The 60,001-nt window shown below is 45.2% G+C and overlaps 1 protein-coding gene across 1 annotated transcript; it reads left to right on the top strand.

Annotated features, from left to right (window-relative positions):
- The first annotated feature begins 2,375 nt into the window (after window positions 1-2,375).
- Window positions 2,376-27,832, top strand: LOC119376549 (uncharacterized). The gene is made up of 8 exons (XM_037646340.2): window positions 2,376-2,517; window positions 2,634-2,907; window positions 3,916-3,997; window positions 8,090-8,174; window positions 12,384-12,629; window positions 14,456-14,611; window positions 25,663-25,742; window positions 26,499-27,832. Exons 1-8 carry the CDS (start codon window positions 2,376-2,378, stop codon window positions 26,718-26,720), a joined length of 1,287 nt encoding a protein of 428 aa, XP_037502268.1. The 3' UTR covers window positions 26,721-27,832.
- Window positions 27,833-60,001: the final 32,169 nt, after the last annotated feature.

Genomic DNA, 60,001 nt, shown 5'->3' with positions numbered 1-60,001 from the left:
TGATGGCTGGTCTAACATTTTTGCTTGTACCTTTTGAAAGAGACTGCATAGACAGAAACTTTATGCAGCAAAATGATGGGCGATAAATTGCGCATTTAACACGACCAAAAACCCTAAAGTATGACATATGGAAAAAAATTTCGCTTTTTCCACTTGGCCTCTTACCTTAAACTTTCACATTCAACATGGCTTTTATTATTCATTGGAACTGCAGAGGGCTTTCAAACAATTTAGGTGAAATGAAGGAAATACTGAACAACTTCTCTCCTGTGGCCTTGTGCCGTCAGGAATCTAACCTAGGTGAGCAATATAAAAACATCCTAAAAGGCTTCACGGTTGTGCGGCGTGACCGTACACAGGCAAAGAGACTGTCAGGTGGTGTGGCCGTTGTTATTAAAGGTGGTACTATCGCAGTGAGAGAGGTCACATAGAGGTCACCATTCTTGCACACAAAACCATCGCCATCTGTTCCCTCTACATTCCACCACACACGCAGTTTACCGTGAGAGATTGAGAATTAATTTTACACCAGCTACTCGAACCTTTTGTGATAGCAGGTGATTTCAATGCACATAACACACTTTGGGGTAGTAAAACTGTTCACTCTAGAGGACAAATACTTGAAGATTTTATTTTAGCCAATGATGTGTGTCTTTTAAGTTCTGGCACTGCCACTTATTGCTCCCCAAGTTTGGGAGCTATGAGCTGCCTGGACCTTGCGCTATGCTCTCCAGCGGTGTTCACAGATTTTAAATGGAAGGTAATTGATAATCCATACGGTAGCGACCACATGCCTGCACTCATCATTCTAACCACAGCACTTCCTACCATACCTTCTAGACCGCCCCGCTGGAGATTTTATTTGGCAGACTGGGCACTCTTCACCGATAAAGCCAGCCTGGATAAAGAGAGTCTAGATTATTTGAGTGTTAACGAAATGAATGAGAGCATCACAACTTGCCTAATCGCGGCAGCAGAGAAAGCTATCCCTCAGTCCTCTGAATTTTTAAAGAAGAGATTGAAGCCCTGGTGGGGGCGCACGAATGTATGGAAGCCAAAAAACTCCGAAACAGAGTCTTGGGTATCTTCCGGAAGTACTCGACATGCGATAATCTCATCTCCTTCAAAAAAGCGAAAGCGAAAGCTAGATGTATTCGTAGACAAGCCGAGAAGATCTCCTGGCAAGACGACGTTTCATCCATAAATAGTTCAGTCACATTTAAAGGAATGTGAGATCAGGTTCTGAAGTTTAATGGCAACTACGCTGCCTATACCATCCCGTTTCTTTCAACAATAGGTGCACAGACATCCCTACAGGAAAAGGCAGACCTGTTAGGGCTTCACTTCTACAACATATCTTGCTCAGCAAACTATTCAGAAACATTCTTAAGGCACAAACAATCTATAGAAAAACAAAAGCTTCCCACACCAGGTTTCTTAGACTTACCATACGTATAATACGCCTTTAACCCTGCATGAGCTGAACACAGTACTTTCTGCAGGCAAAAAAGCATCGCCGGGTCCTAACAGAATACACTATGCAATGCTCGCCCACCTGTCACCAAAAGCACTTGAGGTCCTCCTGCATTTCTTCAGCATTATCTGGCAAACTGGTCGAATGCCCACGGAATGGAAGAAAGCCATTATAATCCGATTCCTAAAAATCAGAAAAGATCCTACATTAGCAAACAGCTATAGGCCAATTCCGCTTACAGGTTGGCTTGCAGAAACCTATGAGAGTGTCATTAACGTCAGACTAACGTATGTCCTCGAAACAGAAAACTTGCTAGACATCCACCAATGTGGTTACAAAAAAGGTTATTCAACAACCGACCATCTACCGTATTTACTCGCGTAATGGACCCGCTCGCATAATAAACCCACCCCCCACTTTGGTCTTCGAAAAAAACAAAAAATTTTTTAAAGTGCGTATCTGTTCATTTTATTTCGGTGTGATTGCCAGTGCTGCTGACGAACAAGAGGAAGAGCTTTGGGCTACAAAAAAGGATTGTCGCGCATTTCACGAGCCAAATCAAGGAAGTTTCCTTTTGTCGAGAGACAAGTTCTCGAATATGTTAAGAGGCTTCGTAGTGAGGGACGTGCAGTGTCCCACAAAAAGACTTAAACCCACGCGCGGGCCACGGTCAGAAATCAAGGCATTCCTGCCACTGACCTCAAGGCCAACAGCGGTTGGGCAGTGTTATAGCGTAGCAGAAGGATTAAAACGCTGGCCAGCGTCTGCTAGTGATCGGCACTTCGTGACGTCACTGTTGCTGGGGCATATAAGCTCGAACGGATTCACGCGGCAATAAACGCTCTGGTGTTCTGGACCTGTGTGCTGCGTCCAAGTTACTACATTGGCTGACGAGGATGGGATGCGTCTGCTCGGGCCTGCCGAGCGTCGACTAGCCACCGGGAGCCGGCACGTATGGGATGCGTTCCTGCGACGTGAAAGCTGTTGGAGATCATGTCTGGACATTGCACCGGCCGTCTACCCAACGCAGCAGGCGTCTGCAGGTGACGCGTAAGGCGTTTTCGCAAGTGGCAAATGGTGCGGGCCTGACAACGCAGCAACGGACGCTGAAACGTCGAGAAGGCTACAATACGATAAGTGCCTTTTGACTCTCATTTAGCTACAGCCATGTCGAGGTTGGGCAAGATAGAGGAGTTTGACGCCAAGGTTCAGACGTTCGATTCGTACTTGGAGCGTTTCGAGCACTTTGTCAGTGCGAATGACATAGCTCAAGAGAAGAAACTCTCAGTATTTTTGACAGTGATCGGGGCGGAAGCGTATGAAGTACTCAAGAATTTGGTTGTACCATCACTTCCTGGGGAGAAGACTTTTGATGAAGTCAAGGTTCTATTGAAAAGCCATTACAGCCCCCCGATATCAATTATAGCTGAGAGGTGCAGGTTTAACCGCAGGGTTCAGCTTGAGCACGAAAGTGTAGAATACTTTATCATTGAGATAAAGCATTTGGCTCGGAAATGTGATTTTGGGTCCTTTCTTAAAGACGCTATGCGTGACAGGCTTGTGGCAGGAATCCGCAGCGAAGACATTCAAAGGGCTCTATTCACAGAAGAAAACCTGGGCTTTGAAAGTGCTTGCAAAATTGCTCTTGCGCGAGAGCTAGCAGCCAAGCAAACAGCAATACTGCAAGCAGGAGGGACAAACTCGGCTGTAAATGCCCTCAAATATGAAGTGAACCCGGCTACTCAAAAGAAAAGATCAATGCAGCAGAATGAGAACAAAAAGACCAAGTGTTGTTGTTGTGGTAAGGCGCATGACTTCAACAACTGCTGGTACAAGAACTATATATGCAACCGGTGCTCTCAAGTAGGTCATCTGCAGAAAATGTGCCCAAGAAAGGCTCTACACAAAAGAACGCATATCGTGTCGGAATCATCCAGTGAAGATGAACACACGATGTACGCGTGCCACGATTCATCTGGCAAGAAGAAGGGCTACATAGTTACCATGACCATAGAAGGAAACAGCGTTCCTATGCAAGTCGACACTGGTGCCGCGGTGTCTGTAGTCCCTGAAGAGGTGTATCGGTCGACTTTTCCGCACGTTAAATGTGAACCTACCACGGTTGTGCTGAAAACTTATACTGGTGAAAAGATTAATGTTTTGGGGGAGTGTCATGTAAAGGTGCAGTATGATGACCAGCAAGCTGTTTTACCGGCTGTTATTGTGCGTGAAGCTGAGCGAAAGTTACCAGCTCTTCTAGGTAGGACATGGCTCGAGAAATTTCAGCTTGATTGGCAGTCGTTGTTCTCTTTAAGTATAGATGATAGAGTTGCTTCGCTACGAGAGAAGTACGCGGGGGTCTTTTCACCAACATTAGGCGCTATCAAAAACTATGAAGCGCAGATTGTCCTAAAACAAGGAGCTTCTCCTGTGTTTTGTAGAGCCCGGCCTGTGCCTTTTGCACTGCGTGAAGCAGTTGAAAAGCAGCTGGATGAACTGGAGAAAGACGGCGTGGTTACACGAGTGAGTCACAGTGACTGGGCTACTCCTTTGGTGGTAGTTCCAAAGAAAGAAGGTGATAAGCTACGGCTTTGTGGTGATTTTAAAGTCACTGTTAACCCTGTTCTTAAGATAGACCATTATCCATTGCCGCAACCAGAGGAGTTGTTCACGTCAGTTTGTGAGGGAAAGGTATTTTGCCTGCTTGACTTGTCGTCAGCTTACCAACAAGTCGTGTTAAGCGAGGATTCAAGGCGAATCCTCACAGTTAACACTCACAAGGGGCTTTATCAATTTAATCGGCTTCCGTATGGTATTGCCAGTGCTCCAGCGCTGTTTCAGGCGCTCATGGATAAGGTGCTTATGGGAATAAAAAACGTGGGTTGCTACATCGACGATGTTATCATTGCAGGCAAAGACGTGAATGAGTGCTATAAAACATTAGACATAGTCTTGAAACGCCTGAGCGAGCACAATATTACTCTCAAGACGGAGAAATGCAAATTCTTTGAAAGCTCAGTGCGCTATCTGGGCCACCAGCTCAGCTCAGAAGGCATTTATCCTACTGAGGGGAAGGTTAAGGCCATAAAAGATGCTCCCCCGCCAAAAAACGTGACAGAACTCAAAGCATATTTAGGCTTGCTGAACTTTTACGGGAAGTTTATGAAAAACTTAGCAATGGTGGCAGAACCGTTGCACAAGTTGCTAAGAAAAGAGCAAAAGTGGATCTGGTCTAAAGAGTGTGGTAACGCTTTTGAAGCCACTAAACTACTGCTTATCAATAGTCGAGCGCTTACATACTTTGACGTTCGGAAACCACTGGCGCTACAGTGTGATGCTTCCGCGTACGGTGTTGGAGCCGTTATTTTTCATGTAATGCCAGACGGGCAAGAACGGCCAATTGCTTTTGCCTCACGAACTCTGACCCCAGCGGAGCGAAATTATGCTCAGTGTGAAAGGGAAGCGCTCGCGCTGATTTTTGGGCTTAAGAAATTTCACAAGTTTCTTTTTGGTCGCCAGTTTGTACTCTACACCGACCATCAGCCACTTCTTGGTATTCTTGGCCAAGACAAACCGACCCCCTCCCTAGCTGCGGCTAGACTACAAAGGTGGTCGTTAATACTGGCAGCTCATCAGTACACCTTAAAGTATCGAAAGGGCAGCGAAACCGAAGTAGCTGATGCGCTGTCAAGACTTCCTTTGAGCTGCGACTCAAAAGGAGATGAAGCCGAGTGTTTATCTGTTTTTGAGTGTACGCCACTTACGGCGCAGGATGTGGCTAGAGCGACAGCCAGAGATGCTATACTGTGCACTGTTCGAGGGTACACCCTCTCGGGATGGCCTGCGGACGTACCAGAACATCTGCAACCGTATTACATACGGCGTTTTGAGCTCTCGATTGAGCAAGAATGTGTGACCTGGGGGTCACGAGTAATTGTACCGGAGCAGTTGAGAACGTCGGTACTAGCCTTATTGCATGAGGATCATCCTGGCACCAGCAGAATGAAAATGCTGGCACGCAGTTTCGTCTGGTGGCCGGGACTAGACAAGTGTATTGAAGAGTATGTCCGACAGTGCAGGGTGTGCCAGCGTGCACGCACAGCGGTTGAATTGGCTCCCCTACAGCCCTGGCCATATCCTGCGAAGTGTTGGCAAAGACTTCATGTAGACTTTGCATCAAAGGGCCAACACAACTTTCTGGTTTTGGTCGATGCCTATTCTAAGTGGATTGAAGTTTGGGTGATGTCTTCAATGACGGTATCGCAAACAATACGCAGGCTGCGCAGTGTTTTTTCGGCGTACGGCTTCCCGGAAGAAATTGTTAGTGATAATGGGCCACAGTTTACTTCACAAGAGTTTGCCGGCTTTATGGCAAAGAATAATATAAAACACACAAGGACACCGCCCTACCACGCAAGTTCTAATGGGGCTGCCGAACGCCTAGTACAAACGACTAAACAAGTGTTACTGAAACAGGTGCTTGCTCAATCTGAAACCAGGGAAAAAGAATCGCTGCAGGAGGGAATAGATAGTTTTCTTATGTCATACCGCAATACACCGCATACGCTTACAGGTAAGACGCCAGCCGAGCTCTTCCTGAAGCGGCAGCCTAGAGTGAAGTTAACCTTCCTGAAACTGGACTTTGTGAGTGATATGGTGAGCAAACAAGTCCGCGTTAAAGTAAGATCGGACACCAAAAGAGGTGGTGAACGTGTGTTTGTAGTGGGAGAGAGAGTGTGGGTGAAGTGTGTGCGCGGCTAGATTTCTTCCTGGGAAGAGGGCATAGTGACGCAAGTGGTTAGCCCCGTGACCTATCTTGTGCGTGTGGCTGAACAAGTGCGATTCGTTCACGTTGACCATTTGCGCCCATCATTCGCTGGCCCAGAAGCAGGTATGCGGTTGCCTGCTCCTGCTACTGATCTACCGCCAATTGACCCTTTGATTGAGACACCCTTTATGCCTACAACACCACCACCGCCAGAGATGGCGACAAAGCCGTTTGTTGAGCCACAGATGCCTCGACCAGTTGGTTCACCACCATCACTGTCTTCGAGCACCGCTGCAACAACTTCGAGGGTTCCCAGCCCGACTCTCCAGCCCCTTTTGCCACATCACTCGCCGCCAAGTGGTCCTCATCTGGATACCACAGCTGCAGATGCATCTCCCGTGCCTTTGAGGCGAAGTGCTCGGGAGCGTCGTCAGCCGAACTGGTTTAAGCATTCTGACTATGAGTGATGTGTATTTTCTTATTTCTTTTGGATTAAGTGGGGAGGATTGTTATAGCGTAGCAGAAGGATTAAAACGCTGGCCAGCGTCTGCTAGTGATCGGCACTTCGTGACGTCACTGTTGCTGGGGCATATAAGCTCGAACGGATTCACGCGGCAATAAACGCTCTGGTGTTCTGGACCTGTGTGCTGCGTCCAAGTTACTACAGGCAGCAAGCTTTTTAACACCGTCATGCGAAATTTCAGCTCTTATAACTCCCGCAATTTTTTTCTCCCGCGTTATGAACCCTCTCCCCAAACTGGTGCCGACTTTTCTGAAAAAAAGGTGGGTTCATTACGCAAGTGAATACTAGTTTGGCTTGAAAGCACTATACGAGGAGCTTTTTTACACAACCAACATTGTCTAGCAGTCTTTTTTGATCTTGAAAAAGCCTACGACACTACTTGGAGATAGAAGAAAAGAAGATTGCTTTAAGGACTCGTTTTTCTTTGTTAGACAATATATTAATGAGAACTAACAGGCAATAATGCCAAGGAAGGTATAGGGGGTGTTATTTGGAGTAAGTATCATATGAATGTGAAGAAAGTAAAGTGGACGAAAAGATAACTTGCTGCCGGCAGGGACCGTGGATAGGGCACCAGTAGATGCCGTGGATGCCTTGTGGATGGCAGTAAAAAGAATTGAAAGCGCTAGATACTAGAAAACAATGATTTTTATGGATTCCGTGAGTGCATTGAAGGCCCTCCATATACACTCTCAATACATACCCTTCATTGGCGTCATTTTAAACATATTATCGCGTCTAAGTGAAGGACAAAATATCCGGTTCTGCTGGGTCCAAAGTCACGTCGGGATACCCGGAAATGAAAGGGCAGATCAGTGCGCAGCAACAGTGAAAGACTTTAGTATCTCGAAAGTAAATGTTCCTGTTAGGGATAGTATCTGCGCAATTTGTACAGTGCTAACATCTAAATGGCAATGGGAAGGGAATATGATAGGCAACATTAAACTTCAACTAATCAAGCCATTCCTAAGTGAATGGAAGTAATCCTGTGCCGTCTTCGAATTGGTCACACGCACGTCACCCATTATACTTATTAAAACAAGAACAGCCAACATGTGATAAATGTGATGAACCTCTAACAGTGTTGCACATTTTGCTTACATGCCCACATTTCGAAGCACATCGAAGAAAACATTTTTCCGCGTTGTACAAGTTATGCATTCCACGTCACCGCATGTTCATTCCAGGAGATGATACCCTGATACCCCTAAATGACGTTGTCAACTTCCTGAATGACAGCAAATTTCTAAATGAGTTATAATAAGCATGCCATCGTAGTTGTACGGTACAGATCTGCAAGATTTACGAACCTGTGTGGCCACAGCACAGCCTCTTGCGAGAGGTCAGTGCTGTGACAACTTCTTTTGAACACAGCACTTGCCTCCTGGCCCTTGCGCACAAGGACGCAGGTGAGGCGAGAGTGCTGGAGTGATTGCTTTACATTTTTTCACAAAATCACCTCACGCACAGACCATACCCATTGACCACCCCATGTATCATTTTCATAATTTTAAAAGTATATACATTACACGAGAGTTTCTAAGCCTCTCTACAGCCGCACAACATTATTCATTTTATTCCATTAATCATCACTAACTACGCATTCATAGTCATGTCATTGCAGGGAAAAATACCATGGAAGACGATGCTAATTTTCTCTGGCTGACGGAATCAGTTTCTCAAAGAAAATAGACTTTTTAAATTAACCGTTACTGCATAATGTATGCTGAGTTCACTAGAGATTTTTTTTTTACCATGTGGCTGGCGTAGCATAGCCGTAGTTGCTTTTGCGCCACAAAACCCAACATAACTAACTAACGAACTCCACGGACAGTGGAAAAGTTCAGTAAGTGGTAATTCGATAAAAGGGACTACTCAATAAAACAATAAAAGATAGAATTAAAAAACACAGATCTTAAAGGTACACTAAAGGCAAATATCAAGTCGACATTGATTGTTGAAATAGCATTCCAAAAACCTCGTAGTGCTTGTTTCGTGCCAAGGAAATGCTTATTTTGAAAGAAGATCATGTTTTAGTGGTCTGCACGGCATTAGTGCGCTTCAAATCACCCGCCTGAACAGGCCTTCTGATGTAGCACTTGCCATGCCCAGCGTTGCCTGCCTTTACTGCCCGGCCGCCGACGCTACGATTTCTTGCGCAACAGTGGCCATCAACCTCGACAGGACGTAGCCACGGGCCATTCAGAAACTGTATAGTTCACTGTAACGGAGCTTAGTTTAATTGGCCAGTAGCAGCAGTAGAGTATTAGCAGTGCGAAATTAGCGAGAGCTACCACTAAGACGCACAGCTCGGCGAAAACGTAACTTTTGAACCACTCGTGTTGTTCCCCATGGTAACGCCAAGAGGTTCATTTTTCCATGAACCAAACAGAAACGAACAAGCAGCATTTTATTACGTCTTCCATGCTCGGAATGTTCTTTCTTTTATCATAAGTAGCTCGAATACTAGTGATAATTTGTACTCAGGACTCTTGACGTCATGGGGCTCATTCCAAAATGTCCCACTGGTGGCGCATATAGTGTCCTATATTTACCTTAATTTCTGGATTACTAGAGCTCTACTATTGATAATATTGACGTTTTAGATGTTCTCACACATTGATCTTTCGCTTTCACATAAATTGTTATTTGCCTTTAGTGCCCCTTTAAATTGCGCTGCAACTGTGGGGAAGTCCAAACGCGAGATATTCAGGGAGGCAAATCTTTATTGAGGTCCAAAAGAGGCAGTCAGCCCTGTCTGGTCTCGTGTTTGTGCAAGGTGCGAGCAATGCCTGCTCCACTTTGCTGACGTATGGCATGAGGCCGTAGCCGCTTCACATACATTTGACTGTGTTCTGCAGCAGATGGAGATACTACTGTCAAGGCTGCACCATAATTGACATTTCACTGAGCTATTGATCCATTGCCTCTTCGTCGGGGCCAGGGAGAAAACATCCGTAGCTGAAGTGACAACAGAAAAGTCACCATCAGCCAGCGCGAATGAATCGCCTTCCACTTCTTTGCTGGTGATTCTATGCTTTGCCTCACAGAGATCGCTGCAAGTCTGCTCATCATCATCAGGTTCGCTGGCGCTCGCGTGGGAAAGTTGTCATGCACAGAGCAGTTAGCGATGCACAAAGCAGGCCACAAAAGCGTACGCGGGCACGTATGATAAAGCATCCCAAAAAACAGGAGTCCACACAATTTTAGCAGTCTAGCATGGGTCCAGATGGGTGTGCAGTGGACACTGAAGTGACTGAACCATGACTGAACTCGGAACTACGTGACCGCCGACCACCAACGCAAAGAAATTAGATCGTAGCTTGGGCAGTGCCACGGAACTTCAGTAGTGCGACTTGTGGTTGAATGACCTTGAACTAGTGTGACGCATGCCACACCGAGTAGTGGCACATGCCACGCCGACTTTGCATACCATATTTTGCCACGCTTGCCTGCTCCACGCCGCTCGGCCCCAAATGTAGGCACAGCAAGGATGAAAAGGAGCCGCCTGCATGGAGAGATCCAGGCTTCTCCCACTGTGTCCACTGGTAATGGCAGCAGACTTTTAATGAAATGGTTGCCTCCACCTGATATGGGCACTGCCGTGCCTTGTTAGTTTCCTCTTAACAGAGTGAGCTATTAGTATGCTTCGAGTAATGTGGCTTAACAGAATATTTGTGGCGCAACTGAGACAAGCAAGAAAAAGCACAAGAGAAGACTGGATAGGACGCCATGATACTGGTGCCCTATCCAATCTTCTCGTGTTTTTTTCTTGCTTGTCTCAGTTGTGTCACATATATCTTAAGCTATGCACCAACTCGCCCAACGTCACACTCTGCTAATGCGGCTTAAAATGCATGTGCTTGTATTGGGATTGAAGGAAATTTTGATTGAAGTTATGACTTGAGTAAAGCAATTTCATTCTAACGAGGGTTTATTGTGGTATTCCTGTCATCCCGCGTTGCACTGTAAAAATGTGGTTGCTTCGCGTACTAGTACTAACACTGTGCACAATTATTTTTTTTTAAGTACCTTCGCATCGCATGAACTTTAATTTGGAAAGAATTAACTGTTGCAGGAATTCAAACATTTTTGTATAGGTGGTGTGCATATTTTTAATCTTCTTGTTGAAATAAGTCACGTTTGTAGCTGGGGTTGTGCTCTTTTGGTGCATTGATGTGACATTGCTTTTAGTTGAAACATTAGTTTTTTTGAAGGTTCGAATCCTCAAAAATGAAAATAAAGAAAGGAACCATACATTTGTTTAAGTTCAAATTGGGGACTCTGCAGCTCTGAACTAAAATTGAGCACCGAGCTGTATTAAACTGCATGTTGCCCGCGCCCTGTGGATCGTGCTACACTGTTTTAAAAGAGTGTCCGAATTAAGGATTAGATCTGGTGCTGTGACGAAAGCACTGCAGTCTCCAGCGGTGTCACACAGATTCTTTGTAGACAAGGGTTTCATGGGCAACAACACCTCCATTGGAGGCCACGTGCAAAAGTACAGTTTTATCATTATCATCATCGTGAAAATATTTCATGGCCACAGCAGGTTTAATGCCCTTTTCAGAATTCCCAGTTTACCCAACTTGTTTCAGTGAATTCACTCAGTCCTTTTTATGCACGTTTCCTTATCGCATGCTGCCACCTAATCCTCTCCATTTCTGGTTGCACTTTTCTTCTCTTGACACCTCATTTGTGCTGGTATAACAATTATATTCCATTTTGGTTTTATTCCAAGTTCTCCATTAGCCCTCCTTAGCCGGCCAAACTTCATTGAGCTACGCCCATTGTGCATGTCAGTATGGGTACACAGAGATTATGCTAAATTATGCTGAATCAACATTGAAATGTGTGAAGTATCGGGCAAGTGCCTCATACTAAAGCAGAACAGATAACTGCAGCAAGTACCTTTCTGAAAGAAAACAAACCTTGTGTAGCATAAGCAAATAAATTCACCCTTCAGCTACAAGTACCCAGCACTAGAACAACGAGCACACAGGCATCTTCTATTCCATTCAGAATTGGGCATTCTCCAGCTGTTCTGAAAGATGCTGCAGTTCAGCATATTGCAGTGGGGCATTTTCATGGCTTCGTTGCCTTTCGTGGCATGCAGTGGAATCTTCCAGGCTATTATGACAAATTCCAGAGGGCTATTTATTGGTGGATGCGGAATAGAAACAGAGCAGAATTGTTTTATGTTATGACAACTCTGTTCCTCTCAGTTATCTGTGCTACGCAATCAAGCACGATTCTTTTTTCTCTCAACCTCAGCTAGAATACCAGTTGTCAAAGTTACTTGCTTGACACTTTCTCACGCAAAATGACCCGAAACAAATGTCAGTGACACCTGCCACCGTGGTCTAGTGGTTATGGCACTCGACTGCTGAACCAAAGGTCACGAGGTCGAATCCCGGCTGCCGCCGTCGCATTTTCGATGGAGGTGAGTTGCTAGCTGCCCGTGTACTACGACTTAGGCGCACGTTAAAGAACCCCAGGTGGTCAAAATTTCCGGAGCCCTCCATTACAGTGTCCCTCATAATCATATTGCGGTTTTGGGGTGTTAAACCCCAACAATTATTAATTATTACATCTGAGTGGCATCTCTCATAGCTCAGGTGGTGTTGTCTTGGGATCCAACAAGGCTGCCCTGTTGATTATGTACATTCTGGGCAGGCAGCTGTTGATGGAGGAGGCGGCAGTGGACTATCTGGCAGCCATGTGCGATGGGGATGCCCGCACCGCCCTCAACTCACTCCAGACAGCTGTGGAGGCGCACCGCAGCACGGGTGGAAGCCAGCTCATCACGGCCGAGAGCATCAAGGAAGGCCTCAAAAGGACACACTTCCACTATGATAGAGCAGGTATACCTGTTCAGGGCCATGCTAACAAGAGTACTAGGCTGAACTACGTACTGGTGATTCTTTATCAGAAGTATTGGCACCATAGGTCGGCAAACTCACACATGAGTTGACTCACTCAGACTCAGATCGGCCCGTGTGTCTGAGTCTGGGTGAGGAATATTTTGGTGAGTTAGAGTCCGAGTGAGTCCCGTTGAGGAAATTTTGGGTGAGTCTGAGTCCGAGTGAGTCAGGTTGAGGAAAATATTGGTGAGCCTGAGTGAGCCCTGAGCGCAAAATATATATTTCTTGAGTGAGTCTGAGTGAGCTCCACCTTTTATTACCGACCTATGGTCCTATCTACTCATCTTCAGCATTACTGTCAGCCTTATATCGGCTTACGTTTGTACTCAAATCTATTTGCACATATCTCAACGCCTCACGTTCATGCGCCACCTCAATATTTATTGGTCAGAGACGTGAATTGGGAGGGATGTTATGACCTCCCCCTGCAAACTCTTTCACTGAAAGTTCTTGATAAAAATATCTCATGTGAGTCGGGTATTTCATAAAAATGTCCTTACTGGCTTACTGGATTAATGATAGTTCATATTTGAAGGTATAAGATCAAAAGGCATATCGTAGCTCACTGATTATGCAAGATATTGGCATTAAATAGTATTGACACCAAGATCTAAAAAAGGTAGTTTTACGCCCACAGACTCATGATTCGACTCACTCAGGCTCAAGTCAAGCCGTGAGTCTGAGTCTGAGTGAGTCTGGCTGAGAAAAACTGGTGAGTCTGAGTCCGAGTGAGTCCGTTTGAGGAAAATTTTGGTGAGTCTGAGTCCGAGTGAGCCCTCAGAGCAGAATATATTTGCTGAGTGAGTCTGAGTGAGCTCCAACTTTTTTGCCGACCTATGATTGGCACTACGTGCACATGTCGAAACTAATTCCTTTTAAATGCAAACAAGCTTGTGCTTTCCAATTTTAACCTAGTCCCTCAGTGCAGATCTTCCCTGTGATAATAATTAGCATCATTACTCCTCTAATTCTTACCTTCATACCATCTTCATAAAATTGAAATAGGATTGCTTAGAATATCACAAATAAAAATCGATAACACCACACCTGTGTCTTATGTTCTATGTGCGAGCGAAGGCTTGCAAAGGCTGCAGACGGGTGCCGTTCAAGGAGAGATGATGCGCGTAGGCCAGCTCTTTTGGGCGAAGTAGCATGAAGGGTGGGGTTTGTTCTGTGTGCAGAAAGGGGAGGGGGGCAGCAGTTGCGAACTTTGATCAAAATGGCACGGTCAGATTCACTGGCATGCATGCAATCTCGACAGTAGACGACTCCTGCCCTTCTGCATGTTTGTGCCCTCGTTGCTTACTTCACGCTGAACAACACGAAAACGGCTTTGCTCACTGGAGAGGCCGTATGCCCTTGCACCAGCATTCTGTAGAGCCATGCCAGATAGAATCCTAAAGGAGTTAGCTTTACTTCGTATTACATTCCAATTTGTTGCTATCGCATCCATTGCTTCGCCCTTGCGTCAAACTGTAGCATTTTACGGTTAAGTGTACATAATTGCCTGCACACCAATTAATGTAATTGTGGTTTATGGGTCAAGTATGGCACATTTTAAAACTTAACATATTTTACCACCTACAACATGTACCTTTCTACTATTCAAGTCCTGCTACAATTTGAATTTCCTTCAATATTATTTGATACTTATTACCAATCGCTAGGACCTTGCTTGGAATCGAGAAGTTGATATTTGCACGAGCCTAGTGAAGACACCTATGCATGTACATTATAACAGAGCCCGCATCACAACCATTTTGCAGGTGATCAGCACTACGACATCATCTCTGCTTTCATCAAGTCTATGAGAGGTGGTGACGCCAATGCGGCTCTGTACTACATGGCGCGCATGTTGGCCGGAGGCGAGGACCCACTCTTCATTGCACGCAGGCTTGTCGTCTTTGCCAGCGAGGACATTGGTGAGTACTTGTTGGAAGAGGCATGCAAAGCAAAGGTTTCTTGGCATTGAAGAGCACAGGCAGAGGTGCAGAAACACCTCTTTCAAACTGACTTATAATGAGTTCTCGAACACTAGGCATTTGGGAATACAATGCCACCAGCCATTTTGGCTCCTGCCACACCAACTGCAGATTAACCTCTAAAATAGGGCGCATAATTCATGTATGCGCTCAGCTTCATATCAAGCTATGTACAGTGCTCACATATTAATACACGTCAATTTAGGGCTAAGTAATGCGCACACTTTCATTTCTATAGTCTTCATTTGGTGACGTTTTGGCATATATACAGTAATCCCTTGTTATAACGAAATCGCTTTACTCAAAATATTGCTTTATTCTAAATATCTTCTGGTCTCGACCCAAAGGCACGCATATTAAGCCGCATTACTCAAAGAGCTTGACCTGCTTAGAACAGAGTGGCAAGCAGAGGCGTCGCCGAGCGGCAATGACCCTTTTGCGCATGTAGTGTCAAATTAATGCTGCCAAAGTCTCATGCAGGCACAGAACAGGCCACTAAGGCACCAAAACCACGACCGATGACCGCCTAGTAATGGGTACCGAGCGATTGCCCAGTGCTCCCAGCTGTTAACAGTTGCCGACGGTTTTTTTTTCGGACTTGATGGTTATTTTGGACTTTGTAAATGCACCATCAAGGTTCCCTCCCATAGCACCAGTACATTTTCGCGACGGAATTTTTCAGACAGCTTTATGCTGTAATGTTCGATTTTTCAGACTGAATTGCTCATTTTGAGCCACGCCGCTTGGTCATAGACTTGGTTTAGAAAGCCACCATGTTGGATATCTTGCTGGCTTGGTGAAGTTTGGCTTGGCTTCCAGTGGCCAGTTGCATTGCCTCCAAGACAGGCAGTGCGCACAATCTTCCAGTTTCGGAGGCCATGCCTACTCTTCCTTGGCTGGCAAAACGCTCTAGGGGAGTCAAGGCGGTAATGCGGGTTAGTTGGTTGTGATCACTAGAGCTGTGCGAATAGCAAAATTTTGGGTGCGAAGCGAATTCGAATATTGAAGTGTGAGTGTGAATCGAATCGAATATTTCTCGAATATTTCTAGAATATTTTTCTAATACTTCAAAGCGAAATTGCAGAAAAAAAATTTAGACAGGATTTCTGAGCATATTCTTATGAGATAGCAACATGAAAGTGTTTCTTTTCACTAGGTTGATGAAGCACTGGCAGGGTGGTGTTTCTACATTGCCTCAAGAATGTAGACGCCGAATTCTATTTATGTACATGATTTGGTGTAGCCAAAGTCTTGCCGAGAACACTTTACACGTGATAGGCAAAGATGCCATTTCCTCAGCCTCTCCTCCTCTTTCAACTTCTGTGGAAGCCCAACTGATGTGGCGGACAAGGGTGCGGTCCCTTCAAGTCCAGAGTTCCAAATCTGCCTCGTAGACATCAATATATAAGAACATCTGAAATTTTGGATGCTAAAAAGCTTTGGTTTCCGATTTTTCGGACTTCCTGTCCAAATTTCAGGTCCAAAACAGCATCAATTGAGCCCCCTCCTGTGCCACATCTTTCATCTCCGTGTTGGAACCAGCATTTTCTCGAGTTCATTTGCGACCTTAGCAGAGCTTGAAAGGGAGCTTTGCCGCAATACCGGGGTGCGATGAGGTGAAGCATATTGAAAATCTAGGGACCACTTCCAATCTGATGTTGACTGTAAGTTCGACCGTAACGGAGCTTGAAAGGCAGCTTTGCTGCAATACCGGGGTGTGATGAGGTAAAGCATATTGAAAATCTGAAGGGGTCACTTTCAATCGGACGTTGACTGTATTTGTTTTTGGGAAGTTCGAATTGTTCGAATAGTAAAATTCCAGTTCGAATCGAATCAAATAGCAAACACTATTTGAAAAATATTTGAAATTTCGAATATTCGCACACTCCTAGTGATCACTGGCAAAAGAGGACACGTAGACAGGACGGTCTTTAATTTTTTTTTTGCGCTACCAAAATGAATGCCAGTGCTCTAGGGGACGCTACTTTTCTTTTTCAGTCAGCTTATCGTCATCATTAATATGCCGATACCGTAAAATCCTGAGCAAGCGCCTCTACACGAGCAAGCGCCCCCTCCTTTCTTTGAGAGATTTGAAATAAACACCAATGACAGAGCAAGCGCCCTCCCCTCCCGCCATTTTCACTGTTTGATTCACTGTTTTTTAAATAGTGAATGCATTCGTACTCAAAAAAGCACTTGATTAGAAGCCTGGGTGTGCTTTTTTTATTCTTAGTGGCTCCTTGTCCACTATATTGAATTTTGATCTGCGACCAAGCAAGGCCCACTCCCCATCTCCCCCCCGCCCCCCAAATCTTGTCGGATTATCTTTCACCGAAGGGGCAGGGGCACTTGCTCTGGATTTTATGGTAGTGTTTCTTTTTGTGCACTTGTGTTTCTTGTTGTCATTCCGCACGTGGTCGTGTTTGTGGTGTGTCGAGTGTGTGTCTGAGACGTTGTGCGCGTCAGATTTTCTCTGCCGTCGCGGTGGTTACGGTGCTCAGCTAGGGTGACTATAATGGGGAGGTATGAAAAGCGAACCGTGTTTCCCTTGCTTAGAGGTGTCGCCTTGCACGATCCCTCCGCTAGACCAAGATATAGCGCGACAATAAAACGACAATAAAAGCGCGACAATTAGTGCTCGCCCTGTGCACTGTGTTCTTTCCTTCTCAATTCCTTTCTTTTCAACTTTTGCGCTAAGGAATGTCGTCTGTGATAGTGCGACAGTTAGAGGCGCTGCCTGCTAGCATGGGAGAGATGGCAGTATAGGCTGCTTGAAACAGAAACTTACCAGCTTTGTTCGCGTCCCATGTGGTTTTACGAGTTCCTTGTGTTCTGTGCCTTGAGAGGAATGGTGTCTACAAAAAAAAAAGAAAACTCAGCGACCATATTTTGTGCCAGCTGTGCAATTCGGGGTACAGAGCATGCGCGAAAAGGGGTCAACTTTTTCGTACGCCGACATGCAAACAGATTTGCAGTTTGGGAGCAGTCTATCACATAATAATAATTGTTGGTGTTTAACGTCCCAAAACCACAATATGATCATGAGGGACGCCATAGTAGAGGGCTCCTGAAATTTCGACCGCCTGGCATTCTTTAGTGTGCACCTAAATCTAAGTTCACGGGCCTCAAGCATTACCGCCTCTATCGAAATGCGGCCGCAGCGGCCAAGATTCAATCCCGCGACCTTCGGATTAGCAGTTGAGCACCATAACCACCACCGTGGCGGGTATGGTTACATTTGGCGCTGTTATAAATTCGGCCATCTGTGAAGAACATTTTGACGCAAGGTAATGTGCCGTACCCGTTCAAGTGCTGCAAAGATTTTTGCGTGCATGTGGGGCAAGCACAGGCAAGTGGGGTTATTAAACGCTTTGTGGAGCTCTTAAAAACTCTGCAATTGCTTTTAGATCAATGCATTCACATGGACATTTTATTTTCTTGTTCGGTTTTATTTTTTTTTATTTTCCTCAACTATACAAAGCAATGCAGAGCTGCTCACCTCGTGTATTAACAGTGAAGCTGTTCGTAGTCGAGGCTTTCATGTCCGGGGTTTTTGTGGTAGCGGTGATCACGCGGCCTCGCAGTGTGTCGAGTGAGGCTCCATAGGAAGGGGAGGGCTGTGTGTGCTGCGAGAGGCAAGGGCAGAGGATATCGAAAGGTGAACCTTCGAGAAACACACCAAGGTGGAGTGACGGTGAGGCGCAGTGGATTGTAAAATAGCATGTCAGTATCAGTGTTCAGGAGATTCCGCTTTCAAGATGGCGAACATTTCTCATTCTCCCGGTAAAGAAGCCACCCGACATGAGAGTCAGCGAGAGCTGACACAAGAAGGAACATGTTGTTGCCGAGCCAACCGCGGTGTCGCGCAAGAAAGGCCAAAGCTAAGTGCCAGTGAACGGAAGACTTGAAAAACACGGAAGTACAATACAGCCTGATTAAGGACGGACATAAGCTTCGCTGTTTTGACAGTATTCGCAAAGTGGAGCTGGTTGGATATTTAGGAGCTTGCTTCTTATGCTCGGGGCTTGTCCATCGCCGTAGTAGCCGCTAGTTCTCATTGCTCCCGCTAGCTTGGTGTAACACAGGTAAAGTATAACCATCTCAGCGCACGCTCGCGCGAAAGAGAAGTCTTCTTTCTCTTGTTCTTCGAGTGCCTTGATGTTGATATTAACGCAGGCAAAACCACATATATAGCATAGCCAACTGTAGCATGCAGCGCTCGCTCCACTCCGGCGCGTGCTCTAGTTTGATAGGAGACCGCTGAGGGCCACAACTGCGCGCTTCCTCTCTCTTTCGACAGTCATCAGTCGGTGCGCTTTGATACTAATAACATGAACAAAAGGCGGCGGAGCGGAGGGCTCGCAAGGCAGCAGCAGTGCGGGCTCACCGCCAAGACCCTGTGGTGAGAGCTCGCGCGGCCGAAGAGAGACGTCAGCATCGTGCGGACCCCAAGATACAAGCTCGCAAAGCCGAAGCAGCGCAGAAGTGGTGGCAAGAGAACCTCGAAGAGGTACGGGCATGGGATGCAGTGGCCAAGCGCCGAAAGCGGTTGCTACCTGAAGTTGGTGGTGCCGACGCGCGCTTCAAGTGAGATTTCCTCGACCACACGTTCGGCCACCGCTGCAAGGTCTGCTACCGCATGTGGTTCGACAACAGCCTGACCACAATCGCTACTATAACGTGTCACGTCTTTATATGACAGTAGAGGAATTGTACAGAGCATTCACGGTTTACCCGATTATCATCAAGGAAGCTCCTCTAACATCATTCACTTCGTGGATATGGTACAATTTTTCTTTTTTAATTGCGGGTTACGTAGCTACAGAGCGCATTCTGCCATCGGACTGCACTCATGTCTGCGTCGTGCACATAGAAAGCTCTGCAGGAGAGCTGAAAAGTCCAATAACTAGATAATGGGATCTTGGACGGCTGCAGAAATAGGCTGCGTCGAGCATGTAAATAATTGGGAAAATCAGTGGTCACACTGTATTGTGTCACGAGGGTTAACTTTCTTATTTTCTTTTGAAGGGGCTCAACCAGGCAAAAAGCAAGAACAAATTATAGAAATAGAAGCCATGCATAACTTAAAAGAGCACCAAATTGCTGATAAATTTGTGCTAATAGGATTGCACGCTGACGCCATGAAAACAAGTGCTGTTTCAATTTCTACAGCACTTTGAGCAGACTGCATGGCTTCGTGACAGCACGACCTCAAGCGTAATGCAAAGGCAGCATTGAGTAAAGGCAATAATGGACACGGCAACTCGAACCATCAAGGTATATTTGGTAGTACGAGTGATGACAGTGTACCAAAGGTTAGCGCGTGATAATGTTCTTAGAAAACGTCGTCAAAGATATAGTGATTCCATTCGAACAAGCTTTATTTTTTATTCCGTAAATGTGTAGATAAATCTTGTGAAGATGAAGATCATATTGCCTTCACCAAACCTGTAAATAGTGGTACATTCGAAATAACACTTCATCGAAGAATGGTTGCATTATAGACGGTTGAATTATGCCTGGCTTATTTGATGTGTTCATTGGCAAAAGGTTCGCACTAATGTCGTGATCCTGTACGTGAGACATGAGTGTATTGTTAATTCGTAAAACTGTTGTTCATTGTTCATGTTCATAAAGCTCTTTCACTGACGAAAATCTAGCAATGACCGACGCGAGTGCATTGCCACAGAGCAAGGTGGCGGCACCTCCCAACTACAGCGCCACTGCTGCGGGATCGCGAATGGGGGGCCAGTTCGAAGTGGCCGGTTTTCACACCTCTCAATTCTAGCCACCGTAGCTCGGCTACTGACCTGAAACATCCAGGAGCGCCGTTCAGGAGGAGACATGCACTCGCCTTTAGTGTAAAAACTATGCAAATGTCATCTTTCCAGTGCTGAACAAGCGTTCAGGTCTGTGCAAGAGTTAGTTACCGTGACGCTTGGAATACTATTTGCTTGAAAAATTACAAAGAAAGCTTTGTTAACGGTTGCGTTGTGCATCCACATACCATGTTTTCCAGAGTATAAAATGCAGTTTGCTCAGAATTTTTCACTGGTGCATCTTACAGAAAGGTGCGACTTGTATATCTTTTTCCCCTCTTCTATTGCATTCTGAACAAAGTTTTTTCTTTTTCTTTACTGTGGCAACACATGTCAGGCTGTTGAGCGAGCAGCTGAAGCCAGCACAATAAGATTGTGAACGCAAAACACAAACAATCGTAAAAAGAAAGACAGTTTGTAATGAAATGGCTGCTATGTTTTGCACTAGCTATCAGGTTTTAAACTATTACATTTCGAACTTGGGTGGCCACCACATTTTTCTTGCCCTTTAAAGGGGGACTGCAACACTTTCCCAAGTAATCATTGAATGGCTTCATTAAAGGAGTTCATTAAAGGAGTTCAAAAATTTTTAGAATTCGTCAAGTACGAGCGTAGTTTCAGGGATTTGTCGCACTCTTTAAGTGCTTTCTCTGTCCTTTCGAACCAGCAAGCGCCCTGAAAGCTACGCAGGCGAGAGATGACAAGGGGGTAAGAAGACATGCCCGTTTGTCAACGCGCGTCGTGACCCTTCTAACGCGTGGCTTATTCTCAGCGCGGCACGTCATGGCTGCGGCAACTGTGGAGCTCACGATGCTCAGATCAGCCAATGGCCATGGACTTAGGATTTATTGTGCGGTCATTTGGGTTTATGGCATCATTTGTCAAGAGAAGAGGGAGTGATTTCTAGCTGACTTTGAGAATGCATTGTGGATTCCAGGCCGCTTGCTGCAGTCTAATGTTTTGCTCACGTGTTCTCAAGAGCCTCTATTACCGACTGGCAGCGTTTTCTGACCATGCTGATGCAGTGTTACAGGGCCTCTTTAAAATGTTTTAAGCACACTTATTGTATGAAAGGGCCAACACTGAAGGAGCTGTCGCACTTGCGAGGCCAAAGTGTCCGACCGGGCAAAATCCAAGTCGATGCCTAGCCAAGCCGAGTTGAGTCAAGCCATTTTCTGGCCAGCGTGTTGCTGACCGGTTGCCATATGCGCTTTGTCCGATTCACTTGACAAGTGCGTATAAGTTTTCTTTAGTTGCTGTCATGCTGCCTTGGCAAACGCGGTAGAGCTACATCGCAGTTCAAGTTGACAGTGGTTGAGCTGGCGCTTGAGAACAGTAACCCTGCTGCTGCACGACACTTTCGTGTCACTGAAAAATGGTAGGCAATAAAAACAAAGGGAAAAGTCACAGTTTCACCACAAGGGTAAAGCAGTGATTGCAGTAGCAACAAATTGGATTGTCGTATTTCAAAAGGCTCAATGCTTTCATCGTGCTGCTCAAACACAAAGAAGGACAAACGAAACGAAGACATGAGTATAGACAGGATGAGCGTGAACTAACAACTGTCTCAGTCGTTTGCTGTTTTGCAACTTTTCAATACTACATACGTATTCAATTTGATAACCGAACCCAGTTTTTTGCCTTGTTTGTATTCAACTCTTCTTCAAAAATTTCAATATTAGTACATCCCTACAAAATTGGATTTCTTTATGAGACAAAATGTATTCCACTTGAGTTATCCCAATCTGGCAACACCAAATGACTAAAGCTGCTCACAAACGCCTTTCACTTCGTGCCACCTCAGCATAAGTCCCCATATTATTCACTTCTGTGCAACAACAGACATGCGCCAGCTTTGTATGGACTGCCTAAGATTCACCAGACAGGCGTCCCGATCCGCCCTATTGTCAATTTCACTAGGTCTTCCCTGCATAAGCTTTCAGCTCTCGCCACTCGTTGGAAAAAGTGAAACGCATTTATGGAACTTCAGCGACTTGATTGATGAAGTATGTGACGTGGTGCTGGATGACAATGACGTTCTGGCATCTTTTGACGTCCAGTCGCTTTTTACAAGTGAACTGCAGTGATGTTCCGTGCAGGGAATCTTCCCTTTTTCTGGGAATTTTGAGCCATTTTGGACGAAAGGGAAAAAGGGAATGTTTGTGATACTGATTCTGAAATATTTAGTCCGACTTAATGCAACAAAAATATAATAAAATTTCAGGAATGGTGAATTTCTCTGTTACGACAAAAACATAGCGGTCACAGTGCGCTTTCGGCTTCTGCAGCTGCTTAATATTTAATGATGGGCTAGTTGGTGAGCCATGATATTGATGAAGCAGTGCACAAAAGACACAATCACACACACTTAAAAATGACACAAACACAAGTGGTGTGTTTGCGTCATTTTATGTGCGTGTGCCTGTGTCTTTTGTGCGCTGCTTCATCAATTTCTGCATTTGGTTCTGGTGCATGCAGCATGCAAAGGCACAGCCCTTAAAATTTGTTTCTGATATTTATATAGAGAGATTTCTTGTTCACTCCAGGTGTTGCACTCAAAACCTGCGTATGTACAGTGTACTTACTGCCCATAAGTTACGAAGGCCATGCTTTTGTGTTGTGCAGGAGCGCAGGCGCTAGTCATGATTTCATTAGTCGTGAACATGTCTCACATGTGCATTATATGTGTGTGCATGCATGCATGTCTGTGTTCGCACACATTACTACCGTTGTTGAAGGAAATGTGCTGGGATTTTTTTCAAAGTATGCAGAGAAAAATGCCCGAAATAGGGAATGTTCATGTTTCGAAATGGGAATTCTTCAGCGTAGTACGGAACATCACTGGTGTACCGGTTGGTCAGACTGTCGAAAGTTGCAAGGCAGCTGTTGAGTCAGACTGGACACTGCCAGACAGAATGCCCATCGGTGTTCCTGATCCCTTAAGGTTGCTGCACTTCTGCTTACAGAACACTTACTTCAAATTCAGGAACAATTACTACAGGCATGGCACTGCGATGGGTTCATCAATGTCTGTCACTGTCGCAAACCTGACCTTGCAAGCTGTTGAAAACCGTGCTCCGACTTCATTTGCTGCCCCACCCAAAATTTTTCTGCGATATGTGGATGACTGTTTTTGTGTCTTGCATCGGTATTCCATGCTGCGATTCTTGGAACTGCTAAATTCTATTGAGGCTGCAATACAATTTACCATGGAAGAAGAATAGGATGGCTGCCTTCCGTTCCTTGATGTCCTTGTGAAACAGGACAGTAGCCACCTGACTTACAGCATTTACAGAAAAGACACATATACCGGTCGTTTCCTACGCTTTAATTCTGTGCACCTCTCCTCCCATAAACGTTCAGCTGCGTCTACACTTGTGCAGCATGCCCAGCAAACTTGCTCCAAGCAAGAAGACGCAAAATAAGGATGTGGAGATCACTTGGTGGGAGCTGGCTGCTTGTGGGTACCCACCTTCATTCATGAGTTCGGTGCAGCGACAACTGCAGCGCCCAGCTAAATCTCGCACCACATCCACAAGAAAACGCTAAGCCTGTGCGAATATTCGAGCACTTTGAATATTCGAACGAATATTACAGTATTCGAATTCGCTTCGACACGAACTTAAATTATCCAAAATTTCAAAGTATTTGGAGTGAACTAATAGACATTATAAACTGCATGAAACCACTGTAAAGGTAGTTTCCCTGCAGTGGAGAGGTGCTGTACCGTGAATACACCTATACAGGGGAAATCTGCACTGCCACGAAGCCCCACTTCAAGAAATAATTAACATATTACCGTCTCATCGATTCATCATTTTTTTAAGTTTAAAAGCTCGTTACACCGGCTTATATGCTCTAAGTGTAGTAAATTTTAAAACGTAACGTATTTCACAAGTTATTACTTGCATTCTGCCAAAAGTCAAATCCTGCTACTATTCAAAGTTGCTTCCACTTTGCTTTCAACAAAAAGAATGACATTTGCACATGCCTTGTTTCAATTTTAAAATATATTGTGCAGGTTAGTTGGGTCATAATAAATATGCTCAATTTTCTTTAATATGTGACATCTACTATTCTACTACACAAATCATGATTCGCTTCGAACCTAAATTTAATTCGCTCGAGCCTAGAAAACGCGCGTCGTTGCCTTACTTCCCAGGCTTCAGTGAAACACTCGCTCGGGGTTTACGCGAGCGAGCGAGTGGCTCACATCCAGACACAGAAACTGAGAGGCAGTCTCACAAATCTTCAAGATAATTGGACAGACAAGACTTTCCAAGTGCAGTATACCCTTGGCTAGATTGCGAATGTGTATATGTTGGTGAGACAGGGAATTTCAAAGGAAGGCTCCGGGAGCATTTTAATGACGTCAAGAACAAGAAAGTTGCTTCTAATGCTCTTGCAGAGCATATGGTGTTCATGGGACGCGAAATCAACTGGGATGACACCTGCATCTTGCCACTGGAAGAAAGTTGTTCCCGCAATTGCATTTGGAATCGTTGGCTATTCAGACTACTGCTCACTCACTAAACAGGAATATCGGAACACTCCCCCTTGTGTATGTGCGATGTCTGCAACACATGATGACACTTACTTAGGAAGAGTGTACTACACTGTTTGCTGTCGTTGTGAACAAGGCTCCTGTGCAGGAGCCGAAACGTCTGTTTAAAAAAATTTTGGTACCTTTTACCTTGGTCGGCGTTTTTCTTTTATTCCAGTATGTTTGTCCCCGGCCAGACGGGATTCTGAAAGACTCTTGATTATAGATTCTCATTGAGTGAAGAGCTGGCAGTGTTCCAAGCAGAAAAGTTGAAGAGCTATGAGTTGAGGCTGATTTACATATGTTATCAAATCATTTAGAATGCTCTAGAGCTCCCCAGTATGTTTTCTAGGGTTTTAAAGTAAACATTTCATGTTATTGCTCCTTTAGATTGTGTTTAGGGCACATTTACTCGGCAGACCACCTAGACAGTTCATTCTACAAATGAAGAGCTCGAAAACATAATGTGCAATGTACCTCACTGACTGGTTCGTTCCATTATGATTGTGCGCTACTGAGGGAGCATTAAGCCTAATTTGTAGGCTGTGAATCAATGATTTGGACGATTCTCCAAATCCACTTTATAATGAACAGGAGCCCTGAGTCATGCTACTCCTTTTGCTTGCCAGGTGTTGCAGACTCCCACGCACTTGTTCTTGCCGTGGCAACGCATGACAGTGTCCTGAAAGTTGGCCTGCCTGAATGTCGGGTGAGTGTCAGTCATTGATTTTAACATGTGCCTTTCTATGCCGTTCAGTTTTATTAATTATTACAGTAACTCCTTGATACTTTTGTAGCTTTCGACATATTCCCATTCAGTATGTGGCTCTGGCTGATTCAACAGGGTACTGTAGTTTGGAATGAGTTGGTCATGTCAGGCAATCAGTGCAGAAGCAGTGCAAACCAGAGAAACAAATAAAAAGGAAGCACATATGCCGTAATGCCTTGCAATTGATTTTACTGCAACAAGAGTTGAGTGCTCAAAGCTGTGTTCGCCTTGTGCACCTGTACAGCTATCTATTACTTTTGCAGTGCCTGATGTCGTTACCGGCATTACTTCTCATCACCAGGCAGCTTGACTGTTGCTGGAGGGTCACAAAAAAGAATATACAGTACTGTTCACAACAGCCACATCCACTTGTAGTTGAGCATAGTTCACACTGCAGTGATGTGCACCTTTCTGAAGCTGAACTGGGCACGATAACCACTGTGTTATGTGCACTGCATATAAGTTCTCAAGATAACAGGGTTTATGGATGTGTATGTACTTCCAAATGAAGCAGAATTGTGTTAGTATGTTGTCTTATGCCCTTTCTTTTAATTCAGCCCACTGGATGACTCAATTGCGTTCGTTGTGTCAAGATCAACTTACGCATTATCAGCCCTCCAAGCACAATCTTCGCATTTCACTGCTATTGCATAATTGCAGGAGGGCTATAAGTGCTGCATTGGTTGCCTTGTGCAGATCATGCTGTCCCACTGTGCTACGTACTGTGCAAGGGCACCCAAGTCACGTGAGACGTACAATGCATACGCCCGTGCAGAAGACGCTGTTCAGAAACAGGAGGGACCGCTGCCAGCAGTGCCCGTGCATTTGCGAAACCATGCAAGCCCCAAACAGCGGGCAGAGGGATGTGGCAAGCCGTTTCTGCCACAGCAGCTAGCGCACCTGGACTTCTTTAAGTAGCATCTATGAAGAGGCACAATTTATGAACTGAGTGGACCAATTATCAAGCACAGCTGTTGTTGGCCGCCAGTTTATGCATTGCGAAGATTTGGATGTCTCGTAACGTGTGTGTGTATAAACATGATGTGTTTGTATAGATTTTATGTGGGTGAACTCACCCCCCCCCCCCCCCCCCCCAAACCCTACTTCTGGCTTCAACAATGTCCACTACGTTGCCCTCTGCAACAAGCACTGGAACAGTTCACGTTGCCGGGCTTGATAAATCCTACAACTCTCTGCTTGCCAAAGATATTTAACAGGACACAGACATTGCTTTTGGCACCAAGGGTAGCGTTGGAATACTACCAAGAGATTGGGGCAAATGATAAGACAGGGAGGTCCGAGTGACATCTGGTGTCTATCTCTTTGACTGACCACACTTGTTGTAAATGCATCTTGTAGATAGTCTCTCTTCCCTGTGTTTCACAGCACGCAAAAAAATATAACAGACTCTCAATAAATCAAACTCGAGGCAACCTCAGGATTGTAGTAGCGTAAGGCAGCCAAGCTGCCATACTCAAGGAAACAACAGTGTCAGTTGCAGAACAAGAAATGATCAGCGTTTATTCTTTGGACACACTTTTATAGGCCATGCGGTTGCTTAGCCACTGCCGTATCAGCGCAGGTGATGACCAAGTGGCACATCAGGCGGTAGACATTATCACCAGAGTTTTTTTCAAATTATCAGAAGTTTGAATTATTCGAAGAACTTGTAAATATGACTCTGGGCCACATAACAAGTAGAGTTGTGGTGTTTGTTTCGCAGTGATGCAGCAGCATCATAGACAGCTCTGCATGATTTCCAGTAAAGTTTTTAAATGTCAGCAATCATACTGGTACTCGTTATTATACCAAGTGTGTACGCATGTGTAATTAAGGGACAAAATTTCTTGTGTCCCATGACAACTCTTTGCCCCTTTTCAGTCTTAGGGCGCTTTCCCGCATGACACCGGCGTACTGCGACGAAAGTGACTTTAACAGGATACTGAACAAACATTGGAAAAAATGATGAAAATATCGAAATTCTACTTGGAAGATGCGACTGTTCCGATAAACAGAGTTTACTTCATGTATTTTTGAACAGTTAGCTGTATTTTTGGTGGATTGTCAGCGCACGGCTGATGCTTGCCAGTGTGAGCCGTGATGTCACATTCACCATGGTGCATGCAGTGTGCATGTGTCCCAGTCCTCCCCTTCCCTTTCTCTACCTCTCCTTTGTATCTGACTCTCCTCCTTCCACAAAGGCACTGTGGCGTGCCCCACCGTTAGGGGCTTTACCTCAGCCATGAGCTGCCGGTGCCGTTTGTAGAGGTTCTAGGAACCGTAGTGGAAGTTCAGTGGGTTGACAGATGCAGGTGACTGCTGGCATTGTTGGCATGTCCGTTTCTGGTGCATGAAACGTCACCAAACGTCACCTCCTCTAGTTTGTTAAAAACTCATTAAATTCATTATTTTCCTCTAATTTCTGCATGAAATTAAGGTTGTGCCTATTGATTTCAGCACTCAGTCTTTCAATTTGCCTGAAAATCTTGTCGGCAAAAATATTGTTCAGTATACCTTTAGAAGGTTTCAGCACGCAATATATCAAGGCCAGACAGTTTTTTTCCCCTTCCTTAGCGAGCGATTGTTCGTGCGTGTGATTTGGCTAGTTTGTCCGTTTTGTAGACAGGCAGTCTGCTTTAGTTGCCTCTGTTACTGACATAAAAACTCAAATGTTGAGCTACAAGCAACAAAGGCAGCAGATATCTTCAGGCATGGACTAGTGAAAGTTTGAATTACCCGAATTAGTGCAATGGGGCAGTTTGAATTAAGCAGCTTTAAAATACACTGAAAAGATAGCAGGCCAACCAAACAAAAAGAGCCATGCCTATGCGGAAAGCGCAGCACGGTCACAGCGACAGCTGGAAGAGCGGCATTTCTAGAGCCCATTGTAAGCTCTCTTGGAGTTACTAATACAAGAACACTTGCAAGGTACCCACTATGCCATAAATCATAATTCGAATAGCATCGAATAGTATGCCATTATTTGTCATTCTGCGAAGAAGCATGGTACCTGCGACACACCTGTAAGGTGTGTCGCAGGTACCATGCTGAATGAATACAAGAATGCAAGAATGAATACTTACCAACTCTCTCGGCGACAACTTTTGTTGAAAGCATTGACAGCACTGTGGAAGCTACAGAATTGAAAAGCATGCCTGCTACCGTGCCAAAAATTAGTACTTAAGTTTACTGACAATTTTCTCATTTGCCTTGCTGAAATAAACGCTGCTTTATTTATTGTGAGACTCAAACGGTTCCGGGAACTTGTAGGTAAAATACATTTATTGTTCACTTTGCAAGAATGCCTTCCTTTTCTTTTCATTTCTTAACACCACCTTTTCAGCACGCTCGTTTTCCAAAGTAAACATGGTGCCCATGATGTAGTTGGTCAGTGTGCGGCCGCAAACGCGCTGTTTAGTTCTCCAAGAAAAATGTACTCGTAATATGACACTAAGGTGTACACTGAACAATTGAAATGTTTCTCCCATTCACATTATCCGTGTGTATAATTTTCTAAACACGTTCACGACGCGAGCGAGCAAAACCGAAATCAGCCGCAAGCTGCCGTAGTACGTGCGGAGCAAGACGAATGTGGGGAAGCCCCGCCTCCGTAGACTTCGCTCCACTGTCAAGGTAAAGGCTCGTTCACACCGGCGACTAGCAACGGTCGCGCGACTAAGTTAGTCGCAAAGCGACTGGTCCTAAATGACCGTTTTGGTCTCAAAGCGACTGCTTTGGCTCAGTCGCTCACTGCTCGATTTTTCAGTCGCGCGACTGCAGTCGCAAAGCTCTGAGCCAATCACATGCGCAGGAAGAGCACGTCACCTTATTTTACGGGCAATGCGAGCTATATACGAGCAGACGTGAATTCTATGTGGTGAACATCGGTCGCTTTTTGACTTGCAGTCGCAAATGGTCGCGCGACCATTGCTAGTCGCAGATGTGAATGAGCCTGAAGTTGTCGCCGAGTATAGCTCAGCTCTCTGTTATTCTAACCTGCAAGGTATTATGTGACTTTGTTGATGCCGTGGCTGATGACCATGAAGAATTATGGCTGAGCCTTTTGTACTGGGTATGAAGCATTCAACAACCCACTCGTTACACAATTGGCATTGTGTGATGCTGACGCCTGGTTGCACAAGTGGCATTGTGTGGTGCCTGGTTGTTATTTTACTCTTCTACTACACTATACAGTTAAACCTGAATATAACGAAATTGACAAATTTCCAAAAAATTTGTTGTAAACATGTTTTCGTTATATCCAGTTCCAGCACGAATATTCGGAAAAGAAACGCACAAATTAAACACTAGGGCAATTGAAGGGTGAGCTTACTCAAAACATTTATTTAGCGATAAAAAACTGAGTTATTTTGCTCAATTGCTTGTTTGGGAGGGATGGCAATACTGAATGTTCGTAGAACTTCAATACAGCGCTGCTCCGTCATCATATAGCCGTGGCCTCCGAGATTAGCTCCGGCAACGCACCGTCGCGTTGCCGGAGCCAATCTCTGAGGCCACGGTCTCGCGAACCCCCGGCGCACGACGGCAAAGCGCGTGACGAGTCGACCTCCGAATATCCGTCGTCACCGTTGTCGCAGACAGTTTCCGCCAGCGCCTCATCTGACATTTCGGTAGATACGACACAGTTGTCGGCATTAAAAAAATTGCGAAAGCTGCACGTTGTCAGGGGCTGCTCCATGCACGTGAAGTGAAACCACGCACGCGCGCACGGCGTCGAAAACGAAGAGCGAGCTTAATATGCGGCACGAACTCGAAGCTTAACAACACGGAGCATTTTTTTGGTGGCGTCACCTGGTGTCGCGTTAACGAAGTGCAGTTCAGAAACTACTGCGACAACCGAACAGTGACGCTGCCAATGCCAAAGCCGATTTTCTTTCTTTTTTTTTAAGACAGCCGGTCCTGTTAGCGTGGTGAGAGTAAAGTCCCTGGATATTTTTTTGGAAAGTACCGTCTTTCTTTTAACCGAGCCGCCACGCAGCGCGCACTCCTTTCCCGCTTCTCTTCTTGGTGCTTTCCGGAGCGCCGCTCGGACCGTCGCCCGAGAAACGCGCGCGGACCATTTTTTTTTCTAGTGTTGTCATTTTTCGCCGACGCTATCGCCTAGCAGAATCGTTATCACCTACCAGCAAACACACTATAGGGCCGGCGCCCGCACGGCTGCAGGTTGGGAGAGGATATAGAGGAGGAAAGTGCCTGAGTGGAGGAGAGTGACTTTGTTCCTTTGATTGAATGGACAGGAGAAGTTGCCCGAGACAAGTTGGCCAACCTTCTCCCGTTCATTCTGTCTATCTGCGCTTTGTGTTTCCATCTGTCGGCTCTCACCTTGACTTTGGATTGCTTTACCGTTGAATATGACGGTGAAAAAAACGTTTAATTTTCACTTATCGCCATGGTACCCATGCACTCGCATTTCAATAGTTTTGTTATACAGCTAGCTTTTCTTGCTGACAAAACCCATCAAATGCAGGAAAGACCAATGCCGTTGTGCTGTCATTGGTGTGATGCAAGGAACCATAGTGGCAGCTGTTGGGGAGGGAGAAGTGTTGATGGCACGTGCTACATCATAACAACGCACTCGGGGGAGGACATTTTAGATTGTGCTAGAGCTATGTGGGCCCTGGACATGGAATTTGCTCTTGGCTGGGCATTTTTCGGGGCTCTCTAAAGGATGCTTAACTTGCATTTTGATACTTGTACATAAATTGTTGAGGGTATATTAATGTGCCACAGAATGAAAAAACACCATTACACAGCAGCAATGGTTAAGGGGGGACGCGGGGATCAAATCGCGAAAACAGATAAAAAAAGTCAATTTTTGGAAAACACTTGTTTTGGCATCTGCAGTCCCTTATTTACGTAATATCTAAACGATTACGCCGAAAACGCCGAAAAAAGTTGTCAGCGCGGTCAATGAAAAGGAAGCCCAAAATCACGCTAAGACGCTGCAATTCACGGCGCCGTATCTCGTCTTTCCCGCCACTGAGCGTCGCCATCTTGGCGTCGTATCAAACGTGCTCAAAGTATCGCCTTTCCGTTCCCACCCTTGTTGCTTACGATCACCGCATAGAAAAAGCGCGAACAAAACAACGGAGGCATTCTCACTAACCTTGCGATGTACGCGGCGCTCCCATTGGCGCAATGCGCGATACCGTTGAGAGGTGCTTTCCTATTGGCTGCTTTGGTGGTTTCCAAAGAGATAGAATTCACCTCGATAAGAGGCTTGGTCATGAGGTGGGCTGGCGACTGGCAGGACGTGCAGTAGCTTTTCTGGGGGGCACGTGGGCCCTTCTCGAGTCCGGGGCAGTTAGTAACAAAGAAAACAACCAGGAGGACTCTTTGACAGGTAGTATTGCAAAAAAACCAGAAAAAAAGGTAAAAGAAAAAGGGAAAAGGTGCGTAATTAGTTACATAAACATGCACGGTGGCAGGAAAAAGGCAAAGTGGTTAGAGATTGAGGAGTAGTTAAAGAACAGATAGGCGTTTATGCGGTTACAGAAACACACCTTAGAGACTTGGAAGAGCCACCGCATATTGACAATTTTACGTTTGGGAAGGGTGCAGCAGGATAATATCAGAAAGGAAAGGTGGGGGTGTAGGAATGCTAATTCACCACGGAGCCAAATGGGTTAGAGTGAAACAGATGTGTTCAGAGCACCTCTGGGTTTTGGGCACAGTGGAAAGAAAACGTGGCTGGGGTAGCCTACTTGTGGACGGGGAATAACCGCAGGAGATAGTGGATTGCATGAGTGCGGATATTAAGAAATTGGGTAATGGGGCCGAAATCATCCTTCTAGGGGACATGAATGCCCACATACACGATTGTGACAGATATTCAGACACCAATAGGAAGTTATTGCTAGATCTCTGCGAGCAAGAATACCCTAGCTCAGGCAGTAAAGTGTAAACAGTAGAGCTGTGCAAATATTCAATAGGAAAATTTTGGGTGCGAAGCGAATTCGAATATTGAAGTGTGAGTGCGAATCGAATATTTTTCGAATATTTCTTGAATATTTTTCGAATACTTCGAAGCGAAATTGCAGATAAAGAAGTTGGAGAGGATTCCTAAGCATATTCTTATGAGATAGCAACATGAAAGTGTTTCTTTTCACTAGGTTGAAGCGCAATGTAGAGGCCGAATTGTATTTATATACATGATTTGGTGCAACCAAAGTGTTGCCGACAACACTTTACATGTGGTAGGCAAAGATGCCATTTCCTCAGCCTCTCCTCCTCTTTCAACTTCTGTGGAAGCCCAACTGATGTGGCGGACAAGGGTGTGCTCCCTTCAAGTCCGGAGTTCCAAATCTGCCTCGTAGATGTTGATACATAAGAACATCTGGAAATTTTGGATGCTAAAAAGCTTTGGCGTCCGATTTTTCGGACCTCCTGCCCAAATTTTAGGCCCGAAACAGCATTAATTGAGCTCCCACCTCTGCCACACCTTTCATCTCCATCTTGGAACCAGCGTTTTCTTGAGTTAATGCATTTGCGACCGTAGCAGAGCTTGAAAGGCAGCTTTGCTGCAATGCGGGGGTGTGATGAGGCGAAGCACATTGAAAATCTCGGGACCACTTCTAATCGGACGTTGACTGTGTCTTGGCTAAGTTCGACCGTAACGGAGCTTGAAAGGCAGCTTTGCCGCAATGCGGGGGTGTGATGAGGTGAAGCATATTGAAAATCTAGGGACGACCTTTAATCGGACGTTGACTGTCTTGGCAAAGTTCGACCGTAACGGAGCTTGAAAGGCAGCTTTGCCGCAATACCGCGGTGTGATGAGGTGAAGCATATTAAATATATAGGGACCACTTCCAATCGGACGTTGACTGTCTCTTGGCCAAGTTCGACCGTAACGGAGCTTGAAAGGCAGCTTTGCCGCAATACGAGAGTGTAATGAGGTGAAGTATATTGAAACTGAAGGGGGCACTTTCAGTCTGAAGTTGACTGTATTTGTTTTGGGGAAGTTCGAATAGTAAAATTGCAGTGCGAATCGAATCGAATAGCAAACACTATTCGAAAAATATTCGAAATTGCGAATATTCGCACACCCCTAGTAAACAGTCTTCTTTGTTGTGCACTGACTGTGATGAATGAGGTGACATGAAACAGCCACCAGTTCGAGTATACTTGGGTCAGGCAGTGCCAACACTGTCACAACCAACATTACCATTGGGACCCCTATATCTCAAGTTACATAAACTGCTTTCTCTTTTACTTGTATACATACTCCGATAAGTGACCATTGTAGACTGCTGAGCACAAAACTAGTTACAACGTTCGACCAAATATAAACATGATGAAGAAATTACCTATTCTGCATGTTGTGCACATTTGCTGCTTAATAAAGCAAGTCACTCAAAGGTCGTTTTGTTGAAAACATGCCTTCATTCATACACAAGCAAACAAACATCCATAAGTGCGCCTTTATAGATAAATATTCATCATAAGGCCAAGGCTGCCTTTCTTTTACTAACACACACGTTTAGACAATTATCCCCATTTTTTTATACCAATATCTCGTTTTCTTGGCACTTAAGTGCATTCTGGAAAACTCCGACTTGTACCACCAATGTTGTCATTGTGAACGAAGTAATGCAATACTAGCTAGGGCACCGACCACAGACCCTTCTGCCAATTGGGGTCGAGGAGTTCTGGAGTCACCCTCTATCGGACGCACCTGGACTGCGTGCTAGGTAGGATACCGCCGGCGCACTCCCCATAGGTTTTGCTGTCGGCGCTCTACAAAAACACCTCGCAGAAGCCCTCTTGGACATTTCTGTAAGTACCTTCAGAATGAAATATGTTCTTTACTGTCAAAACAATAGTTTTCGATGAACAGAAAGCGAAGGACAGTTTACCGTCGCCGTCTCTTTGCAGAAAATGGAGTGCCTGCTTCACGCGGTCAGAACCAACAAGCCGAACTGACAGCCATTCTGCGGTCAGTGCGTTGGAGACCCCTGAATCGGCTTTTTTTCGTGAAAGGCAGGCGCTGAATGCAAACTAAGTGAAATATCTCGTTAGAGTAGACTGCCTGTATAACCAAACAAAGCATAACAGAAAGAATCTTCAAGCCAGTGATCGCACGGGTTCGAGGCGACTGACGGCGCTTCTGCATGTATGTCCGTAGTCATAGTTTCGCTTTTGCTGCGAGCGTGTTTTGGCACTGTGCTGTGGACTTTCGGCCGCGAAATGTGAGAATTTCTGAGTACACAAATAACTATTGTTGCGTAGACGCTATCAGAGCAGCCCAAAAACAATTTCATTACAACTACAACTTCGGTGCGCCTATTGCAACTTTGTGATGTGCCGTCGCGACGATTCAATGTTTTTTTTTGTCTAAATTTTGTGTACGTTTATATGTTTAAATGCCATTTTACAAGTTGTCTTGCAGTGCATATTGACTGGCCTTCTCAGTGAGCAAGTCCCACTGCTCCTGTTTCTTAATTCAGTGCATTCGTTTCATTTGGTGCTCACATAAGGTGTGAGCAAATGCGATGCCTTTTAAAATATGCTCCTTAATTATCGTTCCCTTTGCATTCCATGAACTTGCCGCTCTCTGCCATCAACAAATTCATAGACCAAAGCTTCACCACTTCGAGATTGCTGGCCGAAGGAGAAGTGGTCCACAAGGCCAAGCATGTAGTAGCATGCAACGTCAAGGAGAAGAAAGAAAATGTAGTAACGTTCATAGGCGTGCGCACAGGGGGGGGGGGGGGCAGGGGGGCGGCCGCCCCCCCTAATCACCCAAGAGGGGGGCGCGAAATCTGCCCCGTACATTGACCCTTCTAGTCACCTAAAAGGGGGGGGGGGGCGCAAAATCTGCCCCATACATTGACTTAGTAGGGTGGGGGGGCGCTGCGATGAACCTTCCCCCCCCCCCCCGATGGGGAACCCTGCGCACGCCTATGGTAACGTTCACCGGACTTCTTCAGCAAACGTCGGCTGTGAACAAGGACCCATGTGAACTTCAAATAGCGGTGAAAGAAAGAAAAGTTATTGCAGCAACCAGCAGCCACAAATCAGGGTAACAATGCGTAAAGAGTAAAATGAAAATTTTAAATGCGCAGCATTATTTGGCCAGTACCCCAGCAATTTTGGCAGCAGTGTCGTGTCTAACGCAAACAGCTCGGCACCTTTCCCACATAAATAAGTAAGGCTCCAAGAAAATACATGGGGCTGGAGAGGCTCAACTTGAGTTTGAGAGTGGCACAAATAAATTTGGGCTTTTCAGCACGTAGTGTTTGCATCAGGAGAACGCAAGCTCGACTAAAAGAATGCTATTACCAACATATATGCAGCACACATCAGCCGCAGTATTTGATCAGCTCGCTATGTACAGTCACGCTCAGTATGACTAGCAACATGGGAACGCAAGGCCTCACGAGCTCAAATATTGCGCATGGCTTCGAATAGCCATTATTTCGAGAACTAAACACTGTTCTCTTACGTGAAGATGATGCCAAATAAGATAACATTTGGTTACTGAAATGAGGGCAAGTTTATGCCATGCTTCATCTTTGAACTCGTGAGGCCACGTGCTTCCCGTGTTGCAAGTGATATTGAGCGCAACTGTACATCCACCAGCAAATGTTGTGTAGCTTATGAAGGCAAAAGCCTTAGATGCCTCATCAAACGGGAAGATTAACCGTCAGCGTCCCGCATCAGCGGCGTCAACACGTGAGATGCAAAAAACAATTGTCACGTGATGATGTCATCATGACATCACACATTGCCAAAGTTTGTAACGTCATTATGACGTCACAAAACGTAAAGTTCCATGATGACGCATTCACACGACATGGTGGCTGTGCAAAACCGCGTGAGGCGCAGAACGATCTTGGAGGGGGGGGGGGGGGGGGAGGGCAGGGGAGAATCAATACATTGACTGACAAGAAGTTGGCTTTCACCTTCCAGTCATCTTTGGCGAATGTGTAGGGACCATGTGAGTTCCTTTAAAGGGCCCCTCACCAGGTAACATAACGAATTTTAGTTAGACATTGGAAGTTGCTGCGAGCTCAATAAAGAGCATTATGCCACAAGAATTTTTCTAATTGGTCCGTTAGAAGCTGAGAAAATAATTGGTGCTACACCAAAGCCTTTCATATGAGTAACCAACAAGCCCACGTTGCAACCCTCATCAGCCACTCAATAGCTGCTTGCCGGATCTTAGCTTCACAACCCACGCTTCATGCAGTTTCTTGTCCCACGTGTACCGGTGCAGGCTGACACTGGGCTCCATTGCGTAAGCCCGGCATAGCGGCACCGAGCAGTAGAGCACCACGTTCGTCGCCTTTGGAGGCAGCCTCTCCTATTACAGTGGTTTCAATTGTGTTCAAAAATGCGAGAAAACTTACGCATTTGAACAGACCGCAGCGCAGCTGGAACTTGAAACTCGTTTTCAAAGCACGCGGCAGCGCTCTACAAGCAGCCAACGCGGCCGCTGAGACCACGTGATCCTGCCAAGTTCGTCACGCCGACGGTGGCGCCGGCGTTTCCAGTGGTGGGTCTCGCGCCCACTATTTGAAAAACTGAACAGCACACATTCAATGCATGATTCAAACTATTTTGATGTCGACTAATCTGTTCGTAATCGTAATTCTGGGTGTTCGCACACCCCTAATTGTCATACAAAACATACAGCTTAGCTATACACTCATCACAGAAGCATCACAGCACAGCAGTTCACCTGCACTTTGCCAAAATGCTGCATGATAAGTGCACTCGATTTCTATTAAAGGGACACTAAAGAGAAACAATGAATTGGTTTAGATTGATAAAGTGTGCTCGGAGAACTCTTGTGTAGTTTATTTCACCACCATAGGTTTATTACTAGAGGAGAAAACCAAGTTCAAAGTTTCATATTTAAATTTCGCGCCGAACTTTGTAATTCGTGACGTAAAAGACTTCAAAGAGCATTTAACGTATTTTGGCGCCACTGGCTCGACCAAATTACTACAAACTCGTTCTGTCAAGTCTCTGGCCCCCACAGAGGACAATGTACTTCGATTTAACCGATTAGGAACTATGTAGGCCCAAGCAGGCGCCGTCAAAAATATGTGACGTCACGGCAAATGGTGCGGGAATTCCAAGGTGGCGTCGCCACATGTATTTTCTTTTTGCGCGTTTTCTCGCTTATTAAGCGTCTTCGCGCAGAAAGCGTGGTGTTTTTGGTATCGTGAAAGACTACAAATGCGAGAAAAATCATTTTGCTCTTTAGTGTCCCTTTAATGTGAAGTACTGGTAAAAAAACATTACAGTAACTAGAACATGAAAGTCGCACAAAGCTGCATAGTAGGGGTGTGCGAATATTCGAAATTTCGAATATTTTTCGAATAGTGTTTGCTATTTGATTCAATTCGCACCGCAATTTTACTATTCGAACTTCCCAAAAACAAATACAGTCAACGTCCGATTGAAAGTGACCCAATGTAGTTTGCAAGGGTTGACGCTTGGGCAAGTTGGTGTGGATTCATTTCAAAATGTTAACAGCGCAAGAACAAAAGGAAGGGACGAGACAACAAAGGTAAAGAGCGCTGCGCTAGTAAAGAGCACAGCGCTCTTTACCTTTGTTGTCTCGTCCCTTCCTTTTGTTCTTGCGCTGTTAACATTTTGAAAGTGACCCCTTCAGATTTTTAATATGCTTCACCTCATTACACTCTTGTATTGCGGCAAAGCTGCCTTTCAAGCTCCGTTACGGTCGAACTTTGCCAAGACACAGTCAACGTCCGATTGAAAGTGGTCCCTAGATTTTCAATGTGCTTCACCTCATCACACCCTGGTATGGCGGCAAAGCTGCCTTTCAAGCACCGTTACGGTCGAACTTTGTCAAGAGACAGTCAACGTTCGATTTGAAATGGTCCCTAGATTTTCAATGTGCTTCACCTTATCACACCCCGGTATTGCGGCAAAGCTGCCTTTCAAGCTCCGTTACGTATGAACTTTGCCAAGAGACGGTCAACGTTCGATTGGAAATGGTCCCTAGATTATCAATATGCTTCACCTCATAACACCCCGGCATCGCGGCAAAGCTGCCTTTCACGCTTTGCTACGGTCGCGAATGTATTAACTCAAGAAAACGCTGGTTCCAACATGGAGACCCTAGCAAAAATTCCCAATAAAAAACCAATAGCCTATTGGGTTATTGACACCTATTGGTCTATTGGTTCTATAGGTCTATTGGAACTGTATTTGGCTATTGGTCTATTGGTTCTATATCAGCCTACTGGACCTATATTGGTGTATTGGTTCTCTATTAGCCAATTGGAATTATATTGGCCTATTGGTTCTGTATTTGCCTGCTGGCATTGTATTAGTTCTGTATTTGCCCACTTCTCAGCCCCATTAGAATTAGTCTTGCGCAAGTGTTTTATGGGTGTCTTGTCGTCATGCAGAAGGCCCACACTGTGGCAGCGCCCCTGCAATGATAATCACAGTGGATGAATGAGACATATGTTCAAATATATTCTCATAGTCAAAACTACAAGTGCTTCTTCTGGCCCTTGATGATGTTGGCGATCTTGCGGGCCTCATCCGCACTCGAGGAAGTGCCTGAAAAATTCTGTAAATAAACAGAGCCATGAAATCAGAAAACAGTAACACATGTTTAATTAAAGTTTACCTTCAAAGCAATGTATAGAAAGTAGACGGCACAGTGAGAAATTATCTAGACCTTAATTCACTGCACATGTTCACAATGTTGCAGGAGCTGAACTATAGCAAAAAACTGAGTGAAATATTACACACCCAACTGTGGCTCATTGCGTGGAAGAAAACAGTATATCGGCAAAATTTTGCGGCAAAAAAGGAAGGAAAGGAAAGGGGCAAAATTTTTTAAAAATTAAGCAGCACCTTATCCCATTTACACGCTTGCGTCCTGTGTTTTTTGAGCTGTACCCAAGAATGAACTGCAAACTCGTCCTTAAATTACAGCAAACTCAATAATCACTTACTATCTGTGACGTGCTCTTTTTCACGGTGGTGGTGCGACTATCATACTAGAGCATGCCACTAAATCTCAACTTAAAGATGGCATGAAATAAATTAAGCTAGGGTAGATTCACGATGAGGCAACGGTAATATGTAAGACAGTAGTAAAGGCAGCCTAGATTCCATATCGTTGCAAGCCCAACACAGCAGTCAGGCTGCAATGAGTTGGATATAACACACGTGCTGCATGTTACGTGCTTATGCAATTAAGCCAACAACATTAATAAACCCACTCCTGCGATAGCCCTAATTGGGCTGCAGTATGTAAAAATAAAAAAATATGAAATAAAAAATCGCACCAGTGCAGTACATATGCTATGCACATTTTGTATAATGAATTATCATGTGGCCTTCTGTGGTTCTTGTGACATTATGTCGAACAAGTATGATAAGCCGATTGGCGCGCACTACAACACACAAACAGCATCGACTAGAGCGTTTTACTATGAGGCGATAAACGCGTTTTCGGCTTAACACGCACGTTGTAAATACTTACAAAGGGCTTGCGAGACTCCAACTACACTCACGAGCAGGGCGCCTGTCCTTTACCTCTAATCTACGCTACGTTTTTTTGTGCATACTGACAAACACAAAAACAAACTGCAATAATATATGCGCTCAATCATTCAACTTCTGAGAGCGTGTGGACTTGCAATCGAGGCGTTGCTGGTCTCGCTGTCATCAAATACCGGAGACAAAGGACGAGGGACTTGTTTTCCCGACCTTTCAGCTTCGTCCCAAGTTTGAATACAAAAAAAAGGTGATATCAAATAAATACTAAATAGGAGTAACTACCATGCCCACTCAACTCACCAAACAATCGGAGCACATGGGCCTTGTTGCTCGTCTTGCCATTATTCTTGGTGCCGCTTTGTAGAGTCCAAATCGGTCGAAATCGGTCGAAATCCAAGACATTTATGGCTCAGAACGTCTCCATCTGGTGCACGCTGAACACAGTCTTCACGTTATCGTCGCGGAAGCACACTAAAGCAAACATCGTGTAAGCAGGCTTACGTGAAGCATCGAGATCACACAAAGCGCGCGCTATGGCGACAGACACAACGTTTTGGCTTAGCTTGGCCGCAGGCTGGGCTTGTCTTCGTATCGGCCGAGCGCGGATGGCGCGCCAAACGCACGGTCGGTCGCGTTTGCAGATCCACAATTCTTTCTCCTGTATCTTTACAGCACTACTTACATTGCTTAGCATAAATAGTTATAAACTTTACAAATTATCCAAAGCTTATCTTAAAGCTTAGCACATGGCTTAGCCTGCTTAACCAAGGAACGTGTAAAAAAAATGTTCACACATGCAGCGTCACCACGCCGCTCACCGTCTCACTTTTTTTTTTTTGTTCATTTTTTTTTGTTCGTCACCTGGCTGGTTCTATGCCGGTTGTGATCTCACGGCGGCTTCTTTATTATTATTCTGTGGTGTCTGTGTTGTCGATTCCTTCGCAAGTTCTTCTTTAGCGTGTTTTACTATAGTGCCCGTTTACCGCACGGCATGTACGGAGACACCGTACCGCCGTGGTCGACACGCAGCCTTTTATATAACTCTTTTAGTCGCGTGAGTTGCTAACTGCACACGGTGTCTCACGGTGTGCAGTTAGCTCAATCGGGATCAGACTTATCAAAAGTGAATTGATCCCGTCTGCAGCTTGCGTATGATATAGCCAATCATGATCAAGAAATTTGATCGGGATCGGGTCCGACGCGCTCAATCAGTCATAAGATGTTATAAACAGCTACCAATAGGCGGTAGCTGTTTGAACAATAAAACTCCTGTTGGCCTTATACATCTTCTGTTAGTACATTAAGAAACCAATAGGAGTACTTATTTGACCAATACAACTCCTATTGGCCCAATAAGTCACCGATAGGCAGCACCGATTTGACCAATACAACTCCTATTGGTCCAATAAGACACCAAAAGGCAGCCCCTATTTGACCAATACAACTTCTATTGGTCTAATAAGACACAATAGGTGGTGGCTGTTGGTGTCTATTGGTACCCATAGAAGTCTTATACAACCAATACAGCTCCAATAGATGTCCTATAGAACCAATAGTGATTTCCTATTGGACCAATAGGAAATCCTATTGGTATTTTTGCTAGGGAATTGAGTCGTCGAATTAAGGAAAGCTGACACGAAGTAGACAAGATGCCCAGCTGATGAAACATAGCTGCTGTGTTGGCGTCCAAACGGATTGGAGTGGATCTGGAATGCTACAGCACTTACTGTCGCGTGGCTATCTTAAAGTTGACACCTTTATTTATTTATTTTTCTATATGGACTGGTAACGCATGCGCATGTGTGAATACTGCGTGAACAAGTGAATATACGTATTTGTTTTACTTTGAAAAAGTGACTAAGCTGTTTCTCATTTTACTTTAAGAGGCTCAGCTTGGCCAGAGAGCATTGCAACTGCGAAAGGTCCGCTTGGGAGCGGAAACGACAACCAAAATGAGGAAAATCGTCCGCTGCTCGCTACAGCTTAGCGAGCTAACTCAGAGCGGACAGTAAAAACGTCAAACTAAAATACTCTATTGCTGATGCTTGCGTTTAAATCCACAATTGAACTCGGCTCTATGCGACGTCCACATAATCTTAACAGAACAGTCTAAAGCCAATCACAAACTTTCCCAAACATTGTGGTGTGCTTGTGCCAAGTGGTGGTTACAAATGTGGCTGGCTGGGCGCATAAAAGTACAAAAATTATCGCACATGACAATGTCTCCCTATGAAAAAGAAAAGCGTCTCGATGCCTAAACAGAACGTGGAAGTGAAAAGCGCATTCACAAAGAAAACGATAACAAAGCCACACAAAAACATCCTTCGGATTTATTAAAGTGCTTCAAATGGCTTAAGACTCACGACGAGGACGACTTCATGTTGTGTGCAGCACCACGAGAGCGCATAATGCCGTCTGGGATGACCTCGTAGCCCAGCGCGTCGACACGTTGTAGTACTTTGCATGGCCCAAAGTATCGCCAAGAAGTTTCTCACTATGGCCACATCAGTGTATCAGCATCCAGACCCAAATACAGTTGCCGGGCTGGTATTCCACGAAGCGTCGTTGAAGGTTGTAACAATGGCTATTGATCATCTGCTTGTTAATGCGCAGACGGGCAAATTGTCTTCGCCGTGCTGAAGGTAGACTTCAACGTCAAAATTGTCCCTAGTTGCTGATGTCGGCAGTATGGCATCAAGCGTTGCTGCTGAGCTGCTTGCATAAACCAGCTTGAACAGCGTCGCGTGCCTTGTTTTTTTGCACTGCCGTATTGTAAGGAAAGGTTATGTGTGAAAGAATAGCGTCCCAAGTCTTGTGCTTGACATCGATTTACATTGCCAGCATATTGGCAAGGGTTTTATTGAGACGTTCGGTGAGGTCATTTGTCTGCGTGTGGTAGTTTTAGGCAGTTGTCCTTTGGTGACTGGTCTGGCTCTTTTGCAAGGCTGCTTGCGTTAGGTTTGCTGTTTAGCCGTACCCTTGTCTGTGGTGAGGATGTTTTTGGAGCCATGATGCAGCAGAATGTTCTCGAATGAAGAACTTCACCACCTCGGCAGTAGGGCACTGGTTTTGGTGTAGCGGGTGAAGTAGTCCATAGGTCGGAAATGGCCCCAGCAAGTCCATCCCGATGTGCTGGAAGGGTCAGTGTGGTGGTTTGATTGGCTGAAGAAATCCCGCTGGCCTTGTCGGCAGTGTCCTGAATTGCTGAAAGTCCCGGCATGTCCTCACATAACGAGTGACATAGGCAGTAAGGCGTGGCCTGTAGTACTTTTCGTGTATCCGGGAAAATACGTAGGTGTCCAGCTGTTGGGTAATATAAAGGGTCTGCAGAACATCTGGCTGCAATGCCCAGGGTACGATGAGAAGGTACAGTCAACTCCTGGTTTTTTTCACATGCTTGAAAATTCCGACATTTTAGCAGCACCATTGCAAGCCCCATAAATGTCAATTTATTCACGAATAATTTGAGCCAATGCGCCACCCTAGCGGAGAGAGCGCAAAACAGGCTATTGAGGTCTGTATAGCGGACAACATTCACTTTCGCACGTGCGGTAGCAATTCTGGCAGATGGATTCGTTGTCAGCAAAGAAAAAAAATGTGTTGCGAAGCAGGTTTTCTGTGTTTCGATATGCACATCAGCGAGGCAGAAAAGCGGGATAGTATCTTTTCACGAGCTTTCATTTTTTTAGTGAACGTGAAGAACGGTGTAAATAACCAACCTCTGCATCAGCAAAATTACTCCGACGATGGTTGTTTGTTCTCGGCACTTCAGCAACAAGTATTATGCCGCAGTGCTAAAAATTTGTTTTCACTCTTCGAACGGCATCAACGAATCCTAAGGATAACACAGCAGGAGTGAATTGGAATCGATTCGTGGGAACGTTACGAAGTGATACAAGCTACGAGAGACGCCGTAGTGTATGGCTCCGGATAATCTTGACCAGCTGGGGCTTCTGAAATTGCACAGTACGCATGCCTCTAGCATTTCACCCCCATAAAGATGCGGACCGCTGCAACTGGGATCGACACCGCGTCTTTCGCGTGAGCATCCAAGCACCGTAACCAATGTGCCACAGCAGCGGGCGAAATCTAAATCTTCGTAGTGTTGAGGTCAGCGTGCCTGCTGCGTGGCGGCGAGGTAGGCCTGAGATGCTTGCTATATATGACGTATAGTAGCTTTGAGCCTTGCTCTTTAGATGTTGCGTGCTCGATTTCCTTGATTTGAGGAACATTGGTATAGCCTGCCCGATGTCTCATCGCAGGGTTCAGGCAGCAGAAAAGGGCGAATTTACACCTACCTATAACGATACACTGCTGTAGCATCAGGTAAGCAGAAGAATTTGCGGGCACCACAATTCCGCTCACGTATGTGGATCAGCTGACACACACATGCACAAACAGACAAATCAATAAGGCTATGCGCATTGCAAAAAATCATGAACAAGTTTCCTGGGATCATTTTTTCAGCAGTTAGTAGTCATTGTTTCTCTCCACCTCTTCTAGTACACGAAACATTATTTCGCTCGGTGTACCATCACCGCCTCATTATTTGGATTTGAACACATTTATACATGAACGCGACGAAGTAACCGGCCGACAAAGTCGCTGCAAAATGCTGATGTGTCGCCGTGATGCTCTAGGCAATCAGCATTTGATAAACGATACCAATGGGCAACTACCGAGTGCGTTAGCCCACGTACCTTCAGAACACTGCCGAACAGTGTCTGCCTTGCTGATTGACACAGCCCGTGACAGCGCAGCAGAACTTACCTAGCAGTAGATGAGAACAGCTGATACACGTTTGCACTTCGCTAAAAAGTTAGCAGTGCAGGAGGATGGCAATCGGAGATCACAGGCTCAACAAAAACACTTCGCAGCCGCACTGGGATCTCTTGTGCGTCCGAATTCATGCCAGACGTTTACACAAACAGTGCAACAACATTTATTTTATCATCAATCTTGTCCTTCGCGACAACCAAAATGGTGTACTCGGCAGCAAGTACACTCTCATCTTCGACAAAACACCCACATTTTCACATCACAATCTAGGAAAAACGGTATTTCCAGCAACAACAATCCGCTCATGGACCTCCTTGTTGCCGCCAGCTTTCCAGTGTTGCCTAACATTGCAGCCCGCCCTGGATTTCATTTTGAATGCGAATAAGAACGTTTGAAGTTTCAGACGCTGAAACTTTTTGGCGTCCAATTTTTTAGACTTTCTGCCCAAATTGCAGGTTCAGAATGGGATTTATTTTGGTGTGCACAAAAATGCCTAATAAGTGTACTGGGATGCATTAAAGCTATTTTGGATGTGGCTGTGGCGATTTGACCGCTTGAGCGCATGAATTCATTTTTTTGGACTGCCTGATTTTTCGTACAATTTCACAGTCCCTAAGGAGTCCCGGACGTTGACTGCAGTTGACGTGGACTTGCGAGAACTTTTTTAGGAGAACATCGTTTCACAAAAAAAACTATGGCAATCCTCACCTAAATACTTTAGGGACAATGGCTTTCTTGCCTTTCAAGTAGTCTTCCAGGCTTCCCAGTTCCGGATCGCATCGCTGTTCGGCGAAGTCGTCAGCTATTGTGGGCCTAAGAGGCTGTCTTCATCGAGATCGTGGCAGGTCAACAGATGCACGGGAGAAGCAGTTGGCATCGGAGTGCTTTTGTCCGGACTTGTAAACAATGGTGATATCAAATTCCCAATATCTGAAACTCCATTGTGCTAGGCGACCTGAAGGGTCAGGTTTGCTAGCCAACACAGTGATGGGAGTGCTGCTCCAATTGCTCCAAACTGATCCAAAAGAGAAATGCTGCTCCATGCTGCTCCAAACTGTAATTTTTGTTAGTAACTGCTCCGGACCTGCTCCGAAATGGCGCTGGTAAACTGAAAACAATGGACTTTAAGCACATGATCATCTAGCGAGCCTAAATGAAACAAAAACAAGCTGTCTACTATCATTCTATACTCATAGACAACTTTTCTTGGCAATGAAGAGAAGGCTGCAGAGCCAAACTATATGTGTGCTACCACTGAAGAATGTAGCCCCACAATTGCGTCTCTGTTTTCTGCGTGAGAATAAAAAAACAGCATTGCTCTATTTTCTACTGGACACTGTTTGAAAAGAGGTGTAGCATGCACCAAGCAGATATAAAATTTATATTTGTTTTACTTTACGCAGTGTCATTTCACGTTTTTGCACGTGTGAAAACGTCGCACCTTTTACATGCACCTCACAGTCAAAATAGCGTCTTTGTCTTCGGGTGAGCGCTCGTCACCCTCCAACTTGTCCGATGACTCGCCTAAGGAGCTTGTGACGAATTTCACTAATAAATGGCTGTCTTGTTTCACTAACAAGAGGCCAAATGGCTGTCGACATGGACGCTTTTGTCGCATGGGGCAGCCTGCTCAGCCTTGTGCACTCATTTATTGTGACACTGTACATGATTGTCGGTTGTTTTGCCGGTAGTGAATGCGGTGTCCATGGGCTCCGATTTTTCAGCTTCGGGACCTAATGTCAGCGCTGCATGCACATGGCAGCGATTGTGAGGCAGTGTTGCTAGTGGTACTACGTGCATTCGTTGACTGTTCGGACGCAACACAGTCACATTTAGGGATACTTGCCATGCTTGGTTCAGTTGTTACCTTGGGCTGCAAACGCGAAGGGTAGTCTGCAAAGAGTGACGCTACTGCATCCTTCTTAAGCACCGCTTCTTATATTCTATGAAATCTTCGCGTCGTAAACGACAGCTGTATATTCTAGTGTAGTTTGAAGATGTATTAGGAGACCAGTTATCCCGCCTAATTGCTGTAAGCCACCTCTACCGAACACCAGCGGCAGTTCAAAATTCATGGAACGACAGCTGAACATTGTATTAAGGCAAAAGCCTTAGATGCTTCATCAAACACAAAAATTGACCATCGGCAGCATCAGCACGAGTGATGCAAAAAATAATTACGTGATGACGTGATCATATGACGTCACTAGGCTTGTGCGAATAGTAAATTTTAGGTCCGAAGCGAATTCGAAGCGAATAGTGATTTGGTCGAAGTGAATTCGAATAGTTTATATCACATATAAAGAAAAATGAGCATATTTGTTAGGACCCAACTAACCAGCGTAATATTTTTAAAGTTGAAACAAGGCATATGCATATGTCATTCTTTTTGGTTCAAAGGGAAGTGGAAGCAACTTTGAGTAATAGCAGGATTTAGCCGCAAATCCGCAGAAACGATGTCCCTTAGGAGCCACAAGGCAATGCAATGTAGCGATACTAATGAGTGACAAGTGAAGCATCCCAGCCTCGCTGCTGCCAGCTCAATAAAAAAAAAAAAACAAAGGCTGTCTCGTGGTCAGCTGAAATGTGTGCCTGCGGAAAATAAGACGTGCTTCACTGCAACACTGCGGTGACATGCGGACAGCATGACGCATGCTTCTCGCAACATCAGCGCGTCATGATTTACCCATTCTTTCTGGGAAAATAGAAAATTATTAAAGGACGGTCTGACAGTATTCGCGATGTATGCGAACCTCCGATTGGCGGTTGTTCCGGCAATTTGCGCACTTGCACTGCTGGCGGAGTACTTGCCTGCAATGCCTACTTCGAAAACTTCAATGATCATCTTTTCCACCCAGAACACATCACGAATTCCGTCTCACTGGTCATTATTAAATTCTTTATTTTACCAGAAAGAATGGGCGAATGGTCGCATCATGGCACGCTGACGCTGCGAGGAGCAGTGACAAGCTGCCCGCGTGTCACCACTGTGTTGCAGCGAAGCACGTCTTCTTTTCCGCAGGCACCCATTTCAGTTGACCACGAGACCGTTTTTTTTTTTTCTTTCTTTTTCTTTTCTTTTTGCGCTGGCAGCAGCGAAGCACGCCGTTTCCTCGGTTTAGCGGCAAAATTGGGACCAGGTATTGCTGGAAAACACAAACTTTGTAGCTGCAAACTAGCAGGCACAGCAAACGACCACCTCTGATTACTTCCTTGCATCCAACCTTTTGTATGTTTGGTTAACTCGAAAACCCGCCTAATTAGATTTTTCACAGTCCCAGTCACTTTGAATTAGTGAGGTTTTACTGTATATTCATTTAACCTTGAAGTGGGCCTTCGCGGCAGTGCAAATTTCTCCTGGAATTGTGTAATCACCGTATAGCACACCTCCACTGCAGTGAAACCGCCTTTACAAAGGGTTACATGCAGTTTATATATGTCTATTCGTTCATTTCGAATACTTCGAAATTTTCTGGAATTTAAATTTGCTTCGAAGCGAATTCGAAGTGCTCGAATATTCACACAAGCCTAGACGTCACAGATTATAAAATTTTGTGACATCATCGTGTGAACCTCTGTCGTATTACATCTTCGCTTGGTCAAAATGGGCCGATCTCGGAGGCAGTGCATGCCTCCGCTGATGTGCAGAAAGCTTGCACTGCCTCCGATCCTTGAGGCTGTAAGAAAACTACGTTAGGTGCAGAAATATCTTGAAGGGAGGCAGGGAATGTTCAATACATTGACTGGAAGAAAAAGAAGAAGATGGCTTTCGCCTTTCAGTCGTCTTAGATGAATGCATAAGGGACCCTGTAAAAAAAAAGACAATCGTGATTTCTTTATGTTCCATTTGTAGAGTGGAACACAACAGTATGACACACTAAGACATTGGCGTATTTGCAATAGCCTGAAATATAAAATAAAACGCGAATACTATCAAACTCGAGTGCAAGTATCGAACCGGCAGCACGGCCTGACAGACTGCCTGCGGGATATGTACAGCGGGGATGGAAAGACACGCGAACATGCGGCATCTGCATTCTTTGCTGTTTCGCATTTATTTTCAAGTGGTTATAGCCTGGATGATTGATGAAAAGACGACGTCATCCATGACACAATAAAGACCATCTAGCATCTTTTTATTGCCACCACGGTTAGAGCGTGATGAAAACAGCGTGCCGCTGTGTTCGTGTTTCTTTCCATCTCCCTGTACCTGTGAAAGCCTGCAAGAAGCACAAATGCAATTAAACTCAGATGCAAACATGAATTCGTGAGCTTCGTGATACGCGCGGCCGTTCAGCGCCAGCTTCCCGCAGTCTACTTGCACAGCGCCACCACGCGGCAGCGGCGAACGAACGCGGAGCACGCGCTCGACGGCCCGAGGAGAGCGTTCGCCCAGGCACAGAAAAAATAAAGGAGGCACTGGTAGGGGTGAAACTTCGATGTAGCCCAGATGATGGCAAGGCACTCTCTTTCTTTTGTTGAATAATTTGCATGACTTTGGACAGCAGCCGGCTAGCATAAGCGAGGACCATCTGTCCTTTGTACAAGTACAGTGCCAAGTCCTACGCAGCTTACGCTGGTGTGTATTGCTTTATCAGCGTTCTTGTCGAAGTGTGCCAGAATTGGTGGCAGCTGCAAGCATTGTTACTATGGTCGGAATCGTAATTTAGCGATGGCTTATGGTTCTGAGGGCGAATTTCCTGAAAGCAAGACAGTGATTGAAATGTCATGAGCTGATCAAGCGTTTAGTAGTATAAGATTATTGGGTTAACAAACATTAAAAAACCAAAACCTATCTACAATAAAATTCTGTATTGTTTCCACCTCTCAACAGCACTACTCAGATCGCTCTAATTAGGCTAAATGATGCAGCAGCAGACCTAATACAATGAACCACATCAATAGCCATCTGCTTTAGAGAACACATGGAATAAGATCACCACGTAAAGCACATCATTGTACTCGGGTGGTATTTTGTAATCGTTGTCTTAACGGACGGCCCGTTTCAGCATGCACCGATTGGATAGAGATCGAAGCCGGGGTTCTCCATGAGTGCCGGCCCACTTCAATTTCAATCTGCAGGAGACGACAGCATCTCCGTAGTCTTGGCCCAAGTTAATTGAGGGCCCAAGGCAGCGCATCTAGGCCGTGTCCTGTCGAGCACCGACCACAAAGCATGTGCGCCTTGCACCACTCTCACACTTTGGCATCGTCTTTGCTTCCTTTTCTCTTCCACACCGTCTCGAGCAGCACTGTCATAAAGCACACATACGAAAAACTTTGTGCATTGATACCATTAAAGTTGGACATACAAGTACCTTGCTCATCTGCTGCACCAATTAAATGTTGATATTTTGTTTCATACTGTATTAAAAAGTGAGCAAGATTTTTTTTCTTTCCAGTGGGCACGAGATCAATTTGATGGCCTGTTCAAGGAGCCAGCAAGAAATGCACTCCAATATTTAACGTGAGTACATGGTGCAGTGCAAAAGTGAATGCATGTGAGTATCGATGGTCAGATACAGTGTAGACCGCTTATAACATAGATCGCCGGAGTGGTGAACCAAACAACAATTCTCAAGGTCATCTATGTGCAAAACATGTAGGCCGAGCAGCCACGTGTATGTGACGATCGCATAAGGCGGCGGAAGCATTCATATTCTATTGATAAGCGTGAAGGGTTACCTGTCTGTGCATACCCCAGGACTAGCTTTTTCAAACGACCTTTATGTGAAGCAGACAAAATACAAAGCAGATTCAAGAAGCACCTTTAATTCTCACTGTGAGTGAAAAAATGCTGTTAGTATTTTGCTCTGGCGCTGCTTTTTAATGGCCTTGGCCTTGTCCTTGTCCTCAGCAGCACATTGTTGGAGTGCCTCCTCAGTGAGGTTGTTTGCAGCGCAAAACACTTTCAGTTTGTTTAGGTACTCAAGTGCCTCGTTGTGCGACATATCTGGAATGTTGTTGGCATCCTCAACAGGCACTGACTCAAGCGCAGCCTCGTCTTCGTCACCCCAGACCACTGCGATGTTGTCTTCATCAATTGCAGCCTTTTCACACACATCCACATTGTCATCGATGTCTTCCAAAAAGTCCTCGAAAGTATCGCTTTCAGTTACAATGTGGTTAGTGACCAAATCAGACCATACCTCGTCCACACTCACTGGTTGGTCATCGCCGTCATCAACGGGCACATTGGTACCACGATTGCGAATGAAGCCTACTTTTTCAAAGCATTTCTTGATGGTAGATGGCGTAACTTGCCACCAAGAAGCCGTGACTATGTCTATTGCAGCTCTCAAGTCCACTTTGAGGGGCTTCTTCCACTGCAAATGCAGCAGAACTTTCTTTCATATGCGCTTCTTGTAGAGCACCTTGAGAGTTGCGATGACACCCTGATTCAGCAGCTGGCTCTTTGCGGTGGTGTTGGCCAGAAGGAACTTCTAGTTCACAGCTGTCAGCTTTGGCTGTACATTGTGAGCTGTGCATTTGTCCAAAATGTGGACGACACAGCACTTCTGCATCAACATTTCCTCATAAGATTTTGGAGCCAATCTGTGAACAGCTCCTGGGTCATCCAAGCCTTGCCGTTGGCCAGGGCTGGGCAAAGATACTTTGAAATTGTATCGCGATACGATACAAGATACTCAGGCAAGAAGTATTGGAGATACAGATACAAGATACTACTGGAATAATTGTATCCGATACGATACTTGCCAATTGTATCTTAAGATACTTCGATACATTCGCAAATTTGTTATTGTAGATCCCGTAATGTAGTAGCGAACGCCCATGCACGAAAAGGTTTGCTGGAAATTTCTTTATTGTGACCAACTTTGTTTCATTTTAATGAAATGTCTGAGTACCTCAAAAGATTTGTCCTTCTTGCTCAAAGTGCATTAGTTTACTTGCGACAGAATTTATTGGGGTTTGTTTTGGCTACTTAACAGGGCAGCTCTTCACTGACAGCGGCTCTTGTTTGTCGTTTTTGTAATTGATGAGAGTCACTGCTCAGCTTGCCGACCAGCTAGCGGGTCGCCATCTACTAACAAGAACTTCAATAAGAAGCCTTCGCACGATGGCGCAAATACCGATGTGGAGTTTTACCTTCTGCCTAAAAGACCGTTTATGCAATACCGAATCACCGGTGTACAGCAGCAACAACGTTGCTAGCGACATTTTTCGTGACGCATTGTGTATACGTATAGCTCATAAAACTGCAATGACTTTTCATGTTCTACTTATCTGCTGGCGTAAAGCGTTCGTTATCAATATACGCACTAATGTGCAATCTTTCAACAATTTTTCTTCAACGAGAGAACAGGTCCACCCTAGAAATACCTACTACCTATTGTATTGTCACGTGGTGGTGACGATGAAGAAGGCGGCAGTCACTCTGGTAGAGACGAATCTGCTCATTGGGCAAACTTATGCCCAGAAAACTAAGTCAAAGTACAAGTGAAGCACACTGTACACTGATAGCGGCAATAAATGTCGTTGGCCTTCGGTGTTCCAATCATCGGCGGAACGCGTGGTCACATTTACCGCTGGTTACAGCTGGTGCTCACGTAAGCTACCGAATGAACTACAGTGCTCGCGTCCTGCGTATAATTTCAATAATAATTGTTGCGGTTTTACATCCCAAAACCACGATATGATTATGATGGACGCCGTAGTGGAGGGCTCCGGAAATTTCGATCACCTGGGGTGCTTTAACGTGCACCTAAATCTATGTACACGGGCCTCAAACATTACGCCTCCATCGAAATGTGGCCGCCGTGGCTGGGATTCGTGCGTAATTCTAACAGAGCGATCTGAAACAATCGCGAAGATTTTGAAACACTGCGGCGCGGCTTGAGCCGAGCGCTGCTGGGTGATTCCACGTAAGATTGAACAATCGATGGCTGGTCGACCTCTCAAATTTATTTCAAAATTTTATATATTATTGCCTGATGAGTTGAAAGAAGAGAACCGCAATTTGTTTTGCCGCCAAAAATTTTTTCGATGAACAGGAAATCAATAATGACGAAGAGGTGGTGTGGAGCGCTCATCCGCTCTGCTGTTTTGGCCAACTTTCGTTATGAATTGCACAAAATATATTAAAGTTAGGTAGCTGAAATTTCTTTAACGAAATATATGCATGTTTTTGCTTCTGCTCAGGTATTTTTAGTTTTGATGTGTAGTGTAGACGTTTTGATAAAAAAACCTCAAAATTGGCCCAGGAAACGTTATTTTCTTTACTTTGAAGGTCTTTATCTCGAAAAATCGTTGTAGCAGAGCAACAAAAATTGCGCATTACGTTCTTCGCATGCTTATCTACCACACTGCCGAATCTTATATTTATATAACTTTTCAGTAAAGAGATATGATCGGGCTAATTTAAAGAAAACACCAAACAGTGGAAATTTCTGACGACAATTAAAAAAAAACCCATTTTTTATATTTCTTAAACTTTGTCCACCTATTCTCCTCCACATCAGCTTTCATAACCATTGAAAACATGTTGCATAATGTCGTTGCACTAATAGTTACGACCCCTCTAATGAGACCCTTAGGCAAGGATTGGCAATTCTGACTTCTTGCCCAGCAAGTGTATAAATTGCAGGCAGGATTGAATTTCTTTTTATTAAAAGGCCAGCAGTACCGAAAAAGGTGTTGCCGGCACTGAAGACGTTAATCTTGAAATTGTTTCGTCACTGCAGCAGCCACGAGCGCGAGGCTACCGAGCAGGCGCGCGTGCACCCGAGATGCTCGTTGTAAGAGACGGCGCAGTGAGAGCTCGTTTTCGCGTCCTAAGACCGATTGAGTTCGAAACAGCAACACCTCTCGGGTGACTTGAACGCACGTGCACTGGAGCTTCGCTATTCTATCCGCCCTCTGTTCGCATCGCAGCTAGGCGCCGATAACATGGCGGAGATAGAAGCAAGATTAAGACTCTCTAAGGGAGCTATGAGCGCTCGCTTCACGCACGCTGCTGCCAGAGAAACTGCGCTGCGCCAGTTGCGATCAGTGGAAAGCATGAACGTGGCGCTCCAGTGGCAAAGCAAAATATGGATTGTCAAAGGAAAGAAAAGCAGAACTATCGGTAACCGGATGCGCTTGTCTATCTTAGATGTCGGCAGCAGACGGCCTGAACTGGCCGCGCGTTCGGTGCTCTGTTCACACTTCATTCGGTGCGGATAGTTCTTGTGCTTTGCTCTTACTCTACTCCTCCTGTGCGTCTCATGGCGAGAAAGTATAGCGCTGAATCAGCGTATTGTGGAGACTACCTTTCGAAGCACGAGAAGCTTAAAGTAGTACTGACACGAATTTTACAAAATTTCGGATTGTTGCTCTAAATAAAAATACTGGTGTCAAGAAACCTATAACGACTATTGTGGTGCCTGGAAATGCATCGTATATATTTTATTGAGCGGCACCTTAAAAGACACTTTCGGTTTCGATATCGAGGGGGTCTCAGTGTCGTTTCATAGCAGTGTGACGCCACGGAGATACAGAAACTCGCGACGTACTAGCGGCAAATCCGTCATCTGCTCGTGGTGCACATAAACAACGATGAGTGAATTATCGTCCAATGACCCTGACAGTGATTTCTACGATTTAGGCTGCATGCAGGACGCAGAACTCGCAAACTCGGGGAAACTGTCTTGACTCGTCGGGATAATGTCCTTGCAGTGGGGCTGGCTTGCAGATGCTCAGCGACGAAAACTTCAAAGTCAAATTAAAATATTTTATACGTGTTCTACGACTCCATTGTGTGGACAGCGTTGACACTGCATACCAACGAAGCAAAAAATGTCCCTTTTGCGATGTTTCAAAATCGTGTCATTACTCCTTTAAATATTGCAAAGAAGCCAAAATTTCGCAGAGTTACCGACCTAGACAAAAATGCTTTGAAGGAACGTTTAACGCCCGTAAGATCAGTGACTGTCAGTGAGACGGACTACTTGTGCTACGCGTGCTTTTGCTACCACTGCAATGAAAGATCTTCACGGAACGCACAGTTTAACGATGACATTCTTATGCCCCCAGAAAAAGAAATCAACGTCATTAACCAGATCACTGCGACAACCGGTGCACGTGCGTTCAAGTAACCCGAGAGGTGTTGCTGTTTCAAACTCAATCGGTCTGAGGACGCGAAAACGAGCTCTCACTGCGCCGTCTCTTACAACGAGCATCTCGGGTGCGCGCGCGCCTGCTCGGTAGCCCCGCGCTCGTGGCCGCTGCAGTGACGAAATAATTTCAAAATTAACGTCTTCAGTGCCGGCAACACCTTTTTCGGTACCTGCTGGCCTTTTAATAAAAAGAAATTCAATCCTGCCTGCATTTTATACACTTGCTGGGCAAGAAGTCGGAATTGCCAATCCTTGCCTAAGGGTCTCATGGGAGGGGTCGTAACTATTAGTGCAACGACATTATGTAACATGTTTTCAATGGTTATGAAAGCTGATGTGGAGGAGAATAAGTGGACAAAGTTTAAGAAATATAAAAAATGGTTTTTTTTTTTTAATTTGTCGTCAGAAGTTTCCATTGTCCGGTGTTTTCTTTATCTTAGCCCGATCATATCTCTTTACTGAAAATTTATATAAATATAAGATTCGGCAGTGTGGTAGATAAGCATGCGAAGAACGTAATGCGCAATTTTTGTTGCTCTGCTACAACGATTTTTCGAGATAAAGACCTTCAAAGTAAAGAAAATTAACGTTTCCTGGGCCAATTTTGAGGTTTTTTATCAAAACGTCTACACTACACATCAAAACTAAAAATACCTGAGCGGAAGCAAAAACATGCATATATTTAGTTAAAGAAATTTCAGCTACCTAACTTTAATATATTTTGTGAAATTCATAACGAAAGTTGGCTAGAACAGCAGAGCGGATGAGCGCTCCACTCCACCTCTTCGTCATTATTGATTTCCTGTGTTTCGAAAAAATTTTTGGCGGCAAAACAAATTGCGGATCTCTTCTTTCCACTCATCAGGCAATAATATATAAAATTTTGAAATAAATTTGACAGGTCGACCAGCCATCGATTGTTCGATCTTACGTGGAATCACCCTGCTACTAATTTTTTTTGCGGTTTAAACCAGATCACACCAAAATAAAGATATAAGAGTGCATGGCAGTACAGTCGCACAAATGTTCGCAGCACACCGCTGCTATTCACGCTATTGCCACCTGCAGTTCCGATTACCTGGCGATTAGTAATACAGTCGAACCCGTTTATAACGAACTCGAAAGTGTCGCGAAAAGTGGTCGTTATATCAGTAGTTCGTTGTATATGGACTCGTGCGCTTAGTGGCCAAGCCGTATTTTTTTTCTTTGTGCACTTTTATTAAAGTGCTAACAACCCTTTCGGTGACAAGCTAAGCCTTTTCGCGTCGTGAAGCGACGCTCGCTGCGTGCTGACGAGTGAATTAACCGCCGTTGCAATGAGCTGACACCGTTTCACCGAAGCACGGTACCGCGACGTGGAGCCGATCATCCCTGGCTAGTTGCGTGCAGCGCGTCGCCTACTCGGGTCGCGCAGTCACTGCCGGGCCGCTTGCTTTATGCCGTATGCGCGCGTTTGTACGTTCTTCGTGCCTGCTTCACTCCGGACCGTGCACGGGTGCGGCGACTGGCCTCTTCGTTCAACGCGGCGAAAACAAGCATTTTCCAAGCAATGAGCACTTTACGTCTCCGCGATGCTCTCGCGGCCCTGCACGACGATGCGCGGCGCACTTCAGTTGTCACCTAGTCAAACACGCAGTATACGCTCGCTGTCAGTGCATCGATGTTTCTCGGTGCCCGCGCGGCTCAATAACAGCGAGCTACTTTCGTTTCTACAAAGCGACGCGCAGTTTAAAGCGGTCTCACACGACGCGGCGGCGGCGAACTTGTGAACGGCAGCATGGCTCATGGCGCGCCCGTACCGCCGTCAATCTGCAGTGTACAGCGTACGTCACACGCGCAGCCGAGCAGATATCTACAGATGACTGTGATAAGGTTGTCGGCTATAAGGCATAATGGCACGTTCATCGACGGCCGCCACCTCGCCTTCGCTCTTTTCTGATGCTTATCTGCGAAGGCATCGCCGCCCTAGCAAAAATTCTAATAGAAGCTTGTATTAGTCTAATAAGTTTTTCTATTAGATGTATTGGTCTTATAAAAATTTTTATTAGCCTAATAGATGGATGTATTAGTCTAATACATTTTCCTATTAGCCCTATTAGTTTGTATTAGTGAGCTGTATAAGACTTGTATTAGTCTAATAGGTCTCGTATAAGTTTTGGTCTGGCACCTATTCGGCTAATAGAAATATGGGTATTTGGTTTAACAAGCTGGATATTTGTACGTAAGAGTTCAACTGCAAAATTGATGACTCAATTGGTTCATCTATTAGCCTTATTAGTTTGTATTGGTATGTTATATATGACTTGTTGAAATTGATATTAGCCTAATAGGTAGATCGTACGGGCTTTTGTCCTGCACCTATATTAGGCTAATAGAAATATGGTTATTCTCTTAAACAAGCTAGGGCATCAAGTAAATGTTAAACCACAAAATTTGTGACATAAGGATGACCTCTGGGTTACTAACATGTTTATGGTGGCGCATGTCAGGCACGCATCATTCTGATTCTGAAGATTTTCTCGCGCTGTGCATAAAGTATATGTTTCACGAAAGAAAAGAGTACGGCATCTATTAATATGTGCCTCACATTTTGGAATTAACATCACAGAGCTATTGTGATCTGCACAATTTTCATAATAGCCTTGTTGCCCATATTGGCCAGACTTAAGGTTTTGATCCTTGTTCCTTGTAAATGCGACCATCACTGATTCCTTTCACAATGCCATCATGAGTTTCAGGTTGCCTTCTCTTCAACGTGTCCATTAAGCCCTATGACACTGCTTTGTCAAAAAGCATGACTTCAGTTTGTTTCTTGAGGTCCAATGTAACAAAAAATTTTGACCAGTGATTTCGGTGGTACAATGTGGGCATGAAAAAACCTTCTGACGAGGATTCGATATCACAGCTTCGCATGCTTGACAAAAATAGTGACGCTTGACAAGGTCATCCATCCACTGCCTGCACGCTTTCCTTAGCATCCAACTCGAAGTAGGAAGGACGGGCTTGCCCAGGAAAATGTTAATTATTCCCACATGCTTCTCCATTCCTGTCCAGTTCAGTGCTACTGACACAGTGTACGCCATCAGCGTAAGCATGGCATCTCTAACAGTCATGTCCGAGTTGGGAAGGCGTTCGCCAGAGAAGATGAGACAAAATTCACCAGCATCACCTTCGCACCTATATGTATCGCTGCAATCTTCAGCGGAACCACTAGATTCACTGTCAGACAGATTGCTAGCGACGCCGCAGCTTTCTGCACGATCACTTGCACTTCCACTTTGGTCGCTTGTATCGTTGTCAGAAGCTTCACGGGGCGAGTCACTCACGCCGGTATTTGCACTTGCGGCAGCACAGTTGACAAGAGGCGACTACCTGTGCGAAGGTGGCTTGGTGCACTGGCGGTTATCCTGGTACCTCGAAGATGTAGTACGTGATAATAAATAAGCCGCCTCCGGCTCCAAATAACGTTTCCTCCGCTCTGCAGTTTCAGACGTGCCGCCATCATGACGGATAGCGCCTAAGTGCCTTTTATCACTGCACCATATCCGAAAAATGAAAAACCAAGTCAGGACTCGACTGATTCAATTTGACTGAGACCGCGACTAAAAGAACAACAATGTTTGCTTGTTTGTTTTCTTGCTTTTTCCCTCTATGGCGATGGCGATCCTACTGTCCCATATAGACGGTGTATTTTATTAACTACTCATACAGTATAAGAAAGCAAAAAAAAAAGCGAGAAAAAAATTTTAACATCGAAAAAATTGAACAACAAATTACACAGGCACGCAAACGCGTATTTGGTTTGGAGTGTGAATGAAACGTACTTACCGCTGGTGTCATGCCAAAAGCATAAACTTGCGCAAAGAGCTCATACTTTTGTGATTACTTTTATTCCCGCGCGGATTCTGTGAATTTTTCCTCCGTAATGGGATTTGTGAGGATTTTAGAAATGTCCAAATGGTGCAAACTAAATTAGGATTTCTAGGCGCAAACTCACTTCCCACCCCATCAGCATCGTCACCGCCATCAGCTTTAACACGTGTGTTTCGCCGCTGGGCCTTCCGCCGCCGGGCCCAACGTTTCTTTCTCTGCGGTCTACGGCAAGCGAAGTTTGACAGCGCAGTTATATCACCACGTGTAAAACCTGCACAATGTACGCTTATGTGCGCTTCAAGGACGACGGCGTGAAGGTTGTCTGCATCAAAGACTTCGACAACAAACAATGGTACAGTGTACGCTGGGATGACGAAAACAGCGGATATTTCAGAGCCCAGATTATGAAGTTGTTTGGTGAGTATGCTTTTGTTGTTCATTGTTTGATGGTGCAATTTCAGGGACAATCGATATATGCACATCGCGTGTACCTGTTTTCAGTAACCAAAGAGGAGGCTGATGCTTCCGCGGAAGCTCGAGCTAGAGATCTTCCTGCCCCCAAATGCCTATGGACAGCAGTTTAGAAGGCGACACCGAAGCGAGTGGGGAATCCTACACAAAGGTGAATCTTGCAAATGTTTGTTTAGCACTACTCAATTACTTAAGGCTGGACAACGCTTTTTGGCGACGCCGATTTGCTGATGGCCTGCATGGTCGGATGACTTGTGCCTCACGTGTACCGATCTATGGGCCGCCGAACATTCTTTAACAGTGTTCTCAGTGACCTCGTTCCCGTGAAATGAGAAGGCTTACAGCAAAGCTGCTGCATAGCCCCAAGCAACTGTACTGTGTAGTCCTAAGTCCGCTGAGTAGAAAATCGGGAGGAGCTCGCATATCATTACAGGATCATCAAAA

This window comes from Rhipicephalus sanguineus, unplaced genomic scaffold, assembly GCF_013339695.2.
Source record: "Rhipicephalus sanguineus isolate Rsan-2018 unplaced genomic scaffold, BIME_Rsan_1.4 Seq14, whole genome shotgun sequence".
NCBI classification, from domain to species: Eukaryota; Metazoa; Arthropoda; class Arachnida; order Ixodida; family Ixodidae; genus Rhipicephalus; species Rhipicephalus sanguineus.
This window is presented reverse-complemented; position numbering and strand designations above follow the sequence as displayed.

Bases quoted from the DNA above. Each gene is read 5' to 3' on its own strand.
- LOC119376549 (XM_037646340.2), top strand. From the start codon at position 2,376: ATGCGTCTGCTCGGGCCTGCCGAGCGTCGACTAGCCACCGGGAGCCGG. The intron at 8,175-12,383 runs GTGAGGCGAGAG...CTCATAGCTCAG, and splicing joins CCTTGCGCACAAGGACGCAG to GTGGTGTTGTCTTGGGATCC. The intron at 12,630-14,455 runs GTATACCTGTTC...ACCATTTTGCAG, and splicing joins CTTCCACTATGATAGAGCAG to GTGATCAGCACTACGACATC.